This window comes from Lycium barbarum, chromosome 5 (assembly GCF_019175385.1).
Source record: "Lycium barbarum isolate Lr01 chromosome 5, ASM1917538v2, whole genome shotgun sequence".
NCBI classification, from domain to species: domain Eukaryota; kingdom Viridiplantae; phylum Streptophyta; class Magnoliopsida; order Solanales; family Solanaceae; genus Lycium; species Lycium barbarum.
Window position 1 is genome coordinate 19,167,433 of NC_083341.1, and position 72,089 is coordinate 19,239,521.

A 72,089-nucleotide genomic window follows, 5' to 3' on the forward strand; every position below is an offset into this window, starting at 1 on the left:
CACTTATTATACATGATAATGACCATATTCTTGTGTTTTAAAATACTCTTTCCCGATTACGACTTACAAGATCATAATCATCCATTATTTAAACAATATACTTAATAATGCCTCATTCCTCATACTCCAAAGTTGTTTTACCTAGTCGTAACTCGACATTCTTACATTCAAATTTAACAGTGTTTCTTCGAAGTACGGGGTGTAACAAAGATGATTAAATACCGAGATGAGATGGAACATGAGATATGGTGGAAGCTTCAACAAGGTAATTCTTATTTTTGGTTTGATAATTGGACAGGACTGGGAGCCCTATACCATATTACTCCACCAGATTTTGAGTGTGATCCCACAATCATCCTTGTAAAAGAAACTGCAGAAGTGGGACAATGGGATGAACAGTTGCTAAGAAGAATCCTTCCCGAGGATCTAGCAGACCATATTGTGCAGCACATTAATCCACCAAATGAAAATGGCCAAGCAGATAAGGCTTTCTGGAAATTAGATTCGAGGGGGAAATTCACAGTTGGGTCTGCATTTCAATTGCTCAGACAAAGAAAAGACCCCAGTAATTTGTATAAGCAGATGTGGATCAAAGGACTACCAATAAAGATATCTTTTTTTATGTGGAGATTTTGGAAGTTCAAGCTACCATTGGATGATAAGTTGAAGAAATGAGGACACCAATTCCCTTCCAGATGCTATTGTTGTCAACATCCAAAAGTGGAAGATACCTTCCATGTCTTTTTACACTCACCAACAGCTCAAGCCATCTGGAAGTATTTTTGTGGACCAGTGGGAATAAATACTGAGAATTTGCAAGTTACCCAAATAATTAACAGATGGTGGGATATGCCTAGTAGACTACATGCCAAATGCATCAACCAAGCTGTCCCTGCTATTATTATTTGGGAACTCTGGAAGAGGAGAAACACTATGAGACATGAAGGGAAGGTGTCAATCACAAAACTCATTTACCAGGTGATGCATACTTTGATTCAATTCATGAAGGTGAGAAGGAGAAATTTTAGGTATGCACCATATAATTGGAGTGTGATTGTTGAGGCATTACAGAGATATTCTCCAAAGATAAGAGTAACACCGGTGACTTGGAGAACTCCAGATATTGGATGGATAAAAGTCAATACTGATGGAGCCTCAAGAGGAAACCCGGGTAGGAGTTCATGGGCCTTTTGTGTAAGGGATGAAAGGGGAGATGTGATACAAGCACAAGCTAGAGAAATAGAGGATCTTCAAAGCACCAACACCGAGGCAGAGGCCCTAGCCATTTTACAGGCTCTCAGGTATTTAAAAGACAGTCAATGGGATCAAATAAGGATAGAGACAGATTCACTTTTGCTGAAGAACTCTATTCAAAGGACATGGGAAATTCCTTGGCAAATCATTACTATGGTGGAAGAAATTTGGAGAATAAGTGAGGAAAAAGTGGTGGTGATAGAGCATATTTATAGGGAAGGAAACAAATTAGCAGATCACTTGGCTAATTTAGCTTTGGACACAGGGGACATACAATTCAATTCCTTTCATGACATGGAGAGCCACTGTAAAAGAATTGTGAACAGTGACAAATTACAGCTGCCCTGTCTAAGAATTAGATCATGTTAAGGAGACTGAATATAGGGGGAAGGTGGGAGAAAAGGAGGTCCTCACACTCAAATCCTTTGGGAGGAGAATGTGAAGGATTTGGTTTACACTAACTGTTTGCTAATGGTTGCAGGTACACAAACTAACATAAATGGAGGATTTTAATTCAACAGGTACCACAGAACAACCACACTGAAGGAATACCAACAAGCAGCGAAACACAATGTAATCAGGATGTTGAGAAGTTTTACCAGCATAAATTGCAACTAGTTGGAAGCACTTTTGACAAATGACATGAAGTGGAATTACTGCTCCAAATGATTGAGCACATGGAACACAACAGACCTCTTGAGTACACATGGGCATACAGTTTCTATTTAGTGGTTGTTTCTTAGTTGGTGGTATTAGCACCCCGGGATGCTCATCCTACTGAGAACTGGTCATTAGTTAGAAAATGTACTGCCTTGGTGCATAGAGAAGGCCAAATATAGAGCATGTGAGATATAGAAACAGAAGTTCTTTATGGAGCAATTATTTCAAATTTCATTCTATTAGTAATTTTTTAACAATTTGTAATATCAAATTAAGACAAGTTATAAGTCTTAATTTGATCATTAGTTTAAATTTTGTATTTTCATTAGCCTTTTGGCTAGAGTTGTACAAACTTCTGGATTTTTTGATAAAATTTATAAAATTAGCCCTAGGCCAAAAGCCTAGTGGACTTTTATTAAAAAAAAAAAAAAATATTACACCCTTCCTCCCGAAAACTAAAGGCATTTCGGAGTAGGAAATTATAGTTTTTTCCAGAAAAAAAGAAATTGTGACTAACTTTGAAATCTAAAGTTATGCTTCAAGATCTGATTTGATTAACTTTGGAATATAAAGTTATGCCTTAAGGCCTGACTGACTAACTTCGGAATATAACATTATGCGTTAAGGCTTAATTTGACTAACTTTGGAATATAAAGCTATGCCTTAAGACCTGACTTGACTAACTTTGGAATCTACAGTTATACCTTAAGGCCTGACTTGACTAACTTTGGAATCTAAAATTAGTGCTTAAGGCCTACCTTGACTAACTTTGGAATCTAAAGTTATGCCTTAAGGCCTAACTTGACTAACTTTGGAATCTAATGTTATGCTTTAAGGCCCAACTTGACTAACTTTGGAATATAAAGTTAGGCCTTAAGGCAAAACTTCCTATTATATACACTTACAAATTTTTCCCAATAAGGCAAACTTAGTTTGATGATTGTTCAATTTATTTTTTATATAAAAAATCAACTAGGTTTGCCTCAAGGCAAAACTTCCAATTATATTGTAAAGCGTCGTAAATTTCTATAATTACTTCGGACTCATTTCGAATTTAAGGATGCAATTTCATCAAACCAGAGTCAGGCGGTGCCCCACACAAGTGTAACAAAGTCATGAAAATACTTGTGACTAACATTGGTATAGCTTGAAATAAATTATAACTCCATGAGATAAGTGATTGAATGAACCAATGTTTTTAAATTATTTGGCCAATAATTGTTTTTGAGTGATAGAAAAATGATCAATTGGAGTAACCATTTTACCAATGATTAATTGGGAAAATGAGAAAGGAAATTTGGAACTTAATGATTTACTTGGCAGTGACTATGAGAAGAAGAATAAAGGACTAAGAAGAAGATAACATGACAAAAAGGAAATGAAGATAATGATATCAATTGGTTGGTCAATGCAATAAACGTTCAACTTACTAAAGGAGCATAAGGTATAAATTGAAAGGATTCAAATCCTAATTGGTTGCAGTTAGTAAAACAAAGCAGTAAGCTTTTCATTTGAGCCAAGGTAGGCGTCAAAACCTTTTAAAACCTGGGACCCGCGTGCAATTGCTGAAACCCTTTTTAAAGGCAAATACGGTAGAGTCATTTCATTATTTGGAGTTTGTTCTCGGAGGCTATAAAGAGAAGATAGCTCTTCCACCATTGATAGAATAAAAAGGAGGATGAAGTTGTAGAGGAAGAGAAGAAAAGGAGTTGAAGAAGAAAGCTACGCTATTTGGGAAGAAGAAAGCTACGCTATTTGGGATGGAAGGGTATTTACGTCACAAAAGTTTCATTAAATGAAGGCAAGGGCAGATCAAGTTAAATATTTAAAAAATGAAGGGTAAAAATTAAAGACCACTCCTTTTGAAAGGCTTTCAGCAGAATTTAACACTTAGGGGTCGTTTGGTTGGAAACAAGTTATCTTAGGATAATTTATCTCGGGATTAGTTATTCCACCATCTCACGGGGATAAAATAATAATATAATTCCGAGTTAACTTATCTCGGGATTAGTTGAGAATCATATATATATATATATATATAGTTAGATACCAATTGATCTTGGATTGAGGTGCAGCAAATGTAATTTTCTGTATGAAGTCTCTTTTAATTCTTGCTACATTCTCACCCCTTCTGCATTGTATATATGAGTAGCTTTAGCGATATTATTAAACCCGTAGTATCATTATAAATCCCTTTGTAAATTCTTGTACAAGGAAAGAACAAGCGCATTATCTAATAATTTATATCACCAACTAGTGGAAATCATCTTATCTTGTTAACTAATAGAGAGCGACACCAGATCAAAATGCTATTGGTGAAAAGACATTCTCTTTTAGTTCAGACTTTTGAGGACGTACCAAAATGCTATGTTGAGTCATGAAATACTCCAATTAGAGTGGTTGAATATATTACTATGATTACACTTAGCATGCGTACAACTAGAAGAGATGGAGGACCATAAATTCTCTGTGTTCTGTACTTACCTATCTTATTTTGTACTTCTATCCCTTTCACAACCTCACACAAGATTCCATTGCTATATATTATAGTGAAATTAAGAAAACAATATTTAAATGATGATGACATTTTCGATAGCCCATTTAGTGGCCTATCTTCAACTGCCCACTTCTTTTCATCATGGGTTTTTGGCTGACCAAACTTTCCTATGAAAAAAACCTCTGGACCCAATTTTCCAGAATTCGTTTCCTATTTTTTTTTTCTTTACTCATGTATTTTATAAATTTTTACTGGTTTTCCTACTTCATCCTAATAAGGACAAAGAAACTTGTCCCTTATGCTTCACGTGCTAAACAATACTAATTTATAGATGCTCAGGCTCAGCCATACATGGATAAGAATTTACGCTACCCGATATTTATACCAAGTCAATAAATGCATATATGTGTCTACACATTTACTTTTACAGTAACACTTAACGATGATTAAATAACATGCATTCTACCTCATTAAATCACTTAAGTAACTATATATAATAACCTTATATAATTAATAATTCGTATAAGGACTCTGGTGCAACTTTATATGATTTCATATGAACGCCTGGTGAAAATAAGTATTTACTATACAAGTTAATCAGCCAATACCCACTACAACAAATTTGATTATCAGTGACGAATTATTTTATCACTTAAAATTTATATTTCGTCACAAAATATTTTTCGTGACGAAAAAAAAATCGTCAATCGTTCGTCCCTAAAAGCGGGTCGCTAAATGTATACAAAGACAATTTAGTGTTTCGTCGCTAAATAAAGTTGCATTAACTACGAAATTCATTTTTGTCCCAAAATGCATAATATTTATGACAAACTCATTCGTCAAGAAAAGTATAAAAAATTTGTAGCTGATAGTATGTTTTCGTCACTAAAAAGGTTATTAATACCGACAAAACTTCCTCATCACTAATTTTTCAATTTAATTAGTGACAACGCCAATTGTCACTAAAGTTATATATATTTCGCAGTTAAAAAATAATAATTTCGTCAGCAAAGACAACCTTTTATATACGAAAAGGTATTCCGTCTCCAAATGTATAAATTAGTGACAACTTTGCTTTACAGAAAAGGCTTATAATTTTGTAGTTGAAACCAATCATGTCGTCACTAAAGATACTTTTTTTTACTGACACAACAAAATTGTCACTATAAATTATCGTGATTAGTGACAATAACAATTATGATAAAACACAAATTTAATTTGTAGTTAAAGAATGAATCATATTATTAATCATAAGGCAATTCTAGGACAAATACTATGTTTTATCACAAATATAATCAATTAATGACAAAATAATAAGTCTTGTGATAAAAATGTGATTATCTTGAAAAATACAATGTAATTTAATCATAACGTCTCTCCTATCTTGTGAGCTCCTTCCACTTGTTTCGAGCGAAAGAAAATTTTGAGCTGCCATTTTCAACCTATTGATAACACACTCAAGAGTATTGCTACACAACTCCTGCATAAAGAAAATGAAAGAGAAGTTACACAACTTCATTATTAAACTTCCAGGAAACTCATGTCTAGTTTACAGTACGTGGAACATTTAAGCTTACTTGGGGACCGTGCAGTTTGGATAAAACAGGTTTAGAAATGAAAAAAATTCTAACCATTTATTGCTTGGATTTTCATCATATGAAACTCGCAATGTCGAAGTAAATGACAGAAAATCTTGGAGCAATCTAGCAAATACATTGTCTCAGCATGGTGCTCGTCATTATGAATGGAGTAGCCGACTTGAGACAGTGGTAACTAATTGAAGTAGATTTTCCAAAGGGATAAGCATTATATAGAAATAAAATATAAGAGCAAATTATTGATTATGTTTAGCTCCATGATATGAAGCCTCAGGATGCTTATCAATTAAAATGCTTACTTTGTCAAAATAAAAAAAAGAGAAGAAGAGAGAAAAGAACTAACCTGAGTTATTGCATTAACCACACCAGCAAGGAAAAAAGATTTTTGTCCAAATTCGGAAGGGCTGCCACTTCCCAATTGAGGGGAGCAATCAAATCTTAGGATACCTGGGCTATAATTACCACCAAATGAATAAGGACCAATCAACTATCGCACGCCTAATCATTTTTTTGTAGGCAAAAGCCTTATGAAAAAGAACTTGAGATCGTGGAAAAAGAAGAAACATTAACATGTTGAAATGTAAGAGAACACAACCAGAGAATGTGGCTTTTCTATTTGCCTTTTTAAACGTGGTTGCATTTGCTTTTCATCAAAATGAAAAAATCTCATTAGTAACTAAGTAAGCAAAAGTTTATCACTGAATTAATTTTATTATTAATGACAGAGAATGGAACTTTTCTATTTTCCTTTCTATAACTGTAGCTACCAGTACCTTTTTTCTAGTTTCACCAAGAATGTGGTAGCTCTTAGAGCTATGATTATCTTTCCTCTAAGTATGGAGATGAAATAATGGTATTTAGTCAACTTCATAGATGAAGTGAGGAGATTTTTCCCAATTAAATGTCATGTCTTGCTCTATCTGAAGGTGATCAGCAGTAGTGGACGTTTCATCTGTTTCTGAATATGCTACTTATGCTCCAACAATGAAGCCACAAAAATAGATATTGATCAATAAGGACTTCGATTCATAGCAATGGTGATGGGATTAGTGAATGAAAGAAAATAAATAAGAAGGTGATGATGGAGGAGAAGAAATAAACAAAGAGAAATCAAATAGAAGCTCTGCTCCTTTGATTCATGAAGAAAAGAACCCATAAAAAGTCTATAACCACAAACTTGCAACTATCAACACCATCCTGAAATCCTCAATCTAGAACCTTGATAAAAATATAGAAAATCCCAACCAATACAATCACAGAGTCCATCTATGGTAACAAAATAGAGGAATAAAACAAATTTTGGTGTCTATGTGAATACCTTAATGGATCCGTGATCCAGGTTAGAAGTTTGGTTATTGATGATTTGGCTCCTAAATTAGCCAAAGCTGAAGCATGCGAGTTCCAAGAATTTACAATAGTAATATCAATAGTTAAGGATATCGTCACCTATTAATCAAGCAAAATTTTGCATCAGCACATAAATAAAAGATATCAACTTTAAGCTTTTGAATAGCCCATTCTCACCACCTAATAGGTTCCAAAAGCTGAAAGAGTCCCATAAGCTATAACATTTTTGAATTCAAAGCAGCAAGAGCAGTCAATATAGCCCAATGGGCATGTAATATATATTTCATTAAATGCTAAAATCACCAGTATAACTGGAGAGTTGCAAAATCAGAGGAGATGAGGGTGAAAAACTGCAAAAGAATGAGCAAGAAGCATTAAAAGTATCCAGCTGATACGTGTCTATTTAGTTTCAGCGAAAAAAGCCAAGTTGCATTTAGGTATGTTAAAAGACTAAAATGCCCTCAAATTGAAATTAAACAACATTAACCTAAAATATCGATCCCAAATCATAACCCACTCTTCTAATATAGTAGAAACATACTGGAGAAAGAGAGAGATGACAGTGACACAAGTAAAATAAGCACCATAGAAACATAAGATATAAGATCCAAATCACCTTCACCATCTTGCTATGACTTTACCAGTACGACTTCCCTCAACTTTCAACCCTTGGATTAGTGATCATGTTGAGAATTCCATCAAGAATTTAATCTTGTTGAACATAATGCAACTTAGAAACTTAAAATATAACTAAGGAAATAACTATTTTATAACATTCAAAAAACTAATAAACTAAATACTAACTATTGAGCTTGTCTTCAAATAAGTTGTTGGAAAGTACCAGGTTACAAGGTAGCACAAGTTTATTTTAGCCGAATATTATTAAGCAAGATATATCAAGCAATAAAAAATCCAAAGTCTGGACTTGTTTGAAATTGAGATTCTAACACAAGAGGCTTACACTTGTTTTGAGCCTGACTTTGTACTGAATGAAAGGCTCATCGTAATATGGCAGAGACGACAGTCACAAGTGAAAGAGTAGCCATTGATCTCCAAAGGACCTAATGAGTGATGCAATTTGAATAAGAGTACACACTCCACGTAATCGATATGAAAATCTCCTCAACTTAAATATGCAAATTGTACCTGAGCAATTGATAATATACTCAATTTCTTCTATTGCGAAATATACACTACCAAAAGTGAAGCAAGCATACAACTAAATAAAGATCACTTACTCTTTGACAATTAAGACAACATCATCAATCATCTGACCATACCTCAACCACGTGATTAAATACCAAAACTCAGATTTAATTACGTAGTACAAGTGGGTAATACACTAGTTAGATGCACATAATACCATTTAAGGATTAATACTGACCAGCACTATTGTGCAAATCATCGTACAATACAAATTATTAGAATAATAAGCTTAACATAACCACCTTACATTTAGCCATGCATACACGTTCAGGTGATGAAATATCATCTTCTTTAGTGAGAGTCTTTGTTTTTGTTTTTTTTAATAAGCAAAATAAATAAATGACATGCTATTTTCTCTTTTTTGTTTTTACACTACTGCAGCTACATGTTGCCAAAGGAGAAAGCTTTGAATGTTACATTTGATAAGACTGTAATATATCAATCCTTCCTAAATATTTAGTCATATGATTCAACTAAATATCATTTACTCTTAGATATCAAGAACAATGAAGGGATCCAAAGCACAATCACATAACATAACACACAACTAATTAAAGATCAAGTCACAATACCTTGGACAACTCATTTAACCTTGATTTAAAACAATTGCAGCTGACTGACCCTCACTAGGACTTAAAAAAGCTATCCATTTTTTTATAAAGCACTTAAAGAAACTACGTTTGCAGATCTACTAGAATAAAGAAAAAAAGAATAACATATTAGAACTACTAGAATAAAGAAAAAAGAATACCATTAAATACAGTTAAATATTGGTTTCATTTTTTATACCCCAAATTCCTAGTATAAGAAGTAAACATAATAGTATCTTTTTCTATTTCTTATGAGTTCCTAAGTAGTAATTTAAAATGTTTTTTCAGAGTTGCGTTAAGCCAAGACCTCTAACTGGGACTTTGACAATTCCAAATTGGACCTGCAATAAGCTAACATAATTGTCTCAGATTAGCATGATTCCATTATCCCTTATCTGTATATTGAACATACACTTCTTTAAGCAACAACAATAAATTTGGGGGATTGATAATTATGCAGTCCACTTCAGCTAGATATATACTGGCAAGAAATGTATTTTTTTGTTGAAAAGGAGAAACCCCATCATAGAAAAATAACGAGCAGCATGAAGTTGCAGTGATCACTCATTCAAGCATTCAATCGAAAAGCTGGAGGGCAAGCTGCATTGGTGCCCAATATTAACATGGAGGGATTCTCTAAAAAGACAAGCATTTGGCAGTCCCATATGTGTTTATGCTAGATTAACAACTAGCAATCAAAGAAAATTCCTCCGATTCAAGCCAAAATCTCAACCAAAAGTTGTAAATTTAGAATTTCTTTCGGATAAGTCTAAATTCAGAAATTAAATAATCAGCTTCAGATGGGAAGAAAAAGGAAAAAGGAAAAGGGGAACAGATTCAGAACATCAGAAGAATTGGCCTAAAACCCTTCTTTGACACGTAAAGAAGTAGTAAAAGACCCCTGTGGGTAATATCTGGTTGATATAGTCCAACTTATACTGCTTGTAGATGTCGCCAAGATAATTCAGTCCCAATTTATCAAGCTCTAGTTTTAATATCAATTTTCAGTTAAAAAAAAAAATGGGAAAAACAGAAGAACTAAGAAGAAATAAAAAGGTAAGGAAGAGAAAGAACCTAGTAATTGATTTGTATATCAATCTGTAACCGAAGCAGAAATAATTAGAGATAAGGAATCAAAATCATAAACTATAAACAATTAAAACTAGAGGGGAAGGAGCTTACAATTTGAAACCCTAATTCTGGTTTGGGATAAGGCCAATGCTCGTTCATACCTAATTCGAAGCTCCAGCCACTGGACTGAAACGTTGATGGGATTGGGAAGGTGATTCTAAAAGATAAAACCTAAAGGCCGTGTGAAGATAAGAGGGAAGGATTTGGGGAAAAACCGTAAAAGGAGAAATGAGGGAAAATTTTGCCGCGATAGCTTTTCCCTCAAATTTGAAAAAGATTAATGATTTTTAGAACACAAATTCCAGTTAAAAAAAATATATATTACTCCCGTCCGTCGCAATTTTAACGTCTTAATTTTCTTTTTGGTCTGTCCCCAAAAGAGTATCATTTTCTATATTTAGTAAATTGATAATTCAAACATCCGTCATGACAAGTTTAAAATCACAAGATTCAAAGGACATTTTCGTACATTATGCACATATTTAATTTCGGACCACAACATTTAAAAGTCTCCTTTTATTCCTTAAACTTTATGTTTAGTTAAACTAAGACACTTAAAATGGGACGGAGGGAGTACATATTTTAGCAACAACAGTGATACTTTTGGCGACAATAAAAGTCTATTAATGTTAATGTATTTATATTTAAATTTATTATATTAACTAGTAATATATGGCAACAAGATTACAAGATCTGGTAACAAGAAAAAACTCATTATTTAAAAAAAAATTGAGTTGTTGCCATTTATCGAAATTAACCTACATTTTGTGGTTGTTCCTAAAAAGTCGTTGCCAATTCTATGTTTTATTATAGCGACAATGTACAATGCCGCTATAACTGTTCTTTCATCTCTTGAATATTCATTTTAAAAGTTCAATATATTGTTAGTCATGTAAGAAAGCATATAATATATTATAGAAATTATGCAGTCTAATATTAAAAAATTTGCGACTGGGTATTTTGCAATTTGAAGTATCCAAGACATTCCAAGTTTATCAGAATATATAATTACCGTATGTTTCTTCAAAACTAGCCTGCATACGAAATAAAATTATTTTTATGTTGGTCAGTTGAATTAACACTTATATACAAAATTTCAATCTAACAATCACACTTGAGACTAATTGTAATATCACAAAGATACTAGTCCCTATTTTCTGTAGTGTCATATGTCAAATTTTTTTTTTTTTTTTTTGCTTCAACCATACTTTCGACCTAATACAGTTAAAGACTTTACAATAAAAATATGGAATAGTAGCTTCTTCTATAGAAGTGTTCCATTCCTACTTCTAAATGTATTCAGCTTTAAAATTCTAATTTCAAAAAGTATATCAACACAACAAAAAAAAAAATGATTTTACCATTTAAGTTTATATCTTTTTAACTTCTACTAAATTTTCCCGATGACCTGGGTCTAAATTACATTAAATTCTAATTACATTCAATCAGGATTAGTCTAAATTACATTAAATTCTAATTACATTCAATCAGGATTAGTTTTTCTTCTTATCGTCTTTTTTCTTTTATTCAAATAATAAAATTATTTTAAAACTAATTAGACTCGAAGTAAAAGTCTACAAATCTTATCTCACCACGAAAGAGAATGGTGCAGAGATTTCAAACTCAAAGCCCGAGAAATAATTGTTGCTATTACTCAAAATAAATAGAATTAATCTTTGACAGACAATTCATGTGATGAAAGTAAGTTACATTACCCGTAGATACATATATTTTGTGTGTAATGCGGTGTACGGATTCGAATGACACTAGAACTTCAATTGAAAGATTGATTGATATCGGGTGAGTATATAATTATGTTAAATTAGTATGTATATCTTCAAATTTTATATTTTAACGAGCAAAATCTATAAACAATTGATAATGCTAAGATAATAAAAAAGGATATTGACCAACACAATCAAGAACGGAGAGAGATGATATAACTGGAAAAAGTTTTTAGAAACTTTTTTTATTTTAATGCTTGAATCACCCACCACAGATTCAAAAAGAAAAAATAAATTATTGATTTTACTTACCTCTAAAGTAAAACAAACATAATCAGAATTGGAAAAAAAAGGCAATAATTTATTTAACATAAAATAAATACCAAGCAAAATTTTACTTACCTCTAAAGTAAAACAAACATAATCAGAATTGGAAAAAACATGGAAATAATTTATTTAACATAAATAAATACCAAGAAAAATCAATTTATAGTGGCAAAAGTCAAGAAACAGTACGTGAGAAAAGAAGAAGACCTCTCTAGACGTTCTAACATGTGAGCTATTTTTATTGTGCTATAAAATTAAAATAAGGAAAGAATTTGTACAAAATATAATTCTATTGATTGAAATCCTAAATTTTAGGATTTCTTATGTGGTTCAAATAAGGAAAACTTTAATAACTAAAATTTAAGTTGATTTCGATGTCCTAAATATTAGACAGTAACAATAAGTTACAATTTTGCTTAATATAAAACGGAAAATGGCTAAAATAAATCCTAAACTATGACCGAATTTGCTGCAACACACCTATATTTTACAGGGATCCCACTACCCCCCGGCTATTTTTTAAACGATATTATTACCCCCTGAAACGCTACCACCTAATTTGTGTTTAAGTGGTGAAATCCACGCGCCTGGCGTGTTTTTTCACTTAAATCTTTTGTTTTACTTTTTTTTTTTTTTTTTACTTCTTTATTATTCTCTACGATTTCTTCAAAAATTTTGTTGAAGGTTCAAAGTTGTTGTTTATGGAAAAACTAGAAAATGATCGCCAACGAAAATGATGTACAGGGTAGTTGTTGTTGATTCTCCTTTTTTTTCTTTTTCGGCTCCTTTCTTGATCTGAAATTTGCCATGGCCGGAGTTTGGAGCTTTTCCGACTTCCCTTCATTTCACTACCAAAAAACAGAATATATAAACCATTAAACACCAACCATTCATGACTAAACACTGACAAAATTCTAACACTTCATTTCACTGCCAAAAAACCCCATAGATCAACCACTAAACACTCACCATTAACGATAGACCCACCTTCTTCTTCGTATTAAAAAAGAACAAATTGTTGTGATTCCTCTATATCTTTCATGTTCTTAAAAATGGAACCACATTTTAGTCGACATACCCACTGTCCCTCGCCGCCATCTCTGCCATACCACAACAGAGATAGCAATTAATAGGATATTAGTCCCTTCTGTAAAAGAATTGATTTTTTTTTTTGTTCTATCGACTACATCTGCAAATGGATTTTGTTCTTTAACCAAAAATCTTATTTGTTTTGATTTCATCAGTTGAACTTCTACTCATGGTGTAAACATAACTAGGTTTAAGCTTGGAAAATCTCAAGCAATCGGAGTTAATTATCTTAGTATTTCATTACATTTATGGAGGATGATCTTTCGTTATTAAGGTTTTACTATATTAATCAACCATCCATATCATTTGCCAATTCCTAAGTTCCATAGGAGTATTTAATTTAGGGAAAGCAGAAATATGCTTCTTTAATTCTGAATATGGAATACTTTGACCCGATTTCCATTTGAATCTATGAAGGCGAAAATGGAAAGGAAAAGAAAAGAATTAGAAAAGAAAAAACAATTAATATTCAAAAATAAACTTTTAACATTATTTTGTACTATCTCACTCTCTCAAAGAGGGTGAAATGCACTCTCTTTGCCACCTCAACACGTAGGTAATAATTACAATTTAAAATTGTCAGGGGGTAATGAGACCCCCGCAAAGTATACATGTGTTACTGATAATTGGAAACAAGTCTAGGGGTGTTTTTATGCATTTTCCCTAATATAAAATATGTTTTTCACGGGTAAAAAGGATGAACGACATTTCACTAAGGGCTTTCGTACTTTTAATACACACACACACACACACACACACATACATACATACATACAGATCATTTACGGGTGTATTATTATATTTAGTCTATTTTTTACGAATATGTGTTATTTTGTTCAAGTTCAAGAAGCTTAATGAATTAATTTAATAATTAATTTTTCTCTACTTTACTCAATTTGATTAAATTATAAATTGTATTTGAAATTGATTCTAGAATTGAATTTGATTTGCAGATTTGACTATAATTGCAATAAAGTAGCCACAATTTAAATATGATTATAACCATATTTTAAACGTCTGAATTGGCTGATTTCCAAACTTGAAACATCATCTCATTCCTTATTTTTTCGCCCCGCTTTGCTTTTTTCATAAATATCATGGTTTTTCGAAAAATGTTGGCTATCAGGAGACACTCGAACATCGATAACTTGTCACCATAAACAATTGTAAACAAAGATCATTGATAGCAACGAATATTTTTCGTCGCCAATAGTTAAATCATTCAACTAGAACTTTTTAATCGTCGCTATTTAAAACATTGCATATTTTGTGACAAAAATTTGTTGTCACTAAGTCGCATGTTGATTAGAGACAATAAATTGTTTGTCACTAATTGTTTATGTTATTAGTGACAAAAACTAAGGTCACAATTAAACATAAAATTTTGTAGCTAAAACTTACAGTGCTTAACTACAAATTTTAATTTGTCGCTAATGTATCAACACAGTTTTTGCAACAAAAGTTTTTCGTCTCCAAAATTTAACTAATTTTAGGACGAAAATCAGTTTGTCGCAAATTGGGTACATCATTAATGACAAAATAATGTGTCACTGATAATTTTAAATTCGTGGTTAATAGTACTCAATAAATGGCGCCAACTCATTTTTTGGAGGGAAACTTTAGGGGACAAAACTTTGCTACGAAATTTTGTGTTTCGTCACTAAAAATATGTGCCTCATGTATTTAAGGACGAAATGTAACTTTTGTCACGAAAAGTGAATAATTAGTGACAAATTTTGCACCGTAGCTAACATTTTCGTAGCTAAATATCATATTTGTTATAGTGACCTCATACTCTTTAGAAGCAACGGATGCCAGTAAACACTGGAAGGTCACAGGTCATAGAGAACTAATTAGCTTTAATTATTCAAACGGCAATAACCATAAAATCGGTTACAATATACTGGTAGTATATAAATATCTTATTCTTTATTCCATTCTATTACAACAGAAAACTTCATACAGCTCAAGCTCAATAAAATCTACATACAACAATAAGACTCGATCACGGTATACGCTACTCCCGGCGTTGTTGAAAAAAAAAAACTATGTACACAAGACGACATGCAAACACCAGCAGCAGTGTAGGATAGGTGGGAGGTGGCGACACACAACAACCAATCCTGAAAGACCAGCAGCCTAGGCTCTTGATCAGCATGTTTGTAACACACCCCACCATATGCATAAGCCGCAACCTTGCATTAGTTAGTTACTAGCCTTAACTCCATCGCACGAAAAAGACACTCTGCGTTCCCTGTCCGGTCAATTGCAAAAGGCGGCTGGGATTGCGTCTGCTTTTCAGCAAGGCTCTATGTTGAGAGCAACCTCTTCTGCACCAAACATCAGAAGATAGATAGAACAGCAAAACTAATAAGTTGCTGAGCTTTAATTACATTACTCTAATAAGTTGTGAGTTTCATCCAAAACTCTAAGAATGGATTACCTTTCAGGTTGCGAGTTTGACGATGCTGTGATCACAGGACAGAATTGTTATGGCAATTAAGAGTCTTTGTTATTGTCAGACGGTTAAAACCGGCTTAGCAATATTGCTAGAGAATGATACAAGAAACAAGAGGTCAGACCCTGTTACAGCTGAAGAGGGACTGGACCATATGAGCTTCAGTTAAGGCAGTAAAGCTCAACATAATAGAGACCAGAAAGTATGAACTATTTTACTTGGCTCAACAGACATGAATGAGCTCAAGCTCTACTTCACCAAAAATGAAGGCGAGCCAAGTGCAAGCTATACTGAGCTAAAATGGCTCATTAACCGACTAAATATGTGCTTCACCAGAAAAAAAAAAGAAGGGATAGTATGATACTTTACCTGCATACGATACTAAAAGTATTGCTACAAAATACGGTAAGATACAACTGAGACGCCCACTTTAAAAGCCGTGGAGCAAACCAAGATAAATCAATGCCTAAACCAAGCTCAGCCTGAATAATTAGTGCACCAACTCAATTCGTCTGGCACCATAGGAGAAAGCAAAGGCAGATCTAGGATTTGAATTCTGGATTCTACCACAAGACATTTGATTTACTGGGTCCGTGATCTATTATTCATACTTCATCGAGTGGATCTTTTAACAATAACACATATACACAAGCCAACATATAAGGCAGTTCAGATGAACCCATAAGTTTCACAATGGATACACCCACACGAGAAAAGGATCCTGCATATCTGAATCTAACTGTCTGCAACGATACATAACTAACTATCTGCCAAAGCTGACCAACAAAAAAAAAAAAAAAAAGAGCCACCAAGCATGTGGGTGTTAGAGAAGATACAACAACAACAACAACAACAGCCCAGTGAAATCCCACATCTTGGGGTCTGGGGAGGGTATAATGTACGCAGACCTTACTCCTACCAAGGTAGGATGGCTGTTTCCGAGAGACCCTCGGCTCAATAGAAGCATAAAAAGGGGGTCAGATAAGGTTAAAAGATTTAAAACGATATTGCAATGAAATAATGCAAGCGACACAGTAAAACAGGATAATCAAGGAATTCAAAGCGATATGGAAATGCAAATCACGAAAGCGGCACAGATAAAATAGAGTAATCAAAGTACAGAAAGTAGCAAATAATAACATAAATCAAAGCACAAGAAATTATAATGCGCTAATGCGCCTACTAATAAGGAGGGTGTTAGAGAAGATCTAGCTTATAAAATGACCGAAGTCCAATTTATCTGACATGTCATTATAAGGTGAATTTCTCGGGATATCTACTAAGATCAAACAAGTAGTTCAGTAGTCGAAATAAAGAAACTGACAAGATGCTTATTAAAAAAAAAAAAAAAAAAGAGTACCTTATAAGGTCAAGTACTTACATGGTCCTCAAACTCGGGGCTTGTCAAATTGAAAGAGAGATTTTTCATCAACATCAGTACCTATAAACATGACAAACACACAAAATTTCAGTCGCATAACAGATAAAGCAACATCTTATAGCTAATTGAAACAAAGTTGATACTTTTCAGTGAATCAGATTTTTTTTAAAACAATTTTTCGTAAGAATTGTATCTTTATCCTTTTCTTGTTGGGGGCGAGTGTACTGTCAAGCAACCATTACTTCATTAACTAAGGTCCTTACAAGGCTTGGGAATGAGACACAGACACCTTAAATACCCAAAACGCCTATAAACTTTAGGAGTAATAAGAAACAATGTCTCTCAGAGCAATCTGTAAGAAAAGGTGACAAACGATCACCTCCTACTAGTTGGTGTTGAAGTTACTATTCAAATGATGAGTGTGTCTTGTAGTGCAGGCCAAATAGACAAATGTTACAGCAGCCTAGAAGTGAGTTTAACATACATATTCTGTTCCTTGCAAGTTGCATGCATGCTCAACCATTTTGTTATGTTTACGACTACCAGAGCTCTATAGGGAACAATTTAAAAACATGCAATCTCCAACGTACAACATATATAATTCCCTTTGTATCTTTTTTCACTTGTATCACTAATAATCCAAAGATAAATTATATACATCGAAGAGCACTTGTTCACACTGATGTATGTAATTTATCTTGCAATGGATTATTAGTGCTAAAAGTCTTTTGCGGATTATCTTAGAGCCTGTTTGGAAAGCCACCTGGTAATTGGAATTGGTGTAATTACTAGCCTAGTAATTACACAGCCTAATAATTACACAATATTGTAATTACAATGACCTGTTTGTTTGTCATAATGTAATTACAGTGTAATTACAAGCATGTTGTTTGGTTGCACAAGTGTAATTACATAGTTAGTTTAATTTAAAAATAACATTTGATTATAAAAAAATTAAAATTAATATTTAAAAAATATGTGCCTTTATAAATGATATAAAATTAGTTATTTAATAATACATTGTTTCATGAAAATATGACAATTAATAATCATATATTTGTAACTAATATTGTAAAAAATAATTGATATATAATTTCAAATTAATAATATTTTAATTTTAATTGATTATAAAACTTAAAAGCATACCTTTTTTGTGAGAACATCATGGGATTGGATGTTTGACAAAAAAGAATATTTATAAATATAATGCCATAACATTATTCAAATGTTTGACAAAATTCTATCAACTGTAAGTGAAAAATAAACAACATGCAATGTGAAATAACAAGTCAATAGTACTAAAGCAAATATTTTTAAAATTGAAAATATAACCCAAATTTAAAATCCAAAAGATTTTTTTTTTTTAACATAATACTCTTATTTCAAATTCCAACGTTCATAAGTTTTAACGCAACATAAGTAATACTCCTATAATTCAAAAGAAAGGGAAAATATAAGTCTATAACCTCCTTCACAACGAAATTCTACTTTAATAACATCACTTATTATATGCCAAGTTTGTTAATGACTCATTCTTTCTAATATTAAGAGATGTAGTTTCAAAAATTAGAATATTAAGACGGTTATGCTAAATGAATAAAATAAAAAACTAAAAAAAAAATACGAGGAACCACAAGAAGTAAAGGTTGTGAATGAGAAGAAAGGAAATGAAATATAAATACTATAAAAATAAAAATATATTTTGAAAAATAAAAATAATTAAAAATAAAAAATAAAAAATAAATTAAATAATAGAAATAAAGAATAAATCCGAAAAGAGAAGAAATTAAAATAAAATAAAAAATAAATTAAATAATAGAAATACAAAAGAAATTAAAATAAAATTAAAAAGAAATAAACCAAAAGGTAACCCTGTAATTACAGGGTGTAATTAAATTCAATTCTCAGCCCCCCTTGAGAATTGAAGAGTGTAATTACACCCTCTCAATTACACCCAATTCCCACCTAACTGTGTAATTACCTGGTCAAACAAACATGCCAAATTGTGTAATTATACCCAATTCCAATTACCTGGGTGACTTTCCAAACAGGCCCTTAATGTGCATTGAGTTGACCTAGGGATAAAAATTTAAAAACTGTTCACACATCCAACATTATCAATGCCAAAGACAAATGATTCTAAGCTATATGCGAAATATTTGAAGCCAATGTACAAACAAACCCGCATTAGAAGTTCTGGCCAAGGAGACAAACAAAGATCTGATTCCATTCATAGTCCTCGCCAGTCATCACTGGGCCTGCTACGAGCCTAGGAAAGAATTCAGGTCCCAGAATCTCATCTATATAGGGAGCCTTAGCCGCAGCTGGCTGTGCCCTTGGAGCACGGAACCTCTCTGGAATCTGATCAACCAATCTCACTCCCTGACCATCCAGTGTGTCAGACCCTCAAGCAGGTTCAACACTCGAACCAAAGCATCAGACAGAACTGGAGTAGCAGTAATATCAGGCTAAGCTGGTGCTGATCCCAGCTCCTCCTCCTCAAAGACCTCCTCATGATGATCTATCAGTGGCTCGAGAGAGACGGATCTATCTTGGGCCTGACCAACCACGGATGCCCTGCCTCTAGCCGGTACTTCCCCCTGCCTTTGTTACGTCCACTGCCTCTAGCTCGGACTCTACCACGTGCCGCTACCCCGACGACCGACACTGGTACCTCATCAACCGCCGCTCTAGCACCGGTCCTCACCATTTGTGAGTGAATAAAAGGAGAAATTAGATACCAATTGGAACAAAGTAGCACGAAAGGAATGAAAGAATGGGATTTTCCCAGTGTCCTATAGCCTCTCGAAGATAAGTACAAACGTCTTCATACTGATCCGTAAGACTCTATTAAACATGTTCTTATACTTCTGATATCGGTGAACGTAGGGCTCTGATACCAACTTGTCACGACCCAAATCGCGGGTCATGATGGCCCCCACACTAATACCCCTGGTGGGCGAACCATCCCTTTAACCAATTTACTTAATCAGTTTAAGGATCAACATAAATATACGAACAATCATTAATAAGTCTAAATCATATGATAAATACAGAACATGCGGAATAATAAGTCAAATACAGCTCCCCAAGGACGAGAAGTCACTAGTACAAGAACAACTAGTCCAAATCAAGTCTCGAAATAATATATCAGCCTGAAACATAAAGAAACAATGTCTACTGGATAGAGTAGTAGACAATAAAAGATAAGGATCCAGGGCTGCAGGCTGGCAGGTGGCTCACCCTCGGAATCTCAGCCTCAAGGCTAGAATCGAGGTCTCGATGAAGGTCCAACCTCAAACTCTACACTCAGAAAAAGTGCAGCAAAAATAGTATCAGTACACACTCGTACCGGTAAGCATCATAGGCCGACTAAGATTAGTTCACGCATATGAAAACATATAATCAAAAAGTCAAACAGATAAGCAAACAATAACCATCAAGAGTTACAAATATCACAAAAACCAAGTCATAGCCTAAGGTTAAGCTTCTATACCACAAGTTTGCCAAGTCCTCAGTAATTCCTCAAAATAAGCCACAACAGGAGTACAAACCAACAAATCCAATGGATCAATGTCTGATGTGATAATGAGGGATGTAGTGTAATGAGATGAAATGCCGTGCAATGCAATGGCCAATTACTCAAACCTGTACACACATATTGTAAGCATTTGTCGCTTCAACAATTATGACCCTCTGGGGAGCCGCGGTGTCCATGTAGTAGCCACTCCGTACATACCTCGAATTGTGACTCTGTCGCTATACATACGCACATACCTCGGATCGATAGCAATAAAAATACAACTTTCATCTTTCTCTTTCTTTCCTTTCAAAACATTTCCATAACTTTGTCATCAAACTATTTCCACAACTCGTTCATCATGAATGAATGTATGAATGCAAGAATGAGGAGTCAAATACAATCAATGCTAATGAATATGATATGGAGATCAAAAAGCACCATAAGTCAATTCAATTCTTACATGAATTATCAAACCATCATGGAAACTTATCGAATATTCAGTTCCAATTACCACAATACATCTAGCAAATCTTACATCGTCACAATCACGTAGTCAAGTACACTAAATGTCAATAATTGCGGAAATAATGGCGACAAGCCCACAAAATAGAAAATTATACCAACCTAATTGGATCACAAATCCACACCATGCGTGAAGGATTATCATGCTTTCCCCATAAATACTACATAACATATGTGAATCGCTAATCAAAGTCTAACAAAGGTAAGCCCGATAGTCGAACACGAGCCTCGAACAGTCAAACTTGGGCTTTCCCCTTCCGGATAGCCTCCGAATGCTCAAAGTCTAACAATTTAAACGATCTACATTAGACTACGAATCTAATGATATATATATTGCTATACTTTCAGAAAAATCCCAAAATAACTCTAAAAGAGACCCCGGGCCCACTATGGTAAATTGGAAAAATATGAGATGAAAAAGGTCAATTCAAAGTTCAAGAAGTCCAATCACCAATTATCAATATCAATTAGTCCTCAATTAGCATCAATTTCATCAAATAAGGAAAACCCTCAAATTCCATATATTCAAACCCTAGAATTTAGGAATAGATTCAACTTAATATCTAATTCCCCAATGATTAGAAGCCTAGAATATAAGAAATCTCCCCATAGAACTCATTAGAATTTTAAAGAAATCATAAAAGGAATTTAGGGTTCGTAACCCATCCTCCCCAATCTAATTCATTGTCACAATCCAAATACCGTCGTGATGGCACCCACACTAACCCCCTGGTTAGCGAACCATCCCTTTAACCAATTATTTATTCAATTTCCCACATAACATAAATCATAATAACAATAATAGATAGTCTAAGTCAATGCCATAAATAATAATAATAAGTGTGGAAATATTAATCATAATACAACCCCAGAAAATGAAATCACTGTACAAGAACATCTACCAAACCATGTCTCGGAATAATACATCTATCTGAGCATAAATAAATACTGTCTAAAGATAGAGTAATAAATAATAGGAGATGAGAATCCAGGGCTGCAGACTGGAAGATGGCTCACCCTCGGAATCTCGGTCAAATAGCCTCAAGGTTAGAAACGGGGTCTTGATGACGGTCCTGCCTCACAATCTGCACTCAGAAAAGGGTGTAGCAAGGTAGTATTAGTATACACACGTACTGGTAAGCATCATAAGCCGACTAATATTAGCTCACGCATATAACACATAGAATCAGACAAAATAGGCAGACGGCACCGACATCCACACAAAGTCACAAAAGATTAATAATCGAGTAATAGCCTATGGTGTAGCACCTAAACACAAGTCTGCCAAGTCCTTCACTATTCCACATAATAGCCACATGTCACACCCGACGAGGAGCATGACAGGCACCGACCTATAGGCCGGTTACCACCTGGCGTAACAATTACCATGATTATCATACAACTGTTATTCGATATAATATGACTCTAGCAAGACTGAAAGGACAATTGCACGCAGAAAACACCCAAATATAAAAATATGCAATGATCCAATATATATATAGACATAAGCGAGCCGACAAGGCCAGACACAGTATCTATATACATAAGCGAGCCGACAAGGCCAGGCACAATATCTACATACCCCACTATGTGTATGAGCTTTTAAGAGTGCGCATAAAAAAATGTAAAGGTCGGGATAGGGCCCCGACGTACCCATAACATATAAATATATATCATAATAACATAAGTGTAAAGATAGCAAGCCCGGAGTAATGTTACTTGTTGACGCCGCTGAAACTGGAAGTCCTACTATGGTGGAAATCCTCCGCTATGCCTGTCAAGACCTGCAGCACGAAATGCAGCGTCCCGTGCAATGGGACGTCAGTACGGATAAAAGTACTAAGCATGTAAGGGAGGAATCAATAACATAAGTGAGACAGAAATATAAAGAGGATAGAAGTAACCTGAGCTATTTGAGAGCGTACAATATGCAATGCATGAGTTTAAAAAATCTTATGCAAGTATATACATATAGTAGTATCATCATCATGTCATCATAATATTAGCCTCATCCCGCGTCCGGAGTATCATCATAACATGCCCACTGTAGTGGTGTGCATATCTACATGCCTGCCCGGCCAATTATAGCGCGGCACGGTAAAGTGAAATAGTGCAATACATATATATAATGCATGAGGAGTTAATGATCTAACATCGTCGACATACCATCAACCCGCACCATCCACATGTTTCTACAATCTCAGATCTGCAGGCGCAAGTCGACGGACCATCGACACGTCGACGAGTTGTTGACTCGCTCGTCAAACTGCCTCGCTGGAACTTTCTACTTCCAATTATAAATGGACGACCCTTATTCTTATTTTTCAATTTCCACCTACTCCACACCTCAAGAGAGCTCTAGAACCTTCTCCATACCATATCAACACAAATCCAAAGGGGAAATCAAAGATTAAACACCAAAAAAAATAGTAGAATCAAGTGTATGGATGCTCACTAGGGTTTGTAGAAGTCAAGGTTTCCTTTGGAATTGAAGTTGGGGTTTTCTCAAATGAAGCACTTTCATCTAAAGATCACTCCTACATAATCAAAGGTGAGTTTTACATCTATTTCATGTTATTAAAAGTATTGAGTGGTTGAAAGACTTGGATTAGAGAAGAAAGTATAATATGAGCTCAAATATGGAAATAATGGTATTTTGAGTAGTAAGTTAATTTGAGTGATGATTCTCAGTATGAGATGAGTATAATCTTGTTATGAATGATGATAATGACGTTGAGGAAGTATTATGTGAAGAATGAATATGGTGTTGTATTGTAGTCATGATTATGGATGACTTTGAAGGTGAATTTGAGAAGTGAACAATTTTTAACTTGAGAAATCTATTGATTATAATATTATGGGTGTTGCTATTGTTATTTGAGAGTTGTTTTATTATATGGAGAAAGTTATCGAAACAAAGGAAATGTTGCCCAATTTTCGTTAGCCTTTTAGTCGCTTTAGCTTTTACTTAGGCATGTTTCTAATGGCCTAACCATGGTACGACTTCTCTTGAATGTATAGTCGTGATCTTGGAAGGAGAACACTTAGTCGTAAAAAGACGCAAAGGTATGTAAGGCTAGTTCCTTTCTTTCATAAAGGCATGATTCTTATATTCTATCTTCCATATATTCCATGACCTTCTTACATCCCAAAAATTGAAAGTTCGTGATTCTTAAAGGCTTCTTATGAGACCAAAATAAGCTATGCTCTATGATAATGATGATGATAATGATGCTATTTTGAGAAATTTCGGAATTTATGAGATGATGCTATTATGAGCTTGATGATCCTATTTTATGATTTCATTGATGTTATTTCTTGTTGTTGTCTCACCTCATGATATTAGTTCCTTCTAGGTGAGACATAACGATGATGATTATTCCATAATGTACTCAGAGGTTACTGACCTTACGGCACTCCGATAGAGTGATAGCTTTTACTTGAGCTCTCATGCATGCTTGAGGTTATGTATATGTAAGATTACACCGTGCCTAATTGGCCGGGCAGACACCATTACATTGGGTGTAGTGGTCAGCTATGATGATTACACCGTGCCTAGTTGACCGGGCAGACACCACTAGTGGGCGGCATGAGATGGTTACGCCGGACGCGGGCTAATGATGATCACACCATACCTATATGATCGGGCAGCTTATATATATGTATATATGATATGATGTTATTTAAAATAAAAGCTAGCATGCATGATTCCGCCTTAAGAGGCAATCAGTTATAGGTTATCCCTTTATTTTATGTTCTCTCATTTCTTTATTATGTTTGATATACATGCCTTACATACTCAGTACATTATTCGTCCTGACGTCCTTTTATTTTATGGACGCTGTGTTCATGCCCACAGGTAGACGGACCGGATTCCTAGTAGTCTATTCAGTAGATATACATGAGCACTTCACTACTCCGGAGCTGCCACTTCTTGGTATATTCTTTTGTGTATATATTGGGGCATGACGGGGTCTTGTCCCGTCCTTATGATTACAGTGTTCCAGCTAGAGGCTCGTAGATACTTATGTGTGGGTAGTACAAGTTATGTGACCTCCTCAGTGTATCTTCTATACATCATTTTTGTAGCCTTATGGGCCTATGTTTATATATATATATATATATATATATATATATATATATATATATATATATATATATATATATATATATTTTAGATACTTATGTGTGGGTAGTACAAGTTATGTGACCTCCTTAGTGTATCTTCTGTACATCATTTTTGTAGCCTTATGGGCCTATGTTTGTATATATATATATATATATATATATATATATATATGTTTTCGGGAGGTATTTAGTGATCATTCATAGTAAGTCTTTCTTTGAGAAATTATATATATGTTCAGGTTGGGTATGATAGCTAGCATGATGAGTGGTGCTCGGTAGCTAGCTCCGGGTACCCGTCGTGGCCCACTAGTTGGGTCGTGATCGAAGTAACTTAATGATGATAAACATGAGAATATTTCAAGAATCAATCAAATAATCGAGGCATTAAATTTTTAAATACAAAGCATAAGAATGGAGTGAATTGTTATGTAACGCTCGTATTCATATTCTAGTTGGATTTGTGCCAAAGAAAAGGGAAACAAACACCTTACATACCTTAAATCGCCGATCGCTACTTGAAGGAATTCCTTATTCAAAGCTTGCTCGTTTCTTGCCCCTACATGGATATATATGACCTTAGTTAAGTCTTATTTGATCATGTATAGTGACACACACACACACACACACATATATATATATATATATATATATGTGTGTGTGTGTGTGTGTGTGTGTTTGAGACTACTTGGGGTTAAGGGAATTCGGGTAGTATTTCCTTTACATCTTCTACTAGGGGTGGGCATGGTACGATATTTGAAAGTTCGGTATGGTAATTTCAATTTTCGATTTCAAAAAATACTATACCATTACCATACCAAATTAATTCGATATGGTTTGGTATTTTTAATTTCGGTTTCGGTATTTTGTGGTACGGTAAATTGGTACCATAGTTTGTTCAACTTCGACTTACATAGACTCATATCGTAGAGAATTATGAGTTCGGTTACTCAAAATGTCTCAATTATATTGTTCTAACACCTTACACATGCAAAAATATTTAAAAGAAAATACAAAATTTCCCTTCATAAATCAATTACAACAAAAATACATTTAAATCAAGATAGAGTTGACAAAGTTCCAAAGTTTAAACAATTAGTTTTCTAATAATACTAGTTTATATATTTGTTAGTATTATGATATTAAGATATATGAATTGTATATGTAACCATATACTTCAGTATGGTATTTGGTACTTCGGTATTTTCTTTATGAATATCGAATACCAATTTTTTTAAAAATGCATACCAAATACCGTACCAAATACCATAATACTGAATCCGCGGTATAAAAAATTTCGGTTTCCGTATGGTAATCGGTATCTATCATACCATGCCCACCCCTATCTTCTACTTCCATCAATCTTCCAAACAACTCCCAACCGCCAATAATAATGTCAAAAATAACATAATGAAGAGATTACATTCAAACTAGACTCAATTCTACCCAAACTTATTTTCAAATTCCATTCATAGCCAACAACTATCACAATATACTTTATGATCTTTCTTTCACAACTATTCTCACATTTGGGACTTGCTAAGCCTTTTTATCAACTCAACATAAGAAATAAAGTGAGACCATACCTTATATCTTGAAGAAATTCACTTCACACAATTCACTCTAAAACTTATCCACCACAACTTCAACTAGAAGTAAGAACAAGCTCCTTCCATAGACTTGTTAAAGATTTCTAAGCTTGATCTTTACTTGAAATAGTTTAAGATGTTTGTGGAGAATTTGGGAGAGTTGAGAGAACTTGAAAGGTCTAGAAAAATATGGTTCTGGAGGAAAAATATGACTCCAAGTCGTGGCCCATTCTATTTATAGCAATTAAATAATTTTCCACCACCTCACAATCGATGGGAAGCTCGACGGTACCATCGTTGTTCGACGGTCTATCGACTTGCGACCGTCGAGTGACGGCAGCCTCTGATTCTCAGAAGGCAACTCGACGGTGATGATCGACCGTCCGTCAATCAATGAACTGTTCGTCCACCATCCTGTCGAATTGCACTGCCCAGTGCCTTCTTCCGTCGTCGATTCACTTAACCTCTAGTTCTTTTAATACTTGTCATGTGTTACCCATGAACTAAGACCTTTGTATACATGAAATAACATCTCTAACAATAGTTTTAATTCCTAGACAAGTGTTCATCATGTCTTGCACCTTTCGTAAACTCAAAGACACTGTTATTTTACGAGCATATAATACAAGGTACGAGACATGCTAGCTTTTTGGAAGACGAGATGTAACATTCTCCCCCCCTTAAGAACATTCGTTCTTGAATGATTTAGAGAATGTGAGGTATACTCGTTTATGCACATTTCTATGGAAATTTCGACATAGTTCCCTCTCTAAATTGGATACGACCAACGCCTACATATAGTAAACCCACTCCATAAACCATACAGGATACCATATTCGACAACACATAATCATATCATAATGTAATAATACTCCACGTTACATCGCCTCTTGAAAAGTTTAGACATAGCTTTTACCTCACAAGCCATTTATTGATAAGGAGGAATCCCGTAAAGTTCCGTCTGGAACATCATCATCTACAATATAAAGCAAGAGTTACATTTAAATCTTAGCGTGCTTGTTTCAGTCAACATAATTGAGGGGGATGAAGGAATGTTTAATTATGAGTACCTTTAACCGGGAATAAGTGAGGATATTTGGATTTTATTTCCGCCTCAGCTTCCCATGTCATCTCTTCCATATCCCTACTTTTCCACAAAACCTTTATCGAAGCCACATATTTGGTTCTAAGTCTGCGGACTTGTCTGTCGAGGATGGAAATAGGTTCTTCTTCGTAGGATAGATTCTCTGTGACATGTATATCATTAACAGGTATAATTTTGGAGGGGTCTCCGATACATTTCCTCAAAATGGATACATGGAAGACTGGATGGACTACTTGTGGTTCTGATGGCAGCTCTAGTTCATAAGCCAATTGGCCTACTCGTCAGACGATCTTATAATGTCTGATGTATTGAGGACTGAGTTTCCCTTTCTTACCAAACCTCATTACGCCCTTCATAGGTGATATTTTCAGAAACGCCCAATCACCTACCTGAAATTCCAATTCTCGTTATCGTACATTTGCATAAGATTTTTGACGACTCTGAGCTGTACGTAACCATTCCTTAATAAGATTTATCTTTTCAATAGCCTGATGAAAAATATCCAAACAAACTTGCTTCTCCGACTTCAAACCAGCTGGCAGGATATTTGCACTTGCTACCATACAGAGCCTCATACAGAGCCATTTTGATGCTGGCGTGATAACTATTATTATAGGAAAACTCTATAAGGGGCAAATAATCATCCCATCTTCCTTGAAAATCCAGTACACAGGCTCGTAGCATATCTTCCAAAGTATGAAGGGTCCGCTCTGCTTGTCCGTCTGTCTGCTGATGGAAGGCTGTGCTAAGATTTACTTGAGTACCAAGTCTTTTTTGAAAAGGTTTCCAGAAATTTGCCGTAACCTGAGCACCTCTGTCAGAAATAATAGATAAATGAATACCATGGAGACGCACAATTTCCTTAATGTAAAACTTGGCATAATCCTCAGTAGTATAAGTAGTCCTTACTAGTAAGAAATAAGCTGATTTGGTTAAACTATCTACGATCACCCAAAAAGAATCAAACTTACGATGAGAACGGGGCAATCCCGTAATGAAATCCATATTGATCAATTCCCATTTTCAAGCCGGAATCTCCATTTCCTGTAATAAACCACTAGGTTTCTAGTGTTCAATATTCACCTGTTAGAAAGTAGGGCATTGAGCTACAAAGCTTGCAATATCCTTCTTCATGTCGTTCTACCAATATAAACAGTTAAGGTCGTGATACGTTTTTGTGGAGCCAGGATGAATGGAATACCGGGAGTAATGGAATTCTGACATAATTCTGTCCCGAAGTCCGGTTACATTTAGAACACACAAACGACCTCGATTTTTAAGAACCCCATCTGAATCTAGTTCAAAGGCTAAATTCGGTTCTATTGAACTCCTTCTTTGATATTGACTAGGATTGAATCCTTATACTGATGAGCCTTTACTTCCGAGACAAGAGTCGATTGAGATATATACTGTAGGGCAACACTAGCATCTTCTGAACCTAATCAGCGAACCCCTAGGTTTGCTAATTGATGAAGTTCTCTAATCATTTCCAGCTTTTCAGCTGGCACATACAATAGACTACCCATCGACTTGCGACTTAGTGCATTAGCGACAACATTGGCTTTGCCAGGATAATATAAGATATTGGTATCATAATCTTTTAGCAATTCGAGCCATCTTCGTTGCCTCAAGTTCAACTTTTTCTGCTTGAATATATATTGAAGCCTTTTATGATTTGTATAAATATCAACATGAACTCCATATAAGTAGTGCCGCTGTATCTTCAAAGCATAAATTACTACTGCCAACTCAAGATCATGGGTTGGATAGTTTTGCTCATGTTTTCACAGCTTCCTGGAGGCAAAAGCGATCACCTTACCATTTTGCATCAATACACATCCCAACCCTGTGCGTGAGGTGTCATAATTTATAGTGTAACCCTCAGTGCCTCCGGGAAGGGTAAGAACTGGAGCGGATATCAACTTGTCTTTCAGGTTTTGAAAACTCTGCTCATGAGCCTCTGACCATTGAAACTTAGTTGCTTTCTGAGTTAACTTTGTCAGTGGAGCTGCTATAGAAGAGAATCCTTCTACAAATCTCCGATAATATCCCGCAAGGCCCAAGAATCTTCGAACTTCTGAGGCTGTTGTTGGCCTTGGCCAATTCTTAATGACTTCGATATTTCGATTATCGACCTTAATACCCTCGTCAGACACAATATGGCCTAGAAAAGTTACTGAAGTCAGCCAAAATTCACATTTGGAGAACTTTGCGTACAACCTTCAATCTCGAAATGTTTGCAACACCTTCCAAAGGTGATCGACATGTTCTGCTTTAGAACGAGAATATACCAGGATATCGTCAATGAATACAATAATAAAGACATCCAAGAAGGGGCCGAAATACAATATTCATTAGCGCCATGAATGCCGCTGGAGCATTTGTCAATCCGAATGAGATACCTAAGAATTCAAAATGCCTATATCTCGTTCGGAATTCTGTCTTGGGAATATCTTCCCCTTTAACATGTAGCTGGTGATACCCTGACCTCAAGTCAATCTTCGAGAAACATTTGGCACCCTACAACTGATCAAACAAATCATCAATTCTGTGCAATGGATATTTATTCTGGATAGTCACCTTATTTAGTTTCCGGTAGTCAATACACATTCTTAGTGAGCCATCCTTCTTGCTCACAAATACTACCGGCGCTCCCCACAGAGAAGTGCTGGGCCTAATGAAGCCCTTGTCTAGCAAGTCCTGTAATTGCACCTTCAATTCTCGCAATTCAGCAGGGGACATACAATAGGGAGGAGTAGAGATAGGTTGAGTGCCCGGATACACATCAATCGCAAATTTGATTTTCCTTTCAAGAGGAAGACCTGGTAATTCATCGGGGAATACATCCTGAAATTCATTAAGATAGGAAATAAACCTACCTTTTGGTGTTGGAGTATTACCCTTCCATTTAAGAACTGGTTCGACCGGAAACTGAAATTTCACAGTTTTGGACCAACATTCAACATCGGCATAGCAAGAAGTTAGCCAATCCATACCCATAATGTCATGACCCAATTCGCGAGTCGTGGTGGCACCTACACTATCCCCCCGAGTAGGCGAACCACATTTCCACTAACAAGTTAAATAAGCGAAAAATTAAATAAGAAGAAGTTATCAAGTCTTAAATACTTATCATAACTAGAAATGTCATGACATCCCCAAAATCTGATCAAAGGGTACAAGAGCGCTAAACATAGTCCGGAATACAAGTCTGAAAATACCCGAAGGCTACATATTATCTGTCGAATACAAAGACAGAAATAAATAAAGAGCATCCTTGAGGGGCCACAGATGACCAAGTAGCTCACCTTGAATGACTGAAAGATGCCACCCTCGCGTATCAGTCACGGGGCGTAGAACTAGAGCCTGGATAGTACTCTGCACTCAACAAAAAGTGCAGCAAGAGTAGTATCAATACAACACTAGTACAAGTAAGCATCATAGGCCGACAATGATTAGATAACGCATGAAGAAGTGGAAACTAACAAGTAGCACATAGAGCAAATAGGTATGGTCATGTATCATACACAAGTAAAGTGTAAAGGAATCATGAAATCAACCAAGACAGATATAGCTCACCAAATGATCAGTCAAATATATGAGTGGATGAATGCAATGCAATGCAATAGTCACCTCTGTCACTCTACTCGCATACACACATGCTAAGGGCAATGCCTCAAAGCCATGACCCATGGGGGACCCGCGAAGTCCATGTACCACTCGTGCTCTCCGGCAGAAATCTCAGAGGCTATAAATCACTCTCAATCTCCGGCAAAGACCTCAGAGTCTCTCTGTCACTCTCAATCTCTGGCAAAGACCTCGGAGTCTCTCAATCACTCACCTCACCATCAGGACAACATGAGAATAATATGAAAATCATGCCATGCATGATATCAGTCTTAACAACATTACCAATATACAATCAACAAGTACAAGTCATGTTACTGTTCACGGTTCAATTATTAATATAACACTTCGCTTCCATGCGATTAGTGAGCCGGTATATGACAGAGATATAAATAGGTGATAATTACATAAAATAACACATTGGCGATAAGCCCACATAACAGCTAACGAAACCAATCTAATTGGAATTCACCTCCACTTCATACCGAAGGACTATCATGCTGTCCCTGTCACTTTCTACAACTACATACGATTCTCTAATCAGAGTCTAACTAAAGTAAACCATAACCTACCTCAATCCTGAGCGGGTGCCACGAACGATCAAACCAATGCCTTCCCATTGCGTTGAGCCTCTGAACGATCGAAATCTATCAAATATGCGATCTACGTTAGAATACGACTCTAAAGACACCCATATTTCTATGCTTATATTCGAAACCCAAAAACTTCCTTAAAAAGTGACCACCGGCCCACAAGGACAAAACTGAAATTTTCTTTAAAAATCGTTTCACCCATAACCTAAGGGTCATATATCCTGAAAATTTGTCAATTTCATCTACAAATGGACTCTCAAACCATTAATTCTCATTTCTTAAGACTAGGGCTCAAAACTTTCAATTACCCCAAAATCTTAACTTAAGATTAAAATCTAGCTTCCCACATCTCAAATACCAAAAATTCGAAGGTGTACATATAATCCAATACCCTAATAATCAATTACATATACCCACTTTATAAAAACAAAAACAAATTGTGACTTGATAATTATAAGAAAAAAATGAAACTGAAACTAAATTACCAAACTAGTAACTTCAACCCCGAATTAAAATATGCAGAACCTTAACCTATGCCCTATTCATCCATTCTATTCTATTTCTCAATGATTAGCTCATAATTGTCTCATCATTCGCCGACAATCAATATATTACTCAGTTTGAAAACTAACAAAATGGGCTCCAATTATCTCTGCCTCTAACTTGTTCGTTTCCATTTATTTTGTTGGCGAAATCGTCACTTCTTTGTGATAATATACAAAGCTAATAAAAGTTCTTTTATACTTTCACATGTGATAATAACCGGATGATTTGATAGTATCATCTAATCATTGATAACCATTCTTGTGCAGTCAACAAATATAATTTTGTCAAAGAAATATAACTCCATACCTGATGTCCCTAAAATGTACTTTCACGAGAAAAATTTCCTTTCAGTTGTTTGGATCCGTAGTGTCAAAGTGTTCCCCTTCCTTTCTTTTCTTTTTCTTGCTAAAAGGTAACTGTATTATTTGATACCCTATGCCACTAAGATATATGGGTAATGAGAAGTGGGTTAAGCCCAATAACTTATCCCAATATTTTTGTACAATGTACTTATTCACTTAACCATTTGTATAAAATATATTCATTCCGTCAAATACTTTATTTACCAACTTGTATCTTATATGTGCGAAACTCATATTCCTAAAAATAAACTATTCACACACATTAAATAAATATATTTCAAAATGTACCCGCCAATTAAATCACTGTGCCACCAATTTTTGCAAGTCATGAATACCTTTTAAAACTACGAAAAGGGTATTTTAGCGGGAAAAAAAAGTCCAAATGTGCTAAACAACCAAACGGGTCGTTACATCAGATACCAATCAAACAATCGCTCGTCCTCGAGCGACAAGGGAAAAGGTGGAGAAAAGGGGGATGTCACGACCCAAACCCGTAGGCCGTGACTAGTGCCCGAGTTGGACACTCACACACACCTGTTATCTATAATCATCTACAGCTAGCATAGCAAGAACTTATTTATATATAAAGGCAAGACGTTATTTTAAAGCTGTCGTATATATGCATATCAAAGCCACCTGTCTCTTGAGGAGTTACAACTTTCAACAGTTTATATCGCACATAAGCCGGCAAGGCTATCATATATAGGGGAACGTCCCAGTAATATATAAGCCGACAAGGCTACCATTATACACAGCTCCCACAGCAAATATATATATCTACGCAAGCCGACAAAGCTGCCACTACACACAACATCCCAAACATATATATATATACGCAAGCCGACAAGGCTGCCACTACAAATGGGTACGCCCCAAACATAAGTCATGTCCACACAACGAAACAACAACTATATACAGACCCACACATATGTCTACAGACCTCTAAGAGTAACGACAATATCATATGACGGGACAGGGCCCCGCCGTACCCTGAACAAACATACATATACAACAAAAATGATCTATACCACAAAGCTAGGCTCCGGAACAAAGGAGCACTCCAAAATAGCTGAATAGATACCCTAGGCTGGCAGATCTCCGAAACGAGCGTCTGTACCTGCAGGCATGAAACGCAGCCCCCCGAAGAAAGGGGGTCAGTACGGAATATGTACTGAGCATGTAAAGCATGAAATACAGTAAAAATCATATCTTAAATGAGGAGTGTAGGACCCAGTGCAACAACCAGAAAACTATAAGACTTACCTTTGAACATAAATCATATGTGTCATCATCATACCCATATCATTATAGAATTTAATAATCATAGCTAGATAATCATACTGTATATAAACATATATAACGTGTCCCGGCCCTCTAGTGAGGGGCTCGGTAAATAAAATCATCATATACATGTACATATAACGTGTCCCGGCCCTCTAGTGAGGGACTCGTTGAATATTGAGCATATGCCATCCTGGCCATCATACCATCACACATATATATATATATATATATATATATATATATATATATATATAACGTGTCCCGGCCCTTTAGTGAGGGACTCGGTGAATAATGCAATGGATATGCGCACGAAAACATGTCCTGGCCCGGGACTTAGTGAAGGATGTAACGGTAAGCACGAGCAGAGTAATAAGCAACCATATATATACAAATCATCTTTTGAGACTCAATAGATAAGTAAACCAATCAGCTCTCAAGTATCAGGATAATAATCATAATAAGTTCTTTCTAAGTGTCATCACAAACTATAGCAAGGGACGTTTCAGGGATCATATTCACGTATCAAATTAATATAAGATAGCTTGTGAAAGTCAAGTACACCTCTAATTATGGAATTCTTTAAGAGTAGGAACTTTTAGACATCATATATTAGCCAATCATATACTAGGCTCGAGACTATAGCTCGACTATCCTAAAAGTTCTAACATCAAGGAGACGAATAAAAATCATAAGTCATGCTTGGAACTAGAGAGTAGAATTACCCCAAGGCTCATATTATATCTTACCTACATCTAGGACATGCCAAAAGAAAGAAGGGATAGGCTTTACATACCTTTAACGTTTAGTCGTAATACAACTCGTACACGCTGCCCGATAGTACTTTATCCTATATTAAGATACCAAAACTACGATTAGGCTACGAGGGAATTCAATACGTATTTTAACGTTAATAATCCCTTTTAAACAATTTGACGGCGTTTCGTTCGTATTCAAACCAACTACTACCATTAAGCCAATATTGCTAGTCATGCATTCAAGTGTCAACCCAAGACTATTTAAACATGACGCGAGGGAACTTCGGACAGGCCGTACATTATTCAAAAATAGTCCGACCAACATACCATACAACTCGCAATTGTCCAACTCCAACCAAAACAACAACACGTTTAGCAACATTGTTTATATAATCTCACAAAACTATATTAACAACATACTAACTTCTACAACAGCCCATAATGACTTCACTCCAATTTTTAACCATCAATATCCTCATTCTTATTTTAGAACCCATTGACAACAACAATCAACATTCAAAATAAATTAACCCATCCTTTTTACTAAAACAGTCCACGGTTTGGACTGTTTTCCTACTTCAACATATACCATTTCTTTTACACCTTAACTCACATATTCACGATGCATACAATGCACCACAATGTCCATAACAATAACAACTAAAGCATCAATTAAATCAGTCCACTAATTCTCCTAAACCAGCCCCTACACGGCCTCAACATAACCACATACAAAATTCCATAATTTTCATTCCTTTCATACACACTACAACATTCTAACCATCCTCAATACATGTACAAGAAATTTGAGCATTACTTCATATAAGCCTATCACACACGGCTCACTTTAAACTTCAACAACAACAATCCAATACCAACATGCAAAATTATATAGATTCAATTCATCATAAAACACAAGAAAATGATCAACTCTTACCTTGGATACTTGGCCTTTCAACTTGTCCCCAATTTGTACCTTGACTTCTAACACTTGTTCTTGCTATATCAATGGATGCTCCATGTTATTATACACCTCCTAAGGAGTTGAATTGCTTGAGAAACTTAATTTTTTGATCAATTGGAGCAGCTTCATTCTCGGCCAGCTATGGCCGAGACTCTCCCTCTCTATTTTTTTTTGCTTGTGAAGATGAAATGACTTAGTAGTTGAAGTGTGAATCATCATTTTAGTATATATATGCAGTCCATGGGTTGGACATGTGTCCCACCCAAGGTTTAAGCCAATCACATTTGGCCAACTCACGGGTGGGGCCCATACGGCCTACTAAGTGCCTAATTGTGAAGTGATTAAATTTTAATCCCACTTAATAATCTAATCATGGTAAATTAATCCCAAATTTTCATTAATATTTCTATACCAAACGAAATTTATAGGCAACTTGTGACTTGAAACAAAATCGGGAGTTAAAGTCTCTACCTCGTACCTTAAAATAGTCTTGTCTTTAACTTGTCGCGTTTAGCTTAAAATATCCCAATGTATAAAAATACGGGATATAACAGGGGGGGGGGGGTACCTAAACTATCGAACAACTTAGGATATCTACTCCGTATATCCGCCTCGGTCTCCCAAGTGGCCTCTTCAACCGGACGGTGCTTCCACTGCATCTTGACTGAAGCAATATCCTTGGACCTCAATTTTCTTACTTGCCTATCCAAGATTGCTACCGGCTCTTCCTCGAAGAACAGATTCTGATCAAATAATACCGAATCATACTGAATGATATAAGACCCGTCTGAATGGTACTTCTTCAACATAGAAACATGGAATACCAGATAAACACCTGCCAAACCTGGTGGAAAAGTCAACTCATAAGCCAACTCGCCAACACGACGAAGAATCTCAAAAGGGCTAATAAACCTCGGGCTCAACTTGCCCTTCTTCCCAAATCGCATCACACCCTTCATGGGCGAAACCTTCAATAGGACCTGATCATCAACCATGAACTCCATATCACGAACCTTCCGGTCCGCATACTCCTTTTGCCTACTCTGAGCCGCAATAAGCTTTTCCTGAATCTACTTTACTTCGTCCAAGGACTCTCTCAACAAGTCAGTACCCTAAGGTCTCACCTCAAACGCATCAAACCACGCAATTGGAGAACGACATCTCCTACCATACAAGGCATTGAACTGTGCTATGTCAATAGTGGAATAGTAGCTATTGTTGTACGCGAACTCTACCAAGGGTAAGAATTGGTCCCAATGACCACTAAAATCGACAACACAAGCTCTCAATATATCGTCAAGCAGTTGAATAGTCCTCTCGGACTGACTATCTATCTACGGGTGGAACGCAGTGCTAAGATCTAACTGAGTTCCCAATTCCTTTTGCAAAGTCCTCCATAAATGGGAAGTAAACTGAGTGCCTCTGTCTGAAATGATGGAAATGGGCACTCCATGTAATAGCACTATCTCTCAAATGTAAATCGTGGCTAACTTTTCTGCATTATAAGTAATCTGAACCGGAATGAAGTGCACAGACTTAATCAAACTATCCACGATGACCCAAATCGAATCAAACTTTCCCAAAGTCTTCGGAGGACCAAACACGAAATCCATAGCGATCCTCTCCCACTTCCACTCTGTAATGGGCATCCTCTAAAGCACACCACCTGGTCTCTGGTGCTCCTACTTTACCTGCTGACAATTCAAACACTGGGCAACAAAATCCATAATGTCTCTCTTCATCCTACCCCACCAGTAGTGCTGTCTCAAATCATGATACATCTTTATTGCACCCGGATGTATGGAATACCTGGAACTATGATCCTCTTTCAAGATCAACGGAATCAAATCACCAACTCTAGGAACGCAAATGCGCCCCTTAATCCTCCAAACACCCTAATCATCTAGAATAGCCCCATTGGCTTTGCCAATAAGCACCTTATCCCGAATCCTGCACAATTTCACATCCTCAAACTGCTGGGCCCTAATCTGCTCCAAAAGAGACGACCTCGCCTCCACACAATCTAGAACCATACCAGGTTCTGAAATACCGAGTCTTACCATGCTATTATCCAAACACTGAACCTCCATAGCTAAAGGACGCTCTTTCACAATCAAACGTGCCAAGCTGCCCATACTTACTGCCTTTCAGCTGAAGCATCAGCTACCACATTAGCTTTTCCCGGATGATAAAGAATAGTGATATCATAATCCTTAAGCATGTCCATCCATCTACGCTGCCTATAGTTCAGTTCTCTTTGACTAAACACATGCTGAAGACTACGATGATCCGTGAAGACATCACAATGGGCTCCATACAAGTAATGCCTCTAAATTTTCAAAGCAAAGACCACCGCTGCCAACTCTAAGTCATGAGCGGGGTAGTTCTTCTCATGGATTTTCAACTGCCTCGAAGCATACGCGATCACCTTACCCTCTTGCATCAACACACAACCCAAGCCAATACGTGAAGTATCACAATAAACAGTAAAGTCCTTTCCCTTCACTGGTAAAGCTAAAATCGGGGCTGAAGTCAATAAAGTCTTGAGCTTTTGAAAGCTCTCTTTACAGTCATCGGACTACTGGGAAGGCACATTCGTCCGAGTCAACCTAGTCATATGGGAAGTAATAGATGAAAACCCCTTCACAAATCAGCGATAATAACGCGCAAGGCCCACGAAGCTCCGAATCTCAGTCATCGAAGTAGGCCTGGCCCAATCTCTAACCGCCTCGATCTTCTTGGGATCAACCATAATCCCGTCTTTGGACAAAACATGTCCCAAAAGTGCTATGGAACTGAGCCAGAAATCACACTTGGAAAACTCGGCATACAATTTCTTATCCTTCAACAGGCCAAGCACGATCCTCAGATTCTTCTCATGATCTTCCTTACTCCTAGAGTACACCAAGATGTTATCAATAAACATGATCACAAACGAATCCAAGTAAGGCTTGAAGATCCCATTCATCAAATCCATCAAGGTTGTGGGGGTGCTAGTAAGCCCGAAAGACATCACCAAGAACTCATAATGACCATAACGAGTCCTGAAGCTGGTCAAATAAGTCATCAATGCGGGGTATTAGATACTTATTCCTGATTGTAACCTTGTTCAATTGCCGATAATTGATACACATCCGCATGGTACCATATTTCTTCTTCATGAGCAGAACGGGAGCACCCCAAGGAGAAATACTGATCTAATGAATCCTTTGCTCAATAAGTCTTGCAACTGCTCCTTCAACTCTCGCAACTCTACCGGAGCCATCCGATATGGTTGAAAGAAATAGGCCGGGTGCCTGGCTCTAAGTCAATGCAAAAGTCCATATCTCGATCAGGCGGCATACCAGGCAAATCTGTGGGGAAAACCTCTGAGAACTCACAAACAACTGGTACCGACTCCAAGGAAGAAGTCTTCACACTAGTATCCCGAATATGAGCCAAATATGCTAAACATCCCTTATCCACTAACTTCTTTGCCCGAAGAAATGATATGATCTTCTTAGGTGTTGGATTAGGAGTATGCTTTCACTCTTACCGCGGAATACTCGGCATGGCCAACGTGACTGTCTTGGTGTGATAATATAAAATAGTATGATAGGGAAATAACTAGTCCATGCCCAAAATAATTTCAAATTCCACCATATCCGAAATAACCAAGTCTACCCAAGTGTCGTACCCCATAGACGTGACCACACAAGACCTATAGACCCGATCTACTATCACAGAATCTCCAACAGGAGTAGAGACACGAATAGGTACATCAAGCATATCACAAATCATATCCAGACTCGTAGAGAAGTAAGTGGACACATAAGAGAAAGTAGAACCCGGATCAAATAAGACAGAAGCCGATCAGTGACAAACCGAAATAATACCTCTAATAACCGCATTAGAGGCCTCGGCTTCTGGTCTACACGGTAAAGCATAAAAATGGGCACATCCACTATCGGACTGTGTGCCTCCACGACCGCCATAGCCTGCCTAAGATCCTTCTCTCACTGAATGAGCGTTGCCCCTACCAGACTAATGACCACCTCTGCTAGGCTGATGGTGTAATGACCCGTTTGGTCATTTAGCACATTTAGACTTTTTCTCTCTCTAAAATACCCTTTCTGTAGTTTTAAAATGTATTCATGACTTGTGGGAATTGGTGGCACAATGATTTAATTGGCGGGTACTTTTTGAAATATATTTATTTAATGTGTGTGAATAGCTTATGATAAATTCGTCTTGTAATAACAGGCTCCCCGATAGGAGTAGAAACTGAGAAAGGCTTAGGTAATAATTCTGGCTTAATACCAAACTTATCAGCAACATATGGAGTAATATAGGATAGCGTGGAGCCTGTGTCAATCAATCCATAAACATCGTAAGAACAAATGGATAAAATACCTGTCATAACATCTGGGGATGACTCAAGATCCTGCCGCCTGTGAGTGCATAAATACAGTTTTAACTACTACCTAAACCAGATGTCTGACCTCTGCCCCTACCTCTACCTGCTGGGGCTAAAGAATAATCTTGCCCAGGAGGGTGAACAGAAGATTAAGAGCCCGCGACCGAATCTATCGGCTGAGCCAGGACACCTCTATCATGAGCCGGACAGCCCCGCATACATGATCAGGCTGCCCATAAGAGTAGCACACTCCCATACCTTGATGGAACTGGCTAGAGTGGCCTTTACCGTACTGGTTACAACGGGGCAATAGAGGCCTTGCCTGACCGGACTCTCTCCTATAGGAAGGAGCTGACGCCTTTGAACTCTGACCTGGTCCAGAATAAATGGATCGGTCATAACGCTTCCCTGAAAAGGAGAAGGTGCCCTAACTACTGAAGGGGCTAATCGTCTAGAAGGATGAGGCCGATAACGTCCCTGATAATCACCTGAATAACCTGCGGACCTTGCTCGCTTTTGACGACCCCTATCCGGGTCTTGCTCGGCCCGCTGTTGACGTTCAAGATCCTCTAGATTCTGGGCATATGCCTGAGTATGAGCAATATCCATACCATTTTGAAGTGAGGCCATCATACAATCCTTAATCAGGTGGGGCCCAAGCCCAGTCACAAAATGATGTAGTTTATCTTCCATTTCAGCTACAATTAACGGCGCATATCTGTCCAAAGAGTTAAACTTCAAACTATATTCCCGAACACTCATATTATTATGGTGAAGCGATAGGAACTCATCAACCCTAGCCTTGCAAATCTCGACGGGCAAATAATGAGCTAAAAAGGCCTTGGTGAACTCGGACCATACTGTTGGAGGTGCGTTCTGCCCTCTTGACTATCGCCAGGATTCATACTATAGTACTGTTACATCCCACAACCTATAAGAAGCTAACTCTACTGATTCTGTATTAGAGGCATGCATTACCCTCAAAGCGCGTCCCATTCGATCTATAAAGTCCTGGGGATCGTCCTTCGGGTTTGACCCCGTGAAGACTAGGGGATCTAGATTAAGAAAATCACGAACGCAAGAACTGATAGCCTTATCCGGAAGGCCAGCCTACCACTGAGTCCGAGCGGCTACCAATCTGGTCATTAACTGGATCGCATCTCGCAAGTCTTAATCTGGAACAGTAGGGGGAGGAGCTGGAGGCTGAGGAGCCGGAGGGACTGGAGCCCTATCATGCGCTTTTGCACCTGGGGGAATAAAGGTAGCATGTGAGGGAGTGGCGCTCTGGGCCTCGCTATGTCCTAACTCAGCGGGGGGTACTCGGCTCAGGCCTTCCCCAGCAGTGCCCAGTAATTTGTTGAGTTTCTTCTTTCTCAAAGGCATCGCTGAAAATTAAACAGGGCAAAAATTAGATAGTTGTGTTCTTAACTTGGCTCTATCGCACAATATAGATCATGAATAAAAGTGTCATCCTAAATGCTCTGTGGCCTCCTGGCTATAGATATGGTACACGACATACCGATAATCAGGACTCTAATGGGCACGGCTCATAGACATCCCTAGGACTGACCTGCTCTGATACCAAGTTTGTCCCACCCCAACGAGGAGCAGCACGGGAACCGACCTATAGGCCGGTTACCACCTGGCGTAACAGTTACCATGATTATCATACAACTGTTATTCGATATAATATGACTCTAACAAGACTGAAAGGACAACTACACACAGAAAAGGCCCAAGTATAGAAATATGAAATGATCTAATATATATATATATATATATATATATATACACACACACACACACACACACACACACACACATAAGCGAGCCGATAAGGCCAGACACAATATGTACATAGCCCACTATGTCTATAAGCCTCTAAGAGTGTGCATGGAAAAAAAATGTAAAGGTCGGGACAGGACCCATAGCATATAAACATATATCATAATAACATAAGTGTACCAAAAGATAGCAAGCCCGAAGTAATGGTACTTGCTGATGCCACTGAAACTGGAAGTCCTACTGTGGTGGAGGTCCTTCGCTACGCTTGTTAGGACCTGCAGCACGAAATGCAGCGTCCCGTGCAATGGGATGTCAGTACGGATAAAAGTACTGAGTTTGTAAAGTAGGAATCAATAACATAAGTGAGACAGAAATATAAAGAGGATAGAAGTAACTTGAGCCATCTAAGAGTATACAATATGCAATGCATGAGTTTAAAAAATCTTATGCAAGTATATACATATAGTAGTATCATCATCTTGTCATCATCATATCATCATCATCCCGCGTCCAATGTATCATCATAACATGCCCACTACAGTGGTGTGCATATCTACGTGCCTGCCCGGCCGACTATAGCGCGGCCTGTAAAGTAAAATAGTGTAATACATATATATAATGCATGAGTAGTCAATGATCTGATATCGGGCCTTTCAGAGTGACGCAAGGTCGAAAACCTCCGAATGAATTATGGAATTCATATCGATTCCAAAGAAGTAACTTAATGATGATAAACATGAGAATATTTCAAGAATCAATCAAATAATCGAGGCATTAAACTTTTAAATACAAAGCATAAGAATGGAGTGAATTGTTATGGAACGCTCGTGTTCATATTCTAGTTGGATTCGTGCCAAAGAAAAGGGAAACAAACACTTTACATACCTTAAATCGCCGATCGCTACTTGAAGGAATTCCTTATTTCGAAGCCCGCTCGTCCCTTACCCCTGCATGGCGATATATGACCTGAGTTAAGCCTTATTTGATCATATATATATATATATATATATATATATATATATATATATATATATATATATATATATATATATATATATATATATATCTTTGAGACTACTTGGAGTTAAGGGAATTCGGGTAGTATTTCCTTTACATCTTCTACTTCCACCAATCTTCTAAACAACTCCGAACCGCAAATAATAATGTCCACAATAACATAATCAAGAGATTACATTCAAACTAGACTCAATTCTACCCAAACTTATTTTCGAATTCCATGCATAGCCAATAACTATCGCACCATACTTTATGATCCTTCTTTCACAACTATTCTCACATTTGGGACTTGCTAAGCCTTTTTATCAACTCAACATAAGAAATAAATTGAGACCATACCTTATATCTTGAAAAACTTCACTTCACACAATTCACTCTAGCACTTATCCACCACAAATTCAACTAGAAGTAAGAACAACCTCCTTTCATAGATTTATTAAAGATTTCTAAGCTTGATCTTTACTTGAAATAGTTTAAGATGTTTATGGAGAATTTGGGAGCGTAGAGAGAACTTGAAAGGTCTAGAAAAATATGGTTTTGGAGGAAAAATATGACTCCAAGTCGTGGCCCATTCTATTTATAGCAATCAAATAATTTTCCACTGCCTCACAATTGATGGGAAGCTCGACGGTACCATCATTGTTCGACGGTCCATCGACTTGCAATCGTCGAGTGACGGCAACCTCTGATTCTCAGAAGGCAACTTGACGGTGAAGATCGATAGTCTGTTGATCAATCAATGGTTCTTCGACCATCTTGTCGAATTGCACTGCCTAGTGCCTTCTTCCGTCTTCGGTTCACTTAACCTCTAGTCCTTTTTAATACTTGTCATGTGTTACCCATGAACTTAGACCTTTGCATACATGAAATAACATCTCTAACAATAGTTTTAATTCCTTGACAAGAGTTCGTCATGGGTTGCACCTCCCGTAAACTCAAAAACACCGTTATTTTACGAGTATATAATACAAGGTACAAGACATGCTAGCTTTTCGGAAGGCGAGATGTAATACCACAACACAAGTACAGCCACAATCCAATCAATAGATATAAAGTAAGATGATGATATATGCAATGCAATGAGATGGATGTCAATGCAATGCAATGGCCAATAGCACAACTTGTACACATATGCTCCAGCGAGAATCTCGACATCTCGCCACTCATGACCCGGGGGACCGATGGTGTCCATATACCAATCACTCTGTACAAAGCCCAGAGGTGACTTCCATAGAACTAGCCACTCCACACAAAGCCCAGACTTTCATGTTTCACTGTATATCATATGTTTCCAAATACTTTTCCATCAATTGTTCCATAGTTCTTTCATTTCACTGTTTTCCATATTATTTCCATCATGCATGAATTTATGAACGCAAGATTGAGATAACAATGAAACCAAACCAATGAGTATGCTATGGAGATCACAAAAGTACTGTAAGCCACAACAAGACTGGTATAAATCACAACAATTATGGAAGATGGAAACAATATATAGTTCAATCATCATAGTGAATCTACCACCTCATATCACCCAAATCACAATAACAAGCACACCACGTGTCACAATACGTAAAATAACGGTGACAAGCCCATATAATCAGAAGCCATACCGACCTAAGAGTATATTCATCCAACATCATGTCCGGAGAACTAATCATGCTTTCTCCCGTCAATTCTATGCATACACACGTTTCACTAATTAAAGTCTAACTCAGGTAAGCCGTAACCTACCTCAAATGTCGAACAGGAGCCACGTGCTACTCCACCAAATCCTTCCCCTTTCAGAATGCTTCTGAACGATCGAATTCTAATAATATCAATGTCAAGTAGCTAAATGACCAAATAAGGCAACTAATCGAGAAAAGGAAACTAGTGGAGAATTACTTCATAAATACCCAAAATACCCCTCTCAACCCACGAGGGTAAAGCCAAAAATTAAGGGTGAAATTACACTACCCATGATCTAAATAGTCATTGTCCTTACTTTCATGGGGTTCTAACCACAATTGGTCCTTCAATTTCGTCAATTTAACCAAAACCCCCAAATTAGTAAGAACTCTAATTCCATGAATTGATTCTAGATGTCAATAGGGATTCAATCCTAGAATCTATTTATCCACAATTATAGGTGACATAATCAGTATTTAGAATAACAATAAACAATTTAGATTAGAGGGTTTTAATGATTAACAACCTAGGTTCCATAACTCATCGCTTTCAATAACCATTTACCACCAAGAACACTAGTAAAGGAAAGATAATGCAAGATTAAGGTTTAGAACTTACACCAAGATGATTTCATCACAAGATCTCTAGAAATCACCTTTAATGCTCCTTAAACTTAGGTTTTTGGGTGAATGGAACTAATGACATTGAAGTTTGGGGTAAAATAATGATTCTGGTCCAACGTTCTTCGCTACCGCAGACCCTTTCTACAGCAGCGATCCCGCCTCAGCGGATTCCCATCTACTGGGGCGTAAATTCTTTTGATACATCACCCTCCGCTCCTGCGGACCAAAGCCCACTGGGGCGGATCTGTAGGAGTGAACAATCTCCGGCGGGGCGAACAGCCTTTGCCGGGGCGAGACACAAGACACCAAAAATCTTTTGGTTTCCCTAAGTCTCAACCCAAAACCCCGACTACCATCCGGGACCTCCCGGATACAACCCAAACATGCAACCACAAGTAAAAACATGCTACAAATCCATCCATGACCTCGAAATTTCCAACGGAGGTCTCGTTGAATCGATCAACCCCCAAATGACTAAAATAAAGTTTCCAAACAAGTACTCAAAATGCACTTGAAATCCTCGGGAACCGAACCAGCCACCCCACCAAGTCATAAACGACCCTCCGGACCTCACGGAATTGATGAAAGTTCAAAAACGGTCCGTTTACCCAAAAGTCAACTATTGGTCTAACGTTTCCACTTAAAGATTCTAATTCTTGCTAGAATCGCCCGATAACCTCAAGAATTAGGTCAACAGGGGTGAAATGATCAAAACACGCATAACGACCAAACGGGCTGTTACATTCATGAAACTAGCATGAAATCTAATCTAGAACCATAAATAAATCATAAGATAGAGTAAAGAAACTTACCCCAAGATGAAAGCACCCAAATCTATTCTGAATCATCCACCACACTCTTTAGGTCAAGAATTTAGTGAATCGGAGGAGCGATTTCAATGTTGGGAATAAAAAAGGTTCTTGTCCGGCGGTGTCCGCGGATGTCCCCTGATGCGGACTCATCTCAACAAAGAAGTTCTCATCCGTATCACTTCTCATCTACGGGCCAAGTCCCGCATGGGCGGAGCCGCAAATGTGCACCCACCCCTACAGAAGCGGGACATCAGACACCAGTAAAAATTTGGTTTTTCACCAAGTTCAACCAAAAATCTGACACTCATTCAAGACACTCTGGATACAAACCAGATATGCGTACCAACATAAAAATGCGCTACCAATATACCCGTGCCCTCAGAATTTCCAACGGAGGTCATCTTTACTTAGTCAACCCCAAAAAACCCCCAAGTCAAGTTTCCAACCAATGACCCAATACGCTCCTGACTGTCTTGGGATCCAAACCAATCATCTCACCAAGTTATATACGACCCTCTTAATCTCATGGAATTGAACAAATTTTCAAAAAGGTTCGTTTACTCAAAAGTCAACTATTGGTCAATAGTTTTTTTGCTTTAAGCCTCTAGTTTCCTCAAAACCAACCCGAATCGCCTAGGGAAACGCGCTACCAATCCTTATGAGTCAAACATGCTCTAACGAAGCTAGGAGAAGGGTCGGCAGTGATAAAAGGGGTCAAAAGGCCTAAACAACCAAACGGGTCGTTAGATCATTTAAAAGATAATTGCATACCTCGAAAAGCACTAGCTCACACTTATTTTGTGGTAGTTTTAAATCCCTTTTCTTTTGGATAATATTGTCTACCATAAGCCTCAAAATACTATTTTTGGATAGGCTTCACTGAAAAGCTTAAAGGGAATAACTTATAGACTCTATATGTGGCAATTAATTTGCAATTGCTTGCTCAATAGGGTCTTCTAGTTTAATTTTGAAGATTAGATTCATTATCAAGTAGAAGTTGTGATAGAAAACGAACACTAGGCAAACTACCGTGGAAGGAAGTATGAAATAAGCAGATAACGTTCAAACTTAGATTTAGCAAAATAATAAGTGTTATAAGTGGTTTGAACTCACTTCTTCTCTTCAGAAGAATCACCATGAGAAGTTCTCGTAATGATCATATAGGCACCACTTCATGTGCCTCTTAAAGATAGATTTCACAATGTTCCCAATTAGCTTCTGTTTGAGGCTTACTTGTTTTTGTTGCAGAATGAGAAGAGTATGAAGGTTGTAGAGCTGATACCAAAAAATATGCATTACCTGCATACACTTCATTTTGTGACGAGGGCAATGTGTATAGGATTTTCTGCTCATACCTTGCCAAATTCTAGTATAGTTTGTGATATTGTCCCATAGAGTTAGGAAAATCTATGCTACAGAGTTATAATGTTTTGACTACTAATTGAGAGAATCAAATTGATGAAATGTGAATCTAGAATTATAAGCAACTCAAATTAAAACAAATCACTTCCGGAAGATTTATATTTTAAAAAGAGTTGGGAATCGTTGAATTCACTTGATAATATTATTATAATAAAATCTCAGTTTTCACACATATTTCTCTAAAGAATAATTACTTATTGCTAATACAATTGTATTTTGCACATTAAGAAATAAATAATTAATTAAGATTCTGTGAGGTTATGTCAACTAATAGATTTATTACTAGTGACGATTAAACCGAAAAATTTTCTTGCTTGAATTGTGCTAAGAGGTGTAAAGACCTCTTGCGATTAACCTTTAAATCAACAAACTTATTTGATTCAATATGATTTTCTGCTCGTATTTTGACAAATTCTAGTATAGTTGGTGATATCGTCCCACAGAGATTGGCAAACCTATGCTACAGACTTACAATATTTTGACTATTATTTGAGAGAATAAAATTTATGAAATATGGGTCTGGAATTATAAACTACTCAAATTAAAACAAATCACTTCTGGAAGATATATATTGTAAAAAAAGTGTTGGGAATCGTTGAATTCAATTGATAATGTTATTATAATAAAACCTCAGTTTACACACATAGTTATCTAAAGAATAATTGCTTATTGCTAATACAATTATATTTTTCTCATTAATAAATAAATAATAAATTAACACTCCATGAGGTTGTGTCTTTTTTTTTTTTTTTTTTAGGGGAACCACTCAGATCCAAAATCAAATCCTGGGTGGTATTTTATTAATTTCAAAACAAAGTACAATGAGGGGGGGACTTAAACCTTACCCCTAACAGTATGAAACTGGACATTTCCAACTTTATGCATGCTTATGTACAGAGCCTATGTGCACTAAATGATGCATGATTCTTCTACACAAGAAACTATAAACCTATATGAATACTAAAAGATGCATGTTGTCTATGCACAATTTCCACCCCTCACTTATTTTTAGTTAGTGCTGAATGGAAACTGTATTACAATAGTTCTACTAATGCATCCTACTCTACACTATTAAGCTACAAAGTTCATGGGGGGTCGAAATAGAAATAAGTACTGTTTAGAGGTTTGCTTCTAATGCTTGGCAGCCCTCATCTATCTATGTTGATGATGCCTCTCACAGATTTAGGCAACTCCTGAAAGATGTTGAAGACCATGGTGTCATTGGTATTGTGGCTCAGTTGGGCAAGCTTGTCTGCGACTTGATTTACCTCTCTTAAACAGTGTTTTGTTTGTATCTGATGATGGTTTAACAGCCTCTGTATCCAGTTCACTATGGGGCTGATGTTCCAAGGGGATTTGATTTTCCTTTGAATAGCCTGAATCAACAATAGAGAATCTGCTTCCACTATTATGTTGCTCCAACTATTATTCAAACATAGATCAATACCAAACTGCAGAGCTTTAGCTTCAACCCAGTTGCTTGTTCCCTTGCCCAAGTTAATAGTATATGCAGCTAATAGAAGCCCTTTGTCTGTTCTGATAATCCCCCCACCCCCACAATTATCTCCTCTACAGCTTCCATCACTGTTGAGTTTAATAAAACTAGGAGGAGGTGGATACCATCTAACCATTTGGTATTTCATCATTGTGGACTTACTATTTAGTCTGTTACACATAGTGTAGCAATCAGTGTCCTTGTTGACCAAAGGAAACTGAGTTGTAATGATCTGCATAAGATGGGAAGTTATATTTTTCATAGACTCGCTGAAACTGAAGTTTATGAAGCTGAATTTGATATTGCATCTTGCCTTCCATATCTCCCAGCAAACAATCTGAGGTAAAATTCCTTTAACTAGTTTAGCTACTGGATTCTTAGCCTGCATTGTCCAACAGTTTACCATAATTTGCCTTAATGGGATTTCATGAACTTTGATGCCTAGAGGTTGACATGTTCCTGTCCATAGATCTTGAGCCAGTTTACTTTGGCCAAACAGGTGCTCCACTGTCTCTATCTTGTGAACTGAGCAACAACAACATATTGATGGTCCGTGTATCTTGAATCTACCAATATTGTCATCTGTGGATAACCTATTTTTTACTACCCTCCAGAAGTGGTAGTTAGTTTTGAGGGTGATATTCTTGTTCCATGTTCTTTTGTCATACCAATCTCCTACAACTTTTTTCCTGAGCAGATTTCAAGCTGAGGAAATAGAGAATCTGCCTTCTAGATTTGGGATCCATATAGCTTTGTCTTCTCTACCATGAGTGGAGTTGACAGTAACATGTTGGATGGCCAACCTAACTGCCCAAGGGCTCTATACCCAGCTCTATTCCAATGCCAAGTACCATTATCATGAACTTCATTAAGCTTTATGTTGTTGGGGATCACATCATCAGGGAGGATTTTATATAGTGCACCCTCCCTGGTCCAGTTGTCAAACCAAAAGGACACTTGTCCCTGTCCTATTTGCCAAGTGATACTATTCTCCATTTGAGATCTGATCCTGCACATGGCTCTCCAGGTTTGTGATTGCACCCCGGTAACTTTCCTAATAACTGGATTGGACCTGGTGCAGTATTTTGCCATTATGTAGTCTTTCCAAAGAGACACTGTAGTTCAGAAAACTAAAAAAAAATAAAAATTTAGAAGGCTAGAAATATTTAAAAAGACTAAGAAAATATTATTACTATGAGAAAGATCCCAGAGAGAGACCCAGACTAGTTCTTGTTATTCTTACAATTGGATGACCTCTTAGGACAAAAGATGTCTCTATTTACAGCAACAAGAATGCCCCTTTGATTGCTTCTACTTTTCCCAAAGTAAGTGTGATTGCTTTGGCCAAAGTAAATGAGATTGCTTCGTTTCTTCGTTTTTTTTTTGTTTCTCACACCATTGGCAAGATGACATATTCCATATTGGCCAAAGTACCTTTCTTCTTATTTTCTTTGATTTTTAGCTTTTTCATTTCTCCTTTTCCATGTGTTTCTTTTCCTGCAAGATTTGTTAGAAAAATGCGAGAATTGGATATAATTATTCATGTTTTAATTTGAAATCTTATTTTTATGTACCAAAATTACATGAATAATTTATATCCATCAAATTCCCTCCAACACTTAAACTTTTACTCGTCTTCGTGGAAAAAAGATTTTTTTTTTCAAAGTTTATAACTTGTGTAGAATAAGAAATTTATGCAAAATAAATATCATTCATTATGCATGTAATTAATCTTTTCAATTCAACAAATCTTTTACCTTGTTATTGAATTTCTCTTTGATGAACAAAAACTTGCATCTTTTTCCCTTGAATCCTTCTGAATTGATAGATTTGTGATCACTTATTCATTAAGTATCATAAGCTTGTCCATAGGCTTGTTCTTCATGTTTATCTCCACTAATATAGATTCAACACTGATTTTAAAAATCTATTAGGACTTTTATGGCTTGTAATGTTAGGCTTCAGACTAGTAAGGTAAGGATATATTTATAGTGACTTTTCTTCTTCCAGCTAGGAGCAAACATTTATTGGTTCTCATTATTTACTTCATATGATAGTACTATTTTTTCATCGAAAGTTTCATAGATATTCTTTTTTTGTTTTGAACTCTTCCTTTTGCAAATGTCAAGTTTTGCTCATTCTTAGCCCGAAAGAATTGATATATGTATACATTGAGGCACATACATATAAGAGTAAGTATATAAAAAGTTTCTTTTCTTTTTTGATAGAAAATTATGGTGTTTAAAAAAAAATAGGACAAAGGCTAGAAGAAGGGCTCTAAGAGGTAAAATATGCACATTTTGATAGAAATAAAGAGGCTAAAATTGTGTATCAAAGAAGGCCTAACTTCCTTTTTCAAAAATCGATGTCATCTATTATTTTGCCTTGAAAAACATTTAGAGCAAGTTCTAGCCAATTTCATGATTCCATTTGTTTTGCGATCATAAATTTTCTCAATTTCGATGACTTCCTGAGTTGAAGATGTTTGATTTTGCCTTCGCAAAATCAAAATCATTGACAAGAAAAAAAAATTCAACGGTGAACCCTTAACTCATACATTCGCAACAATAGAAAATAGCGAAAGAAAGTAAAATAATGTAAGTCTCACATTATAATATAATGTTAACAAGTGCGGAAGTAAATGAAATCCACCCCAGTATCTGATCTGGTCATACAAGAGCATCTAAATCCGAATACTAAAAGCCTGAATAATAGTACATAAGTAGTCTCTAATCATGTCTCTGAATGGAAAGCAAGACATAAGTAATGGAAGAGTCTTCGAGGTCAGCGGACGCTATGCTCACCTTGTAAAACTCAAGTGGAAGCTGAAGAGTCAATCAACCACGAGTCAGAGAAGTAGATCCGACCTGATACTCTGCATTCATAAAAGAATGCAGCAAATGCAGGTCAGTACAAACAACAGTACTGGTAGGCATCATCGGCCGACATGGCATAGATAACACAATTCAGAAAATAAGTAGATACCAAGGAATCCAACAAGTATCAAATAATAAGATCACAACCAAGTGTTCGTCGTCGCCTATGTAAAGTTTCTAAACCCCAGGTGCAGCACGTCCGAAATGTATATATGTACAATCCAATCATCAAAATCAATCACACGAATCGCAATCAAGCCAATGCAATGCAATGCAGTAATGGGATGGATGGGATATAATGCCATGCAATAAGGTGTACACATGTACTCCGGACGAAAATATCGACGTCTCGGTAGCACAACCCAGTGTGACTCGCGAAGTCTAAGTGCCACCCATCCCGGATCTTTGTCTAATAGACAAACGTGACCCTGGCTAATTGCTCACAGGGGGAATCTTACCGGCATCACTCTGGGGGACCCGCAGAGCCCATGCACTAACAACGATTTCGGAATAACATCGAAATCGGCCATGCAACAACGATACTGGAATAATTCATCGGTCAACGGCCTTCTCACAATCACTCAAGTAAAAGAGTCGCTCAATCAATGATATCGGATAATTATCGACTATCGGCCATGCATCATGAATATGAGGGAATGTATGCAATGCACGTATCACGATTCCGAAATTGAGCCTCGAACATTGGCTTTCTCACAGTCACTCAAGTAAAAGAGTTTATCAGACATCTGTTTCATACAATCAACAATTTCGGAATGGATCTTTGGACATCGGCCCTTTACAATCACTCAAATAAGGAGTTTATCAAATATCAATTTCACTCATCAACGATACCAGATCATCATCGGGTATCGGCCATGTATCATGAATGTGTGAGAATGCGTGCAATGCATACATCAAGTATCAACAATCAATTTCAATGACACAAGTACCACGAAGTGGTACACCAATAATGTATCATATCACAATACCAACAATTGTATGCCAACAATATATCGATATCACTAGTACCAATAACAGGTACGTCAATAAGGTATCATATGCAAATACCTAAAACGGTATACCAATCATATCTCAGTCATGACAGTGACACAAATCCTGATATCTACCACTACTCGTGGCGACAAACCGTCAGAACGGACAGTAAACACATATAACGGGGTGGCTAGTCCCAACACACAACAGGGCCTAACCTAAGGCAATATCGAACCCAACTTCATACCCGAAGGTTCACATGCTGTCTCCGACATTATATTCTAAATATGTGATTCACTGTGTATAGTCTTACTAAAAGTAAGCCATAACCTACCTGGACTGCCGAACCGCAACACCAATAAGTCACTCTATCGCCTTGCCCTTCCTCTAAAACTCAGAACCAAAGTAGTCTAAGCATAATCGAATTCTAAATTAGAAATCATGGAGAATGATGCTAATATTGCTATGATATCAATTAGGTCCATTTTAACCCTAGCAATTGGGGAAATGGGCCCATAAGGATAAAACGGGAAATTTGCGGGAAAAATATCAAATTAAGTACTAGGGAATCCTAACCCAACCATTAATTATTTAATTAACTCAAGAATTGTCCCAAATTTGATTTCAAGTAAAAACCCCCAAATTGGGTATGAACCCTAATTCTCCAAATCCAAAATTTAACGTTAAAAGTGAAAGATATATGATTACTAATATTAGATTCATCAAGTTTTATCATCAACATTATCAATTTATCATATAGGACCCTAAGGAAAAATATCCCAAAACCCTTCTTCAAATTCCAACTCTAAAGGATTGTAAAAGGGAAGGGGGAATTCTATGAGGATTGTGATTAAGGAAGAGTGAAGGATTAGTCAAAGTTTACCTCCAAGGGTTTCTTCAAATTATCTCCAAGAATAGCTTCTCTAAGCCCCAATATCAGGATATGACATAATGAGGGTCTAAGACTTATTTAAGACACATTTAATGAAATGTCACTGCTCGTCACCGCCACAGCGGTTGGAATGCCGCTACTGCAGCGCTGCTACGGTCGCTTGTGTACCGCTGCAGAGGTATGGCCTCATTGACCCATCACTGCCCCAGCGGTCATCAGACTGCCACAGCGGTGCCGCTAGGGCGGCTCTGGTGCGGCCATTGCGGGCACCAGACACCAAATTTTGCCAAAATTTTCTAAGTCCTCAATCGAATTTTTGGGTTATTCCTGAGGCCATCTGTTCACAACCCCACTACCTAAATCCATATAAAAATACGTTGCAAACGCGCTCGTTGTCTCAGAATTTCCAATGGAGGCCTCGTTGACCGAGTCAACCCCCGATGCCTAATTCCAATCTCCCTTCCTATGTCCCGAAATGCATCCGAATGCATTGAGAACCAAACCAAACACACATGGAGGTTCTAAACAACCATCCGGACTTCTCAGAATCGACGCGACTCCGAAAAAGGTCCGTCAGCCCAAAAGTCAACTTCGGATCTACCCTTTTTACTTAATGCCCATATTTTTTCCAAAGTTTCCCGAATCCGTTCTAGACAACCCGGGAAGCATAATAGCGGTCCCCTTGGGTCAAAGCGAGTCAATGCTCAGAAACGGGCGAAAACGCCGAAAGAACTATAACGACTAGACGGGTCGTTACAACAATATATATTTATACTTGTTATTATGTATATTTTTAATTTTTTAAATAATATATAGTTCTATTCTAAAAAATAAGGCTCATCCACACAAATATTATAAATACTACTTTAGAAGAAGAAGCATGATAATACTTTAAACACTTATAATTTAAAGATTTAGATTGACATAAGTATGTTTGTGTATATATGTATAAATATAAATGTTTTACTTAAAGAAAAAAACAAAGAACAAAAATAATTTTTAATGTTTTTTGGCTTTCAAATGCAATCACAGAAGAAAGCTTGAAAGAAATTGTGACCACACATATTCAATCTGTAATAGACTGATTAATTTAAGACCTTATCAGTCTTTTGGTCCTGGTTTAAATATAAACCTAAAAATTTACTTGTGCCAGCATATGAATATTATCATTAAATTGCTAACGAACCAGTTACTTAGGAATACTGATCACCATGGAGTTGCTCCTTTGTAGATGACTCTATTTTTTAAGAGGCCTTCATTAGTTGTTCTGGTTGTACAATAATATGGATATTGACCAGATTAATTGGTTAAGCATTTAATCACCCAAATATATGTTGGAAAAAATAAGACTCCATTGCTTCACCCTCAATATGTAATGACCCGTTTGGTCGTTATTAGACTTTTCGCAGCACGAAACTAAAAACCAAGTAGATTTATTTTACGATTGGCCCACGGGGGAGTTTGCGTAATGTTAAATACAATTGGGTTGGTAAGAGCTAAAATATTGTGGGTCCCGGGTAGTGTAGTATTGCCGCAGTGAGTCCGCCCAAGAGGATTTCACCTCCGCTATAGCGGGAGGTGCAAGTCACCAAAGCCCGCTACAGTGGCTCATCCACCACCACAACAGTACTGCTACCGCAGACCCCATATTTGAACTTTATTTTGGGATTTGACCTATCTCTTCCACCAAACCTTCTTCTAGGCCGTCACTTGGGAGGATTTTTAGGCAGAGTACTTAGAGACCTGGAAGAGGTAACCCTTCTAACCCTTATATTTCTATCTCATCTAGATTATTATTCTAGATTGATAAACAGAACCCAAGGAATGACTCTTTCGATAATTAGAAAAGGGGTTAGGACTGGAATTCTTGAATTGGTAACTTAAAGTCAAGGATAGTCAATTATGGAGTCTAGATTACTACGCATGCTTTATTTTGACTCTCTTCCTTAGATTCATGCTATTCCTAGACTTCTCCGTCATGGTTTTCGGGTTAAAAGCAGAAAGATGAAGGTTTAATGAACGTTCGTGGCACCTGCTCAGCCTCGAGGGAGCTTATGGTTTACTTGAGTTAGACTTTGATTAGTGAGTCGTATATATGTAGTAGAATTGACCGGAGAAAACATGATTAGTCCTTCAAACATGGAGTTTGGGTGGATATTAGTTAGTTTTATATGTATTCTGATTGTGTGGGCTTGTTTCCGTTATTTGTGTATCGGACCATGAAGGGTAGTTGTTATGTCTGGAAGGAATGAAGTAGTTTATGTATTCTTGATGCTGGTTAAGATAGTGGGTGGGATTCGTTCTGTTACTGATTTGGCCATAATGGGGTCTTGTTATACCATATGCTAGGGTGATTTGTACTTTAACTGTATTTGACTTCATTTGGTTTGTGTGCTTCTGTCGAGTTGATTTCTCTGAGTCTTATTATGAATTGTGGCATGGTTTCTGGTATTCCTTGACATTGTTATTATTGACTGATCATATTTCATGTTGAGTGTTGAACTGGAAGTAGGTCGAGATTCATCTTGTAATCAGATACATAAATATATATAAGACACATTTGACAGGGGGTGAGGCTGTGGCCTAGTTTAAGGCATATTTGACAGGAGGTGAGGATGTGGCCTAGTTATGGGCTTGTGTTCCGAGGTCAGTTCTAGAGCAAGTGCAACATGGACACCATGAATCCCCTGTAGGTCAGGATTATTGTGCGATAATATCCTTTAGCATGTGTGTACAATTGAGATACTAACATTGGATGCACAACATTGTATTGCATTGGTCTTTATCTTATTCTTGTGATTCGTGTCTGATTTACTTGTCGTTGTTGGGCTGTCGTGTCTACTTGTAACATTTTGAGTCCATTTAATTATTGAAGAGAAGGTAAGGGTAATGGCCTCACTTAGTATTTGAGGGTATGAAGGGTACTGGCTATCAATCATCTAGTATTGGGGGGTAGGTGGCTTAGGTGTATCACTTGGGTTATGACCGATTTTATCTGTTAGATCTATTTCCTCTAATTCCTGTTGTTACCTTCGTGTGGTAGTGGTAGAGGGAAACTAGTATGCTTAGTCGTGGTTGTTAATTATGGTTGGGATTCACAAAGGTGCGTACGACTGTGTCACGACCCAATTTAGCTAAGTCGCGCGGGCACCTCAACCCAACACTAGTAAAAGCATAAACAAATAATTAAATAAGCGAACGAGATAAAATCACATAAATCTGACGATTATAATATAGAAAAATACGCGGTAGTAAGGAAAATACACTCCAAAGTCTGGTCTAAGCCATACAAGAGCATCTAACTGGAAATATACAAGTTTGGAAATATAATAATACATCAAATTTGTATATATCTCAGAATGGAAAGTAAGACATAAATAAGAGGAGTCTTCAAGGCAGCAAGCGTCTCGTGCTCACCATGTAAACTCTAAGCTTTACTGATAGAGACTATCAGCCACGGAATATGAAAGCAGATCCAACCTGAATCTCTGCATTCATAAAAGACTGCAGCAAGTGCAGGTCAATACAAAACCACAAAACTGGTAAGTATCATAGGCCGACTAAGTATAGCTAACATAATTAAAACAATAAAGCAAGATAGATAGATAAATCAATAAGTACAAGTCAAACACAATTAGAACCAAGAACACGTCATCACCTAGGCGGAAGCATCTAAACCTAAGTGTGCCAAGTCTTAATATATCCAATCTGAACCCAACAACACAAGTAAGTCACCAGATCATCACAATATAAGCCATAATGCAATGCAATGTTGTGTACACATGTACTCCGGACGGAAGAATCAACGTCCCGATAGCACAACCCATGGGGGACCCACGAAGTCCATGTACTCACTCAATCCACTATTTCGGGACAACCATCGGACTCTCACATTACTCCACTCAATCCATAATTTCGGGACAACCATCGGATATCAGACTTCTCACATCACTCCACTCGATCCACGATTCTAGGACAACCATCGGATATCAGACTTCTCACATCACTCTCATGCAAACTGAGCCCAACTCATCACAGTGTTTCATCACGTATCAATAATGTATCTAAAGTATATCATGAGAGATTTGAATGCATGCAATGTATGAATCAACATCAATAATCAAGTCAATATCACAAGTACCAAGCACGGTTACGCCAACCATATCATGAAAGACTACACAAGTCATATGGAATACTATCTTCGTACCAATATTAACAAGTGAGGTACCACAATATCATGAACAAGATAGATCAATAGTCTCCAATATCTACTATCATTATGCGGCATCGAGCTCACAACAATAGAACAAATCAAATCATAACATAACGGGGTGGCTAGCCCCCAATCACATAACATGTCCCAACCTAAGACAATATCCAACCCAACTTCATACCCGAAGGTTTACATGCTTTCTTCGACAATGTCATCTAAATATATGCTTCGCTACACGAAGTATCACTAAGCCATAACCTACTTGGATGACCGAACAACAATACACCAACAATCACTCCTTAGCCTTTCCCTTCCGCTGAGCCTCAAGATTAAGAAATTCTATTCATACTCAAAATCTAGATTAGAAATCATGAAGATCGATATCTATATTGCTATCATTCAAACTGGGTAAAAATCAACCCCAGAATTGGGGAAACGGAGCCCACAAGGGCAAAGCGGAAAATTCGGGGGTGAATTATCCAATTAAACACTAGGTGATCAAAACCCATCAACTAATTGATAAATTAACTCAAGGATTCATCCAATTTTGAAATCCAAGTAAAACCCCCAATTTTGGTATAAAGCCTAACTCTTAAATTCAAGAATTCATCACTAATAATGGAAGGTATATGATAGCCTTAGATACATCATAATCTAGCATAAACCCTATCAATTTCATCATTTGAAGCAACTTAGGAAGTCTAACCAATTTTATGAACTTCTCAAGAAAGACCCATTAAACCTTCTTTCATGAAAACCCCAATTTCCTACTTTAGAAATCATGGATTAAAGCTTAAACCAAGGGAATGAATCAAAGGGAAATACTTAGATTATGTTTTAAACCTTACCCTATGGAAGAAACTTGAAGGACATCCTTTAATTCTCTGAAGCCCCAAGTTTTCAAGATGAGAGAAGCCCAAACAACATTAAAAGCCAAAAATGCCCAGCTGTTCTGCCTCGTTTCTGGTGTCAAATGATCCCCAAACTCGCTTTTGATGCCTCCAATGGATTCCTTATGAAATGCCAGTCAAGCTAGGCTTTTGAATCACTCCATTTGACCTTATAATGAAGGAGATATGTTGGTTTCAATATTTGGAATGGTGCAGATTTTTAATTACGAATGCAGTGGCAATTTCATAATTAATTTAAAAAATCTGGCTACCCAATTCTTAGTAAAATGACTATAATTCGCTCATACAATGTTGAAACTTGATGATTTTAGTTGCTATGGTTCCGAATTTACGATAAGGATATAATGGTTTAGTCGAAACACGAATCAAAGGCCGTTTGCTCAATATGGTGCCCTTTATGCTCAAAGCGACGTCGAAATAGAAAACAATTACCATACAACCCAAACTTATTCAAAACTCATCGAAATCTAACCAAACTTTGTGGACGTGTCCAAAATCATCATACAAACTTATCGGAACTTTCAAAACATCGACACGGGTTTATCTTGACCTGATGTTGACCGTGGTCAACTCCAATTCTAACTTAACTTGTTTCTCAACTAATGACCCAAATCACACCCGAACCCTTCGGGAACCAAATCAATGAAACTACTAAGTCAGAAATCACCCTCCGGACCTAATGAAACTGTCGAAATTCGATTACGGGCACGATTAACTAAAAGTCAACTTTGAGTCAAACGGTTTTCTCTTTAAGACCGATTTTTTCTAAAAGTCATTCCAAAACCCAAAATGATGCCTAGAAAACTGTGCCACTAGTCCCCGCGGATCAAAATATTACTAACAAGGCTTGGGGACAAGTCAACGGGGCAAAAATGGTAAAAACGCAATAACGACCAAATGGGTCGTTACATCAGATACCAATTAAACAATCGCTCGTCCTCGAGTGACAAGGGAATGAAATGAGGGAAGAGTACCTGGCTCGGTAAATAACTGGGGAAATATCTCACGTATCTCAGACTCAATCTCCATGTAGCCTCCTCAATCGGACGATGCTTCCACTGACCTTCATTGACGCAATCTCCTTCGATCTCAATTTTCTAACTTTCCTATCCAAGATGGCAATAGGCTCCCCCTCACAAGACAAGTTCTCATCACGCAATGTTGAATCCCAAAGAATAATGTAAGACCCATCGGAATGGCACTTCCTTAGCATAGGCATATGGAAAATCGGAGGAACATCCAACATCTCCAACTCTACGAAAAACCTCAAATGCATCACACTAATCGCACGGGAGAACGATGCCTCCTACCATATAAAGCCTAACTTGAACCATGCTGACCCGGAATGAATGCACAACTCTCGAATATCAATAATAGTCATTTAAACTGACTTCGAATTTCCAAAACCAATCACAGTCCTATCACATCTCTGTGGTGGTCAATTCTCATCTTTTCCTCACGTATAACAAATCATGTCTATCACTTTCGACTCCACAAGTTGAGTCCTATCTGAGTTATCAACTTAGTACCGAAAAGCTATACCTTACGATTTCAATCTTCATGTTTATCAACCTTTACCCGATACGCAAATCCGATACAACCCAAACTTTTCGATGCAAACCTGAAGCCTCATATAGTAATTATATAACTATCGAACCTCTCATAGTGTCACCTCGATATGCTCAAAAATTCTCCGAAAGTATCCAGTCTAACACTGCCGCTCTAAATCTCACACAATCACCCCAAGTCTTTAATAACCAAAAACGCTTACCCAAACTGTCTAGTCAATACTACTTGCAACATAAAATATCACCACGAGTAGGGTCTCACCTTGAAAATATAACTCTAGTCCTCCCATGATAGGGATTCCACAATCTTCTCTCTTAATGTTATATCCCGCATTTTTGCGCATTCGGATAATTTAAGATAATTGCGGAAGATTAAGAACAAGACTATAATTTTGATCTTGTTTGGTGTACAAGTTGTTTATGAAAATTTTGAAGTGGGAATATTAAGAAAGGTCAAGGGCATGAAGGGAAATTCGCAATACGACTCGTGGAAATATGGAGGAAGACGAAGGGCAAATTTGAAATTTGGAAAATAATTTTTCATAAATTGTAGGACAAAAAAAAAAGGGTGGGCTTGCAATTAAAGAGGCCATTTGGGCCATTCAAAGGGGGTGGGCTTAGGCCCAATTAGAAGCTTAATGAATAAGCTTAAAAGATGACTAAGTCATCTTTATTTCATAACATTTCCTAGAAATTTCTAGAATTTTAAAGAACAAAGAAGAAAGAAAGGGGAAGGGCCATTTCGGCCAAGACCCCAAAAATTCATGCCATGGAAATTTGATCACAAAAAAAATATTTTCTCCTAGCAATCCCACCAATTGGAAGGCCCTCTACAACATGGAAGAGTTGTTGGAACAAGAAAATCATCCATTTGTACAAATTCATAATCTTAACCAAGAGGAAAGTTGAAGGAAAAAAAGGTAAGAACAAATCTTCTTTATATGTTATGGATGCTTGTGTATATTGTAGGATGAGTAAATGAATGAGAAACATGAAAACATGAATGTTGAAGTGTGGCCGTTTGAGTATGGTGTTGGCTGAATTTAGTTGCATTTGTGGAGAAATGATGAATTAATTTTACTTAGTATCATGATTGTTGTGGTATGTTGAAGTGAATGAAACTCATGAAAATATGTAGTGTGCATGTGTGGCCGTGTGGTGCTAGAAGAGTGAGCAAATTTTATCTTGTATGTTGGTTGTTGTTGTAGTGAAATCTATGATGGAAAATGGAAGCTTAATAATTTTAGTTTAGGTGGTAATTGTTGGAAACTTGTTCTAGAAGTTTATGAAGATTGAATATGATGTTCTTGCATGTATGGCATATAAGGTTGTTAGTATGGTGTTGTTGGAATATAAATTATAAGGTTGTTATTGTTTTTGTTGGAGTTGGAAGGTCTTGAAGGAAGTAGTATGTTAATTGAAATTGTTATTATGATTGTTGGCATTGTTGTTGATAATTTGGCCGGGTTGAATTCCCGGATTGTTGTTGATTAAATTGGCTAAGTTGAAGTTTTGGAGATGGTGTATTTATAGGGGAAGTGCTGCCAAAATTTCGGTAGACAAATGTTACCGTAAGATTCAACTTCTAGATGCGCTAATTAAGGTTTGGTAAATATGACCAATTTGTAGATTTTGGCGGATTTGCAACTTGAATTTGGAGTAGCATAAGGAGCGGAAAAAGGTATGTAAGGTTTTATCCTTTCTTGCTTGGCATGTCTTAGGCATACTAGGTTGGATACAAGCCTCGGGGACAACTCTATTCTCCGGAATCCGCACCTAAAGTTTCTCCTTTTTCATTCAATGGAATTGAATTAGAAAGTGTGCGAAATGTTGGAAAAACCTCCGAAGCATCTAGAACTTGCATAAATATGACCTGACTACCTTAAAACCCCCACGCGTGATGTCATGAAATGTAATGTACGTAAATTTGGTACGCCGCCTCATTTGACCCGAGGTGGGCCCATTGTTCCCGGATTTTCCTTATTGTTCCGTTTATCAAGTGACAAGTACTGTAACTATTCCAATGAGAATATTTCTATGATAATGATGATGTAAAGAAGAGAATATGTCCATGATAAGTATGACAAGAATGATTCCATGACCAAGTGTCTTAAGTCAAGAATTCAATGTGAGTATGAAAGTGCCCAACTAGTTCATGATCTTTAATTCTATTCCTTGGTCATGACGTTATTCTCTAAAGATTTCAAAGCACATGAATTGATGTCTATGATGCCCATGGTTTCATACTATGTTTTCTTCTAATTCCATTCTCCGTTGATAGTCTCGCCTTAAAATACTCGTCCCTTCCAGGTGAGACAAAGCGATCACGGTTATTCCATAATGTAATCGGAGGTCACCGACCTTACGTCACTCCGATGGATACATGATTTTCTTTGGGCTCTCCTGCATGCTTATATGACATATGTATATGAGATATGAATATGTACATGGGGATGGGAAGGGAAACATGTTTCATTGCCACCTGGTCAGCTGGCTTATCATCCTGGACGCGGGATATATGGGCGAGCCGATGTATTTCGGTGCTATGTGGGCGAGCCGACATTGTTCGGTGCTATGCTATGACCCGACATGATATGACACGATATGATATGACATGATATGATGTGACACGCTATGATATGACATGATATGATATATATGACATGACATGATATGATATGATACGACATGATATGACATGACCAGATAAAGCATGCATGGCATCCGCCCCCAGGGCACTCATATGTTCAGGTTACTCTTTTGTTCCATGATATGCTCAGACAGAAGTACCCCGTACCTATATGGTTGGGCAGTTTACATGTAAATGCGTATATGTCGTTGCAAAAAGGGAAAGTTAGCTTACTTGATATCTGCCCTAAGAGGCAAGCAGAGGTACAAGTTATGTTCTTACTATATACTATTTTCTATGTCTTCTACCATGATCTTATGTTATTACTCTTGCCTTACATACTCAGTACATTGTTCGTACTGACCCCTCTTCTTCGGGGGCTGTGTTCATGCCGCGCAGGTACACCCAGACGAGTGAAGCTAGCATAGAAGACGTTCCAGCGGGGTCGGTAGACTCCACTTGTTTTGGAGTGCTGCCGAGTCAGAGTATATGAGCCATGATGTTTTGTTCGATGTTAGAGACTTTGCAAATAGAGTCGTGGGTATAGAGTGTCAGCTTTGTAGACGGCTTCGCCAGTCAATATGTTATTATGTTCATGTCACGGGTCCTATATGATGATAGACTTTACTTATGAAAAAAAAAATTGGAGAGCTTACTATGTATTTTATTCTTAAGTGATTCAAGAGTTTATGTATGTAATAAGAGTCAGTGGGTTCGCTCGGCTCCAGATATGGGGTCGGGTGCCCATCACACCCTGTAGGGATTGGGGTGTGACACTTAAGGCATGCTAACCCATCCACCGTAGAAGGTCACGAAACTTATCCGGTGGACAAGTCTGTGGAAGAAGAAAGACTTGAGAATTTAGAAGAAGAAAAGAAAGACGTCGGGTCGGGGGGTCCGGTTAGTGTGGGTCCTAAGAACTTTGGGTCGTCTGTGGAGATGTTTGATTACTTTCATAAGCTTCTTCATTTTTGGTCTCCCAATCTCAGCCTCAACAAGGTTACTTCTTTTTCTTGGTTTTCTTTAATTTTGGAGTGAAACAGAGTGATAGTTGTAGATATTACTGCATTTTATATAGATGTTTGAATGATTGGAATCTTTTGAGCCGATGATCTATCGGAAACAGTTTCTCTACCCCCCATAAAAGTAGGGGTAAGGTCTACCCTCCTTGGACTCCACTTGTGGGATTACGCTGAGTATGTTGTTGTTGTTGTTGTGTGAATGATTTGAATACTGAATTGTGCCCACTTCGTCTCCCTCTCTCTCTTCCCATCGCCGCCGACCACCACCCCAGCCGCGAAACAGCCCGCACACCACCACTCCACGACCCCACTGCGCCACTTCGTCTCCCCCTCTCTCTCACCCACTCCACCGCAAACCACCACACCATCGCCTCCCCCCTTTTTTTTGGTCCTCGTCACTGCTCCGGTGAGGAGCTTCAATCTCCGGTGAACCGGAGCAGCCAACAACAGCCACGAACCACCACCCTCACTGCCACCACAAACGACACCTCCCCATTTTCTCTACACAGAGATAGCTTCCATTTTCCGCTAAAAAAAAAAAAAAAAAAACACCATGGATAACAGCAGCAACAACAACCCTCACAACCAATTTCCCCATCAGGCATTGTATATTCAGCAGTGTCTGTTGTTTGCTAATTTTTATTATTATTAGAGAGACATTGAACTCTGTGGTTTACCCATTATTGGGAAAAATTTACACTTGTTTGTTTATTTTGCCTCTTGAAACCAACTCTAGGAAATTGATATGATGTCTGTGCTTTGTTCTCCTTCAGTATTCAACAATTATGATAATTTTGACTCCCATGATGGCCATAATATTTTTATAATTCAGATATTCGGAACATGACAGATCTAATAGCTGCAATAATTCAAAGAGTGGGGGATGACATTGACCGAAACCATCTTCCTCAGATTCTGGTTGGAATGCGCTTATCGTCTATATTATTTTTTATGCATTATCTTTATATTTCGCTATATTGTCTCTGCAATTTTATTTATTTTCAATACATGTATACATTGTCAAGTATTTTCTTTACACTTTTGTCAATACCATCACACTACATGCCTATTTTGTTTTTATATATTTTGCTATTTGCTATTTACATTTACTGTACATTGGCTATATGTCATATTTATATTTACCTATATTTTCGTTTGTATTCTTATGTTCTTTTTACATACGTCGTTCACCTATACATTTGTTACATTACATACATTACACTAATTCTAGGGGCAAATCAAGTTTCATCATTCTTTTATCAAATCATTTTTTAAAGACTTTATGTCACATACCTCACTTTTTGACTTTTTCAAATTTTTTTTTAACTAATACTTTTTCTTTCATCTTGCAATTTATTACAAATACTACACTTTTGGCCGATGAAGAAATTTTCGTCGATTTCCAAGGCCTCCCCTGTACAAAAGACGAGTTTTTATTTGAAGTTTACTTATCATTTTTTAAATTTATTAGATGGTTATTTATTCTCTTACTAACATTTTTACCGAGTGCTTATACAAGTATCCAAAAATTCATCTCGAAGACAATACTCGGAAGGAACTTGAATCACTGTTTGTATTTACTTTCCGCGCTCTTTATAACTGTACGAAACATAAACTTATAGAATTGTAGAAATTTTATTTTTTGAATGACGGGCTGATATATTTATTTGCTTGTCGCGTTATTCGTTTAATTAAAAAATTTCATTCGTTTTAGGCAAGACTTAGGCAGTCAATATTTTCATAAATAGATTAAATTGATTTGGTATAAATACTTTATTAATTAAATTCAAACTTTTGGCGTTTAGGCAAAAATACCAGTTCATCCTTTAATTTAGATTCTTTATACACTCTTAATACAACTTACATTTTATATTATTTCGTGTACACTAATACATTTTTTAATTAAGTTAAATTCACATGTTTGACGCTAGGCAAATATTAAATCGTCCATTTACGAATCTTTTATTCTTTAGAGGCATTACACATTTTCACTCATTTTTATCCATAATTCCTTATACTTATTTTTTACCAACACTTTTTACAATTGTTTTGTTCCTTATTCTTTTGATAGGATATTTATTAAACACTCTTTTTAACTAAACGGTAGAAACAAGTCAAATAAACTTCACTTTTCTGAATAATTTCGTTATATAAAATCTTTACGCCAATGAATATTCGTAAATTATTTTTACATTCTTTATGCACTAATATATCTAGTTATACAATTCTTTATACATTTTAGGTTTGACGTACACAATTTTACACTTGAAATATGTTCTTTATATGTTTAATATACATACATTCTTTTAATATACATAGACGCACATTACATAGACGCACATTCTTTATATCCTTGATATATTTGTTTTTACATAGTCTTGCATTTTTTTTATATTCTTAATATAGTTACACATTCTTTACGCTAACATATATATACACTCTTTGTACTAACAGATATACTTTTATACTTACGAGGTACATTCTCTTTATACTCTTTTATATATTCTTTTTTACTATACATTCTTTATGAATACTTGATACTTGATATAAATACATTTTTATACATTGTATATACTTAGTATATTATCACTTAGTGTAGCTTTTCATGAAGTCATAACATTTTGAAAACAGATAATAATAATGATAAATAGATAGATAATCCCCCTCTAGTGTTCAGTTAAACTAAGTCTAAGGACTGTCTTCGGACAGACTCTGAGGGATGCTTAATACCTTCCCCTCGAGGTAAATAAAACCCTCATCTAGAATTTCATAGGTTTCGTGGACTAAAATGGAGTAGACACATAAATACATATAGGTTTCCTGATTTTCCTTTAAAATTAGGTGGCGACTCTAACCCTTTTAAAACCAGTTAGAAGAACCGTGAAGTTGCAAACTATATTGGACCCGTTCAAAATAGGGCGTAACAATCCTTATTTTAGAAATTTTATCAATTTATTGTCATTTTTTTCAAGAATCATTATTTTGCACATGTACAGCGTAATACTACCATTTTGTGCAATTAATAATGGTCTCTTTATTTTATAGCAGTACATTTTAATATCTTATACATTAATATTTAAATTTTATATTTACATTATTATTTATACATGTATTAGTTAACTATATTTTAGTACAATCCGTCAGTTTATAGAAAATCGGAGCAATTAATTATTAAACGCAGAGCAAGAATTCGATCAAGTCTAGGTCTCATCACCTTTTAAAAAGTTGACATTTGAAGTGATGGATTGAGTTCTTCATCTACTGGTTAATATATTTTTACGCATCAGTTAAAAGGGGTAAATGGGACAAGAGGGGGAAGACTATTATTCTTTGGACAACAAGATGAGTCATTTTTACATCTTCCCTTGGTAAGTTTCTTGCTCGCTGATTATGGCTCTGTTTCACTATTGAACACTTCCTTTTCTTGATTTTTTTGGACTGATTTCAAAATTGGTTTAACCTCTCAGGCTACGGGTTTTGTTTTCCGGTCTGGTTTATCACCCCGCCGACCCCTGTTCATGTTTGCTACTGCTTTGCCACTGTTGTGGCTATTTTGGACTTACTTTCACATTTCATTTACTAAATAATTTTAAATTTTGTGCCCGACAAATATTACTCCGACGGTCAATTGTACTGTGATTGACCTTCGAGACCGCGGAAGACATTGTTGCCTTTTTTTCTTTTTTATCATTTTATTTGAATTCATTTGGGTGAATACTAAACCCAAATGGCCCCTGAAGAAATTTCCGTTGATTTTCAAGGCCTCCCATGTACAAAAGACGGGTTTTTTTATTTTAAGTTTATTAATTATTTCTGTAATTCATTCGATAATTATTTATTCTCTTACTAACACTTTTACTAAGTGTTTATACAGGTACCCGGAGATACATTCCGAAGACGACACTCGGAAGGAACCCGAAGACTTCATCGAATCACTGTTTGTATTTACTTTCCGCATTTTTTTCATAACTGTACAAAATATAAACTCATAGTATAGTGGAAACTTTATTTTTGGAATGACAGGTTGATATATTTATTTACTTGTGGCCTTGTTTGTTAAACTTAAAATTGTCATTCGCTTTAGGCAAGACTTAGGCCGTCAATACTTTCATAACTAGATTAAATTGACTTGGTATAAATACTTAGCTAAATTCACACTTTTGACGTTTAGAAAAAAAATACTAGTCCATCATTTATTTTATATTCTTTATACACTCTTAATAAAACTTACATTTTATATTGTTTCGTGTACACTAATACATATTTTAATTAAGTTAAATCCACATTTTGACGCTAGGCAAATATTAAGTCGTCCATTTACAAATCTTTTATTCTTTAGAGGCATTACACATTTTCACTCAGTTTTTATCCACAATCCCTTATACTTATGTTTTACAAATACTTTTTACAATTATTTTGTTCTTTATTGTTTTGATAGGATATTCATTAAACAAACACTCTTTTTAACTAAACGGTAGAAACAAGTCAAATAAATTTCACTTTTTGAATAGTTTCGTTATTTAAAATCTTTACACCAATGAATATTCGTAAATTATTTTTACATTCTTTATGCACTAATATACTTAGTTATACAATTCTTCATACATTTTAGGTTTGACGTACACTCTTTTATACTTGAAATATGTTTTTTTTATATGTTTAATATACATACATTCTTTTAATATACATAGACGCACATTACATAGAAGCACATTCTTTATATCCTTGAAATATTTATTTTTACATAGTCTTACATTTTTTTTATATATTCTTAATATAGTTATACATTCTTTGCACTAACATATATATACACTCTTTGTACTAACATATACACTTTTTATACTTACGAGGTACATTCGCTTTATACTCTTTTATATATATATATATATATATATATATATATATATATATATATATATATATATATATATATATATTACTATACATTCTTTATGAATACTTGATACTTGATATAAATACATTTTTATACACTGTATATACTTAGTATATTATCACCTAGTGTAGCGTTTCATGAAGTCATAACATTTTGAAAACATGTAATAATAATGATAAACAGATAGATAATCCCCCTCTAGTGTTCAGTTAAACTAAGTCTAAGGACTGTTTTCGGACAGGCTCTGAGGGATGCTTAATACCTTCTCCTCGGGGTAAATAAAACCCTTATCTAGAATCTCATATGTTTCGTGGACTAAAAATGGAGTAGACACACAAATACATATAGGTTTCCTGTTTTTCCTTAAAAATAAGGTGGCGACTCTAACCCTTTTTTAAACCAGTTAGAAGAATCGGGAATTTGCAAACTATCTTGGACCCGTTCAAAATAGGGCATAACAAAATGACGACTCTGCTGGGGATAACCTAGGTTTTGACCTTAACAGACTTAGTTTAAGTGAACACTTGAGGGATATGTGATTATTTATTTGTTTTTATTATTATTACTTGTTATGTATATATCGTGAACTGCTACAATATTATCTTTGAAAGGACACGAGCCAAAGCCAAACTTGTGTTCCTTATTTGTTTGAAGACACTACATGTTACTGCTTTCTTTATACTGTCATCGCACTTTCAACTGAGTCTTTGGCCGTACACATACACACATTGTGCACGCGAGTTGTGCTTTTCACTCCTCCGAACTTTCTTCAAACTCCTTAGTTTCAGAGATTGGTGGGCTAGTCTTACTACTTGTCATCTCGCAGTTATCCGAATATTCTTTATCAGCTTCGGTGAATCTACTCTTAGAATTCTTAGGCCGTTGTATGTATAATATTGATCACTACTCTAGCCGAATTAATTTCATTCTTTATTTGTCACACATTCTTTATTTGCTACATGCTCTTTGCATCTTACATATTCTTTATTTGTTTCACATACTGTATTTATTAGACATTCTTTAGTTGTACATGTATACTAGACATACCTTCTTTCGCCTCGTCTGCTCTATCGGACAATTTTGGTTGACTTGTGTTGAGCTTGGAACCTTTCCACACATTATTTTTCATACCCATTTTCGGTCTTTGCTACCATCATTTTGACTTACAATTCTTTTTTTAATACAATACAATCTTGTACATTCTTCCCATCTCTGGAACACACTTTTTCCATATGCAAACTCTTGTACATAGCCTCACTTCTTTTCAATACAACCACCAATTCATAGAAATCATACAAATTACATACAATATAGTATCGGCCCGAACTACGTCAGACCTGATTCTTGTCCTGACAGGATACGTAGGCAATCCTCAATAAGGGTTCGGTCTCCCCACTGTTTCAAAATAATTCACCAGAATAAAAACTGGGATAATTATTTTGGAGCAGTTCAAAGACGCTCTCCAAAAAGGCTTCTATGAGCGTTAATCAACCTCTTGAAATCCAAAACCAACAGTGCCAATACCAGCCTTACCCCTACCATCACGTGGCTTTGGTCCCAAAATCTGGGATATAAGCTTTCTTCTTCTCCCAAGCATAGCAAGCCATGAAACTTTGGCTTGTCGGTGTTTATTATTCAACCCCAATTGTTCAACACATGTAAATCCTTCCCCCGTCAACTATACGATAATCGTACCAACTGACAAGGAGTAATGTCAAAGCTCCGCAAACAGTTTGGTACCCAATCATTGCAATCTTACCGATGGGCACGGAGTATTTTTAGAAACTCCGTAAAAGTCGGCATCCCCTCTTATCACCTTGCCAGCAGACGCGGATTGTTTTTAAAGCTCCACCGACGTTGACATTTCCTCATAGCCAACCATGCCAATGGACGCAGAGTAATGTCAAAACTCAGCCAACGTCCAACCTTCTCCTCCATAACAATCTTGTCAACGTACTGTAGTAGTGTCAAGGCTCCGTTTTTGGCATCCTTCTTCTCAGCCACCTGTTAGAGTATTTTCAAATCTTTAACTGCGACCGGCTCATTTTTCTGACCGCATGTCAAGGTATTTCCAAAGCTTGGCAACGATCGTTCCCCCTTTCGGTCGCCTGGCCGTAGTATTATCCAAGCTCTGATCCTACGATTGGTCCCTTCCTGGATAATTTTCAAAGCCCTGTACCTACGATCGACACACCCTTCTACCGTCTGTCGGGGTACTTGCAAAATTCTGCCTTCATTCGGCACCTCTTCTTATATCTTATCTGCAAGAACTACGCACACCTGATTCTCTTCTTTGATGAGATACGTAGGCAACCCTTTTAGGTTCGGTATTCATTATTAAAAAAATCACAAAAAAAAAATAAATACTTTATTTTGAAAAATCACAAAAATATTTTCTTTCTTTCTTTCTATCCTACCTGAACGAACTACGTGCACCCGATTCTCATCAAAGATGAGATACGTAGGCAACCCTTCTTGGGTTCGGTTACCCCTTATTCAAAAAATACAAACAAAAATTTTTAGATTCATATCTTCGACTTGGTTGGTACCAAAACAGTTAGGAATGTGCATAGGAAGAAACAAGTATAATTGATATGATGGAGAGGACTGACT

The 72,089-nt window shown here is 36.6% G+C and overlaps 2 protein-coding genes across 8 annotated transcripts; both read right to left on the minus strand.

Annotated features, from left to right (window-relative positions):
* Positions 1-5,670: 5,670 nt before the first annotated feature.
* Positions 5,671-10,484, minus strand: LOC132640648 (uncharacterized). Of its 7 annotated transcripts, none has more exons than XR_009582315.1 (5): positions 10,335-10,484; positions 8,318-8,502; positions 7,328-7,455; positions 6,353-6,456; positions 5,671-5,891 (listed from the first exon to the last, which is right to left on the minus strand). XR_009582315.1 is itself a non-coding variant. In XM_060357326.1 (4 exons), exons 1-4 carry the CDS (start codon positions 7,979-7,981, stop codon positions 5,685-5,687), a joined length of 453 nt encoding a protein of 150 aa, XP_060213309.1. In that variant the 5' UTR covers positions 7,982-8,311; the 3' UTR covers positions 5,671-5,684. The 7 variants fall into 7 exon arrangements, 2 of the variants coding, with proteins under 2 accessions (XP_060213309.1, XP_060213310.1); XR_009582313.1 differs by having other exon boundaries at positions 6,353-6,461; XR_009582316.1 differs by having other exon boundaries at positions 6,353-6,461; positions 8,318-8,417; positions 10,335-10,472.
* A 17,454-nt stretch (positions 10,485-27,938) lies between these two features.
* On the minus strand, positions 27,939-28,711 carry LOC132639273 (uncharacterized). Its single transcript, XM_060355732.1, has 3 exons — positions 28,639-28,711; positions 28,092-28,400; positions 27,939-27,997 (listed from the first exon to the last, which is right to left on the minus strand). Exons 1-3 carry the CDS (start codon positions 28,709-28,711, stop codon positions 27,939-27,941), a joined length of 441 nt encoding a protein of 146 aa, XP_060211715.1.
* Between the last annotated feature and the right edge of the window lie 43,378 nt (positions 28,712-72,089).

Coding starts and splice junctions, on each gene's coding strand:
- LOC132640648 (XM_060357326.1), bottom strand. Junction 6,462..7,327: donor TGGATCACGGATCCATTAAG/GTATTCACATAG, acceptor TGGTAATTATAG/CCCAGGTATCCTAAGATTTG. Junction 5,892..6,352: donor TGGTTAATGCAATAACTCAG/GTTAGTTCTTTT, acceptor TTCTTTATGCAG/GAGTTGTGTAGCAATACTCT.
- LOC132639273 (XM_060355732.1), bottom strand. CDS start 28,711: ATGGCTCTGTATGAGGCTCTGTATGGTAGCAAGTGCAAATATCCTGCC. Junction 28,401..28,638: donor GTTTGAAGTCGGAGAAGCAA/GTTTGTTTGGAT, acceptor TCTGACGAGTAG/GCCAATTGGCTTATGAACTA. Junction 27,998..28,091: donor TCACTTATTCCCGGTTAAAG/GTACTCATAATT, acceptor TTTATATTGTAG/ATGATGATGTTCCAGACGGA.